Raw genomic sequence first — 64,523 nt, 5'->3', positions numbered from 1 at the left:
GTTTCTCCTACAGTGAATACACTCTATATATATATATATATATATATATATATATATATATATATATATATATATATATATATATATATATCTTAGAAAAGATGATAAATACCACTATAAATAATTCGCACAACTGCGTTTGAGATTCTAGACTCGAACTCGAAACAAGACGTCCAACCTAACAATACCGACATTTCTTAAATGAGTTAAAACTTAAAAATTCAATATATAACATTTATTAATATTAAAAAATTTGAAAATGGCATATTAAAATCATGCTAACACATGTGATCTAAAGAGACATGTTAGGAATGCTAAACATATAAACAATTTATTAAGAAAATAATATTTAAACTTTAAATAGTTGAAAATACAAGTTCTAAAATAAATTTTTTAAATTTAAATTATTGACATGTACCCATCATTTCCTTTATAGCACAACATAGATTTGAAATTCAATTTGATACGTTGAATTGTTGGTGTCGAAAAATTTGAAAGTGGGGAATTTTATGAAATTGTGACATGAGTAGTAGAAATCAATATTAAATTTTATTTTATCTAGTGATAGAGTTTGAATAAAAAGATTGGAAGTGTGGAATATTTTAAATTTTAATTAATATATTAAATATTATATTTTATTGTATCTTAAAATTTTAAATTATAAATTATAAATTTGTAAATTAAATTAATACAAACATTTTAAATACAAAGATATAGCGAGAGAGAATTAGAATGAAAAGATATATAAATTTGAAAGAGACACAGTTATGAGTATAATATATTGATTTCATATATTATTTTGAGAGATAAAAATCTGAATGCCAATTTGTTGAAATTTTTAATAAATTTTCTCACAAAATTCAAATCAATCTGGTAAAGAATATATTCATGTTGATTTTGTTCAGTTTAAACATGTTGACATTTTAAAAATGAAGCACTAATTTTAAAAAATATAATTTTTTTAAACATTAAATTTTTATACTATTAAAATAATTGAACAAACTTTATTATAATGAATACTAAAACTGTAATAAAAAATAGTAATATATAAATAATTAAAATTCACTTAATTATTTCTTTAAAATAATACTTAAATAAACACATTCTTTTAAAATCAATTATGACATAAAATATAATATAGTATAGAGTATGAATTACAATTAAATAATTATTACATTTCAATTAAAAACAAATGAATATAAGTTAAAATAGTTATAAGTAAAATTTTACTTATTTCTTAATGAAATTCTAAATTACCAAAGTCTCCCTTAAAAAAAATCTTAAACAAAAAAATAATATAGAATATGAATAAAGTTTGAACTTCAATAATAATTGAACACAGCATATATATAGTTAATATTTAGTATTGGTAGAAAACATAAGAAAAATATTTCTTAATATTCTTCCTTTGAAATTCAATTTTTTTATATATTATATTTATTACTTAAAAAGCTTGAAAGTGTCACATCACATGAAAATATGACATCCTTATTGTATAGTAGACATATGTATATAATATATGTAAATAGGAGTATAGATAGATTGATTATATCATTGGGATAGTAAAACTAATATGCCCACCTCAATTTGGTCCACCCTACCATCATGAAATCTCAACTCTATTCAAATTAAAAATATTAAATTTAAGTGAGTTTCTCCTTCAAAACAAAATAAAACTTTAAAATCAGTCAACTAAAATTTAAAGTAATCCAAGAATTGACTACCCTAACCAGGGGCATATCTACATAGGAGTAGGACGTGACTCATGAGGGTGTACACCTGCACCTCTGAGTTTTTTAAAATGCACATATACCCTTATATTATTTTAATTTATTTTCACTTTACACACCCTGAAATATTTTATTTGCACCTAAACCCAAACCCAAGCGACTCAAACCAATTTCAGTTTACTCATTTCATAATACAAATTTCTCTCTCTAACTCTGAAATCTCCACCAGCCTCTCCGGCGCCGCCGCCACCTCTGTCCTTCTCTCTATTTTTTGCCTCAAAAATCAGTGAACAATCAATAAGGTAATCAATCTCAAAAATTCATTTTTTAGGGTTTTGTGATTTTTTTATATAACTCTAATTGTCGGTTGATTGATTATGCAATTGGGACTATTATGAATATATTCGTGTTGTGAAATCATTGTTTTTTTTTTTTTCTTAAATTCAAAATCGGGGATTTTGTGTTACACTTTTTGTTTGATGATGGCAGTGGCATTAGGAAAACCTGGTGGATGTGTGTGTGTGAGTAACCCCCAACTATGGGTTTTCTGCATGTGAATAATTTAAGGTCTATATTTTAAAATAATATCAGTTATCACAGTCTAGTAAATGATTTTATTGTTGGTAGTTTAGGATCATTTGTTTTCAACAGTTGTGCTTTGGTGAATGTTATGTGTTTGGTGAAGTTAACAGTATGAATGTTATGTGTTTTGGTGAATGATTAAGTTTCTTTTGGTTGTCCTAGTGGTGGAGAGTGATATTTGGTCAGCTTGCTGATTTGGTGTACATTTTGACAAAGTGAGGAGATCACAGTCTTGGTGTTTCTTATTGCTGTAATTTTGATGTAGATTTTATGGACACAAATTTTTAAAGAGGAAATTACTGTCAAATGAGCAATAATCTTGTTCTCAAAAAGAATATAATGTCATTTTATATGTAAAATGTAAATCGAGTACAGTGTAATTTTTTCGTACCATACTTTTGTAGATATCATTATAATTATTAATCAAAGTTTAATATTTTGCACCACCTGAGCCAGAGTCTTGGATCTGCCACTGATGAAAATGAGGACTTGAACTTTCGGGGTGACTCGGTCTTTGGGAGGAAATTTATACCCTGTATGACTAAGAAAATAATGCCAAAAAATATGATTTGTTGATGCAACTCTTTGATCAGAAATTGGTGTGAAAGAGTTGGCTTATTTTAAGCTGTGTAGCACTCTATATACACTCATGTATTAGGCACGTATTATAGGACCATTCTTTTTATATAATATTGATTCACTTCCGGAAACATGTACTTGATTAATCATGAATTCATTTTGTTTTTTAATTAATGAAAGAGATTGTGAGAAATTTACATTAAATGTTGCTGAAAAATCTGGTTTAATTATGTTATGTAGGAGCGTGAGGTTCTTTTCTTGTTCCTATAGGACGTGCTGGAATATAGTTGTAATATAGTTGCTTGTTTTTATTGGATTTGACTTTATTTTCTTTTTATTTCACATTTTCACTATTGGGAATTGATTCCATCCCTTGTTATTTTTTGTCGTTCTTTGAAGTTGGTGGTGCCTATCACGTTGTAAATGAGTGAAGAATCTAATTCTTATGGAAAGGCTACAGATCTCTTGCGTCAGCTGGAGGATATCCTTGAATCTGATTCTCTAATGTAAGGTTTAGTGATTTCATACACAAACTAGTGTTGTGCTTACCTTGATTGTGATTTCAGAAACTTGTGGGTTTTATGGCATTTGGAATTGAGTCACTACCTCATTCCATATAATTCGGAAGTTGCCGTTGTTATGGTTCAAGATGAAATGAATAAAATGAAAAATGGAGTTGTTATTTCATTTTGGTTGTCTAATTTTGTTTTTTGGTAGTAATTTCTGTTCACTAGTAAAAACTTTCATGACAATATTATGATCTCTGTCTGAATACCCCCATTTTGCCTGTCATCGTTTCAGGTCTTCCTTTATAGCTCTATCTACACATTGTGGAAATGGGTTTTGTTATTTGACTTATTTCTAAAGAAATGTGTTTTTCATTTTACAAATTGCTACTTGATATTTTGAGATAGAACATATTGTTTATCAAGTCTATAAACTACCTCCAAACCTCTGAAAGTTGTATTATGTTGCTAAATACATGGTATTGTCTTAACTTTCTACTTTTATGAAAAGTGTGGGGTCATCATTTTAAATGTCATTCAAAATTATTAGAAAAAGTGGTTGCTCATAATTTGGAAGGGCTCTTTTTTGTAAATGTTCTTGACCATACCATTCTGTTTTCTTTAGTTTATTAGCCGGTGCCACAGTATGCTTGTGTATGTCTTGAACCAGTGTTTGTGTTAATCAATGTACTGCACTGTCTTCTCTTCTTGCTGTAACATTTTTATCATAGATGTTTAATAGTAGTATTTTTATTTCTATAAAAGAATATGGCAATTTTTATTTAGTAAATATTGTGAAACTCACTCGTAATTAGTCTGTGGGTAATACAAAAATATTGTAAAGATATACCCATGATTGTTAGAATAATACCCTGTTAGCAATCATTTCGCATAGGTAAATCTTGATTGTTTGTTGCTTGAATTACCTATATTTTGTTGCTTCTACTAAAGATGTTTTCCCCTATGCTTTTGGATCCAGTGATGAGCTGGGGTTTATTCATCCATCCCAGTTTTCCTTGTTAAATGAAGAATCTGGCATTTCAGCTAATTTATCTGATGAAGCCATTCATCAATCGGCAGACAAGATAGCAAGCTCTGACGAACATTCCAAACGAGAGAACGTATACTTCTGGAACAGAGATCATAAATTGGGAATTTCAACTAATGTTCTTCTACCGTTATGTAGAGCTGCTAAACAGGCATTTATGACGACCTTTAAACAATACAAGATGTGTGGCAATCAGTCTGACAAAGTTGAGCTTTGTTTACCTGCTTCAGCATCATATGACCATCTTCAAAGGCTACTTTTGAGACACAGCAGGTCTCTTCTGCTGCTAAGCTGTGATTTTATGACTGCATGGAATTGCAGGTTATCCTCTTATCTATTGATATTTTCGACATGATGTTATTGACAATTGTAAGTTGACATCATAAGTTGGAGATTCTCAGAAATTGTTTCCAGCTGCTCATAAGTAACCATGATAAAAAGATAAAGGCTCAAAGTTGTTAGGTGCACACCTATAGTTATCGGGGAAATCATTTGTATTTCTACCCATTTTTCTTATGCTAGTCGTGGCACAGTCATATATTTCGTATTTAGCGAAAAATCCCAAACTCCTTTCTTCTCTAGAACCTTATACAAAATCTCTCTAGGTACTCTAACATGCATTTTTTCCTTATCAATGAAAACCATGTGTTGGTCTTTTTGATTTCTACGTAATATTTCCATCCATCTTTGTGGCAAGTATATGGCGTCCATAGTTAATCTCCCAAACACAACTAAATTGATTTTTTATGATGTGGGTTTCTTGTCTTCGTGCTCAAAAAATTTCTCGAAGTTTCATATTATGACTCATGAGCTTAATGCCTCTATAAATAGCGTAGTTATATGGAACCTTTGTTCTTAGAGATAGGCATTAAAGTACTTCTCCTTCAATCATTTGACATACTTTTGGACCTCCTAATCTTGTTCAATTGTTATCTTATGCCTTTATCTCCTAGCTTTCTTTTCGTACCTTAATAGGTATATTTCAACATATATTAGTAATTCTGGATAAGTTCGTAGAAGCGATAGTTAATTCTAATGATTATGTCTTTTGTTGTGGAGTAAAAAATGAATAAAATATCACTTTGGGATTTTCTCGAATTGAGCACATTTCATGATTTTTCTTAGCTTTATTGGTTTTGAAAAATCATTATTGTGATTTGTTGGAGATCTTGTGATTTGATAACTTTATATTTTGTTTAAAAACATCATTAATGCTAGAGTTTAATTTAACTTTATGCTATGTTTTCTATTATTTGTAGAGCATAAATATATTTAAAATGACATTCTAGTTCTAGAATTGTAAGGCAAGGAAACATAAGAAAATTGCTAGGAATTTGATATTTGCTAAAAACATTTTTCGTGTGTGTGTGCATATTGCAGAAAGTTATTAGTGTCCAAGAAGAAGCAGGTCTCAATGTTTGTAGATGAACTTCTACTGTCAGCACTTGTACTCTCATGTTCACCCAAAAGCGAACAAGCTTGGAGTCATAGGTATTATATGTAGCAGTTTCCTGTTATCACTTTGTCCCCATCACTAAAAGGATAATAAAATATTTTCCAGAGTACTATATATGTTTGAATTTTGAATGATTGATCCTAAGGTTTTGGAACATTAATAGCCATCTAATACATAGAAGTATTTTATCTAGGCGATGGGTGATCAAGTCAATCTCTGCAAACTGTTCAAATTTCAAAGAGATTTTGGGAAAAGAATCTGAGTTGGTGGAAAAAATAGCTGAGGTCTAAATTCAGTACAGAACTACATACTATTTAAATTGGAAACGTATTCTAATGTTCGTTTAGTTGATTGTTTTGCTCACCGAAGTGATGGGAATTGTTATTATATATATATATATATGTGTGTGTGTATATATATATATATTATAACATTGACATATATATCATTATACATTGTGTGTTTAGTTTCCATCCATTTTGCACTGTATATATTAAATATTCTACAAAACATCATGCTATTGAAGGGAAAAAGATAGAGGGTAAAAAACAAGACATCTGCTGATGATTTTACTTGACTTATGTAATGCTTCACCTTTTAGACACCCATTATTCTCCTTTTTTACCCCTTTAATTTTCAGAGATCAAAGATGAATTATCGTGCATGGAATCACCGTTGCTGGTTAATCTCATACATGACTAAAGAACAGGTATTGATTCTATGGTATTTTTATTTTTACAAGTTGTAACTCATAAGTATCACAACATAATTCTGAATCAAATTCCATAAAAAAATAATGAACTTCACTAGCTATAAGTTGTGAAAGGTTGTTCATGTAGTCTTAAACTCCTAAAAGATTATGTACTGCAGAATGTAGTTACATAGTTATTTCCTCTTTTTGAAAATATTTTGTTGCATTTAGTCTTATGTAATTGTAGGTTTACCTTAGTTGGTGGAGTCAATGGCCATATTGACCTCATTAATGCATTTTTGGTTGGATAGGATGAATACATTTTCCCATTCTCATGTTTGGTTAGGTCCTGTGAATGAGTATGAGCATTCCTATAATTGATGGAATGGGTATTTCATACAAAAATAAAAATGATGTAATCCACATTCCACTGCCCCTTTCACCAAAGTATGTGAAAAAATGGCCCAACCCATGTGGATTACTTGTTTCGTCCAAAATATGACTGCAACTCCCATCCCCATCCCCATTCCATCAAATGAAATTTGACTTTACTTGTCAATGATATGATGAATGGTTCTCATGATGTCTAATTTAAAGATGTGCTTATTTAGGTGCTATCCGAGTTGAAGAAGTCCAGAAGTTGGGCTGCACTGCATGTTGCTGATAATTGCTGTTTTCATTATCGCAGAGTAAGTTTTGATTTAGTGGTTTGAACCTGATATTGATGTTTGATGGTTACTGTTTCCACGATTTATACACCTTTTGAGTAAGAAGACTGTTTAATTTCTTTGATCTGCTTGAGATTCAGCTCTCTTGACAATCATAGCTTCCATCATATCGCAGCGGCTACTGCAGAAGATTTTGGAGGACCAAAGTTACGCAAAAGAAACTGCATCATATGGTCATAACGCTGATATTGTCCAAGCCTTGAAGGTAATAGTAGCCTTACTCTTTTATTTCAATTATTATATATGATCAGATGCACTATTTATTTTTAGTCTTGTCTGAAGGGCCTATGATTGAAGCCAGACCTTTGATTGTTATCTAGTTGTCAAATAAGTAGTGTGTGTTGCAGATTATTTATTATTATATGCATTTTAGTTTTTTGTGGTTTAATTACTCTGCCTGTTGCCAGAAGAGTCGGAGATAGAATGAGTGAAGTAGTACACTAAGTTTATTAGTAGCCTTTCAGGTTTGGATCCATGAGTTCAAAATATTTTTTAAACTTGATACAAAGCATTAAAAACTCTTTAAGACAACTCCTAATCAACAATATGCTTGGGATATAAGATTTTTATAAAATGACTGATTTGTATTCTTTATTGTAAAATTCATTAACGCTTATAAATTAATTTAATTGAAAACCGAATGACAAGATAAAATTGGAGCAAGAAGGCTTGCAAAATTTGCAAACTAACTAATGATCTACTACAAACAAGCAAAGCTCTTTTATTGGATACCTTTCAATATATGTTTGGCTTGAAATTATGTAACATCATGATGATACTAAATTACCGATTGTGGTTTTGAATTTGCATAATCTTTTGTGCTTACTTGCTTTCTGCTTTAAATTATAGTCTTGATAGTTGGAGTATGTGTGGACTTGGTTTTGAAAGAACTTTATCAATGAAATATCAAATGTACTACTCACTACACTTGTATCTCCAACATAACTTAGAAAGGGAAACAAGAACTCTACAGATTTATGTTACTGTCCCATCTTGATGATTTTTTCCACCTTGTACAGCTATTACTAGTACACATAAGTTTATTTCTCGTAACTATGTGAAAGTTATGGTTTTCAGGATGAACTCGATTGGAATGAAACATTGATAAAGCGTTATGTTGGAAGAGAGGTAGGTGGCCATTGTATGTTTTTTGTTAATTATTTATTAATCATTTACCTTCATTAGTAGGCTAAAGTGATAAATGGATCGACTGGAGCCATTATAAATAATATATTTATTTATTATCTATGGGAATGTTCATGAAATTGTTGCATGTGACTAGTGGTTGAAATTCAGAAAACTTCCCTTTAATTATCAGTGTGCACCAAGGTCAACTGTGATCCCTTTTTATATTGGTTCTAGATGTGCTTACTGAGCAAATACATGGTGCCAAGATGCCTTTTTTTTTGCAGATGATGTAGTTTAAGTTAGAGAATTGATTTGAGAGCATAAATAAATAGAAAGTCAGAAATTTGGATACATGTCTTAGTAACACAAGGGTTCTGTCTTAGAAGTAAACCACTGTATATCAAATGTACATTGAGCAAGAAACAAACAAATAATAGCTTAGAGGTGAATACGAGAGAGTATGCCATAATAACTATACTGCTATCACGATTATAAATTTACCCCGTTTCCCAGAAAATCGATCTACTCATACAACTATACAAATGCAAGTGCTTCATCTTCATTTCAGTTTTGAGGGTCTCATCCCATGTCTATATGAAAGCCACAATTGCATTTATGGTTACCTGAATACAATAGGTTTTTCTACTATAGTAAATTGTTTTAGATGGTTAATGTTGTTCATTTTAAACAGGCTCTATGGCTTCATCGTCGCTTTCTTTCCATGTGCTGGATAAATAGTTTTCTAACTGATTCTAGTGATGGATCCTACCATTCCAAGGAGGCAACTAGCATGTATCATGACTTTGGCACCTTTCTGCAGAATGAATTATGTCTCCTTCACACGTCAACTTTTGTTGATGATGATTATGGGGATTTCCAAGCACAAGCCGCATATGCTGCTAGTTACATACTGTGGTTGAAAGTGGTATGTGAATTCTTTTTGCTTAGACTTTACATTTTTTGACTGCTTATCGAGATTGCTTGCTCAAGCTGTCTTAAATATGTTATGTGCATCAGCAAGTGCCTAAGCCTCTTGAAAATGAGCTCCTTGAGAAGATAAGAGATGTAGATTTGAAGACCTTACTGGATAAGTCATGCCCAGAGAGATCCTCTTTATTCAATTACTTTATGAACTAGAGTTATGTGAGAGAGTAGTTCTCATATATCTAAAGTGAAGAAGCTCTAATAGAAGAAAAGCGGCACCTATGTAGTGTTTATTATTTTGATTTTGATGTCTTGTATAGAATTTTTTTCCTTACATGTTTTCTGGTAATACACAGAATGAATAAGTTTACAAATAAAGGTTTAAGCTTTCTGAAGAGTGATTTGTTCAAATAATATAATATTGTAAGTTGTAACACAAAATAGGTACAATAGGAAAATAAGTGAAAGAAGAAAAAAACAGCAAACAATAACCAATGTTTTGTGTGAAAAGCACAAGTAAATGTAATCAAAATATGCAATTAGTCATTACAAAATACGATAACATTGTTAGTTTTTTAATAGTTTAATAGTTCATGACTTTAAACATAAATTTGCAATTAGTTCCTGCAAAATGTAAAAAAAAAAAGTTTTAATCCCCACAAAATAAAATATAAGAAATTTAGTTTTAGTTTGGACATAATAATAAAATTGTTTTAGTCTCGTGTACACGATTTTGTAAAATAAATTATAATTAATATATTATAATTATTTATATTTTTAATTAAAAGATATAAAAATTATTAATTTTGACTAATTGATTAATAATAATATGTATGTCATATATGAATTATATGTTTTAATAACTTCTTTAGGGATTCTTTTCTAAGTAAACGTGACAAAATTATAGTAAATGTATTATTATAATTGTTCTCACTTTAAAAAATACTAACTTTAACAAATTTTTATTGACAAACATTTATATTTATATGTGCATGGTTTTTATAACAAATTTTAATTAATATGTTATAATAATTCTTATTTTGTTTAGAAAATATAAAAAATATTAAATATAATTAATTGATTCTTATTGTCTTTAATTTAAATAAGTGATTTTCATACATTTAATTTTTCTTTCATGGTTTTGTTATCTCTGTGCGGCTTTGTGTTTTTCTGACTTGTAGTGTTATTTGGTTCAAATTGACATATTAGCCTCAATCAAGTATAAATTCAATCAATGATTTTAGTGTCATCATCATTACAACTCATGAGTATTCTAGACACCTCAATTTTGTTATTTTTGTAGACTTTGTCATATTTGTAGACATCTTGCCGTTTTTTGCTACTAATTTGGATGTTGTGAGTGTGTTCACATGTTCACCTTTTTTGATTTTAACGAATTTGAATTGTAACGTTCTCAATCGATGTAATTTCTATCAATTTGAATGAAGGAATATCATTTTTAGTAAAAAAAACAACTAATTGATTAGTGACAATATTTATTTGGCTTAATTGCAATTTTAGTTCCTCTATTTTTACTTATTCACGAAATTGATCCTCCTATTTTAAAAATCGACATTTTTGGTCCATCGATTTGATTTTTTAACTAAAAAATGATGACATGAGATGTTTTAAATAATGTGACATATGATAGGATGAGGTAGAGTGATTAATACCTATGAAATTGGAATAAAACTTCGTAAAAGCTTAGATTTCAACTTCATATTTTTTTCCATATTTTTAATTTAATTAATGCATCTAGATGATTCTATATTATAGAATTGTACGTCACGTCATTAAAATTACGTCAAATCTTCGTTTTTTAATTCAAAAATATGAAAGAGGGACCATAACTGTCGACTTTTAAAATAGAGGGACCAGTTTTGTGAATTAGTATTAATAGAGGGACCAAAACTGCAATTAAGCCTATTTATTTTGTGTATCAATTATATATTCCAACAACTTTTTTTAGCGACTCATTTTCAAAAGAAAAAAAAAATATAATTAAAGTGTAAAAATATTATAATTAATGTATTATAATTGTTCTCATTATGTTGACAATATTAACAAAATATTAATTTTACATCATTCTTTAGTAACAAAAATTTGTCGTTTGGATTTAAAAAAAAATTGTCATGTATATGATTTTTTTTTTTATAAAATGGAGAACAAAAACAATGCAAGGTGAAATTTATGCTATATAATAGTGCAGCATTTTGGTGCAAATTTTTGGTTTGTTTAAGTGTAAGAATATGGTCCTCTTTATAGTACAATTTTTTGGTACCATTTTTAGTTTGTAACGAAACTTATAACTTATATCAACTAGTAAATGTAGGGTGTATTATCTCTTAATGTGTGATGAAAAATATATGTTTTTGTTGATTGGTTTGAAATTAGTTGATTTATTTGAAGAAAGTAGAGGTACAATATGAACTTTTAGAAAATAACTAAATTTTTTAGTCCTTATCTACAAACAGTTTTAGTTTTTACTAGAAAGAAACATGTTTAATTGATCTTAAACTTTTAAATTTTTGAATGAATTTTTGCAAATAAGTTTAGAACATTATACAAAGTTTTTCTCTAAAAATTTAGACGTTTTTAATTTAAATGAATTAAATATAAATTTTTAAAATATCATAAACCCAAAAAAAAAGTAACAAAAACATAAACCAAAAATATTAAGTATGTAGCAACTTTTTGCAATGTTGTAAATATGTCTACAAAAAAAAATCATTAAAAAATATATGATAATATTTCAATAAAGACAAAAACTACTTGTATAATAATTTTGCAGAGACTAAAAGATATTAATTTCTTTTACAAGAATAAAGATAAAAATTTTAAGATCTTACTATAACTAAAAATTTATTTAACCATCTAATTTAATTTAACAGGTAAAGTTGTTAGTTTAAAGGTTATTTTTTTTGTCAAGGAAAACAAGAAATTACTAGTATTTCCAAGTGAAAATTAAAATCTTACAAAAATTTATGATATTACATCATGGGAATTTTATAATTAATTTAAGGACATTTCTGTCTTTATTTCTCTTGTAACTTTTTTTCTTTACTCATTTATCTTATTTTGCATCTTTTTCTGAATCAAACAAAATAATTTTTTTTCTCTAGTGTAAATTCAGTTATTAATATTGAAAAATATCACTCTAAAATTGAGAGTGAGTTTGGTGGTGAAGAGTGTACTGCGGTTAAAGACTCATGTTACTTTTAATTTTTAACTCAAGTGATTAATGTTTTTGCTAAATTTGGTTTACAGATGACTGTCTTAATCATAGTACTTTTGATTTTGCTTGCTTCACCTTGTAGGAAAAGCAGTGAAAGAAGAAAAGAATAGCATACAATTAGAAATGTTTTGTTTGAAAAGCAGAAGAAAATGTAACCAACATTATTGAAGTATTGCCTATAATATGAAATGAGAAATGGCCATAGTAGAAAGAAATATAAAGAAGTGTGACATAACAAAATACATATAAAACAATAATAATGATAAGGTCTTAGACAGTGTAGTGTCCATTTATGGCTTCAATGTCCAAACCCCTTAGCTTGGCAAAGGATTCCACTCTTCCTTTGAGAGTGTGAAGCTCTCTCAACCTGAAATTATGAGGAAGATAATAATGAAGAAAATGAAGATGATAAAATAAAATAATGAAGCAGTTAGAAGATGAAGAAAGACCTTGCTAACTCGGCTCGCCGCTTAGCTTCTTCTGCCAATGTATTTAATTCTCTGTAGCTGTGTTTCTCTGCAAATGCTTTTGATTCAGCAGCAGAATGAAGACCATGCAAGGTTCTCTGCTCAGCAGCCCAAGCTGCCTCACGAGCTTCTTTACCAAAGTCATTTTTGTTGGTAAATGCAGTCTGTTAAATTGCACCAAAAACAAGTCATATTCATTATATTGTATATATATATGTATACACTCAAAGTGTAAAGTATTCATAGTACTCACTCTTTGGTTTACCACCAGATTCCAAGCTCTTCCACTCAATCCATAACGAACAGCAAACTTTAAAGGATCAAGAAAAATATAAGTTACAGTATTGAACAACCAAATCACTCCTGCCCACCCCCAACCTATGCTTCTGATTCCAGCAATATTCCAATTGGCTTCTGCTGATATTACAGTTGCAACCTGATAATACACTCAAACAATGAGACTTTATTTTGTATCAAGTTTCAACAATGCAAGAAAGTTGGTTAGATAAAAGCATTAAGTAGTACCAGCTGAGCAATAACAAAGGCAAAAACAAGCAAAAGACCCGGTCTTTCTGCATAAGACCAACCCCTCGACCGTGTCACAAAGATTAAGGCTTGACTGATTGTACTGACTTGAAGATACACAGCAGAAGCCAACATCTCTCTCATTTCATCAGTGACGGGAGCGTGTGGATTGGGACGGAAGTGTTTTACACCAAATCGGTTCTGCGCCAAAATATTTCATTATCATGATTCATGTAATTCATTGCATGGAAGAGGAAAAACATAGTGGACTTCAAGAGTAGAAGGAAGATTCTTACAGGAAAAAAATTTGTTTCAAAAACTATCATGAAAAAGACCACTGTCATTAGTGCCAGATAGCTACCAAGAACAATCCCAGTTGCGAAAATTTCGCTAAGCTTCCAACTATCAGGAAGTGGTGAAGGCTTAACCCTGTCTTTTGATATTGTCATGATGGTACCTACAAAAAGTGATAACAAGTCAGAAAACAAGAAAGAAAATAAACCATGAAATTGTAATGAGACTTGAGATTAAGGTACTATAAAGTAGCTAATATTACCATCATTGAGAATGGCAATGATAAGAACCATAAAGGGTGGAAAATCAAAACTCCAAAAGCTGTTGAGTAACATGAAACCCAACTGAAAATTATAAACAAATCGAAAATGAGAAAAAAGGTTGGCGATCGATCATGTTCGTTGCTGAATACTATCCATGTATATGCACAAATAGCTTACCACAATACGAATAGTGATAGATACAGCATATATCTGCAAAGGAAAAGAGAGCAAAAACAATGACTTGTTGTCACACTATGAAGAAAAAAAAAATCAGAAATGTAAACATTTATTGCAAGGAATTACTGTGTAGTTTTTCATCCTCTGGAAAATTGCACGGCTAGTTAAAACTGCACTTATGATCACACTTAAACCAGGTTCTGTCAGCACTATGTCAGAAGCACTTCTTGCAGCATCTGTAGAATCTGCTACTGCAATACCAATGTCAGCTATCTTTAAAGCAGGTGCATCATTCACTCCGTCACCAGTCATTCCACAAATGTGCTTTCTAGCTTGTAACCTCTTCACAATCTCATACTTGTGCTCTGAGTGAACCATGTCAGAAATAGATAAGACACAAGAGTAGTTGAAAGATATTAACTTAAAGTTTCTATGTGTTCAGATGAGTGCTTGTTCTTGCTTACCAGGAAAGACACCGGCAAAACCATCAGCATTCTCAATGAGATCATCAAGAGAGATAGCACCTAATTGATCTTTATTGTCACCAAGCAATGATGAAGAAGGATACATGTTAGTCCCCATCCCTAGACGCCTTCCTGTTTCCTTTCCTATTGCCAGTTGATCACCTGAATGTTTTTTGTAGCATGAGTATATGATCACATTGTCTTACTTTTTTAACTCTAACGTCTATCATAAACCCATCGGCCCGAAAAATAACACAAGGACTAGAAACTATCACATACCGGTGATCATTTTGACACTGACACCAAGATCAAGAGCTCTTCTGATTGTTTCTGCACTATCATGGCGAGGAGGGTCAAAAAGAGGGAGAAGGCCGGCAAACTCCCATGGTCCTCCTAGACTGTCCTTATTTCCTCCAGGTACTTCCTATATGAAGAAAAAGTTTGTTGCTAAAGGAAAAACAAAAGGATATACATAGTAATACACTTATGAGATGAAAAGTTCATAGATGGAAACAAACCTGTCTAGCAACTCCAAGAGAACGAAGTCCGCGTTCTGCAAACTTGTCAATCATTGCGTGAACCTTCTGTCCAATTTCTGCCTTGTTATGTGCAAGATTGAGAATCTATAAAGTATATGAGAAGAGTTAAATAATGATTACACTAATGTTACTTTGGCTAGTTGCATTGTTCTTGAAAAGTGAGAATAGGTTATGTACTACCTGCTCTGGTGCACCTTTGCTAACCCTGTGCATCTTACCAGCAGGATCAATGTATGTAAGTGCAGTTCTTTTATCAGTTGGATTGAATGGAAGGAAGTGAACTTCTTTTATTCCGGCTCGTGCCTTGAAAAACCAAAGGACTATTAGTAGACTTTTAGAACAGCAACCTCGGTTCAAATTAAAACAAATACAAAAAACGCAAACAAAGAACACACAAGATTTTATCACGAAGTTCACCAATTGTGTTTACGTCTCCCACTGCAAAGCAACTGTAGTACCTTTCATTATTCAAGATTAGGATGGATTACAACTTGTATTTAAATACTACAGTCCATTTACAAGATTACCCCTGAACCACTCGAGCAACTGTTCACTTATTAGTAAACTATGAGCCAAACCAAATTTCAACTACACAAGATGGTGGAAACTTACTTTGAAGAATTCTACAATTAGAGTAGAGAAATTTTCTATATGTCAATCTAGGATACTAATTAAGCTATCATCTTCGAAAATGATAAAGACTTTGGAATTCATTGCAAAAGCAATAGCAAAAATAATTGAGTATTGTCAATCATCATGTAACTTGTTAGGCTTCTTTGACTTTGTACCTCCTTTGGGTCTGCCAACATTGAAACAATTGCACAATCGATTGCATCCTGGTTCTCCAGTCTTGATGCTCTTGCAGCCATAAGTACAATCATATCCTTGTCAACACCTTTGGCAAAAACCTGCCAAATATTAATGATTGTTTCAGTTGCTTGTGAATTATTATCATTTTCCCTAATATGTCATTATTCATTAAACCGAAACATTTATTCAAGAACTCGACTACTCTTGTTTCAATAAAGAATAGAATATGTTTATTCTTGAAAGAGCCTCCCATGTCATGTACAAAATACCTTTGTAAATTTCATCAAGTGTATACTTTATACATACATGATATTTATGTCTAAGTAATTGTGATGTTCAATTTTATCTTAGGAAGAATAAAATTAAAACCTCAATCATATCCTTGTCCACTGTAAGCTTGTTAAGAGTTAATGTTCCTGTTTTGTCACTACATAACACATCCATTCCAGCCATTTCTTCAATAGCAGTCATTCTCTTTGTTATGGCACCCTGCAATAAAATATGTGATCAAAACTTGATGACAATGATAAATTCTTATATATTTAGAAAGCTACTGAAATGTTGGAATCAGAAAAAGTATTAATTGTAGCATTGCAAACCTGCTGAGACAACTTATGTGAACCAATAGCCATTGTAACTGAAAGAACAGTTGGCATTGCAATAGGAATTCCACCAATTAGTAGTACAAGGAGGTTATCAATACCATTTCTGTATCCCTTTCCATGGAATCCATATATCACAATGATTTCAATAATCATTCCAATAGCAATTGAACAGATGCAGAAATTTCCAATAGAAGTTAGAACCTGTAATAATTATGTCATGTCATAAGCATAAGCATTATTATCCTGACAATAGTTCATAAAGAGATGGTTTTATATGAAACAGAAAAACATTCATTCACACAACATTAAGGAACCCAGGAACCCAGTCTCGAATAATCATTGGTCAGACTTTACTTATCTCCTGACCAAATTACGGATTATTAAGGTCCATTTTCCCTGAGAACCGGAGGATTAATACAACAACAAAATATGACATTAAGGAGGTAAAAATATCACGTATATGAACCTTTTGGAAATGTCCAACATGTGTTGTGTTTTCCACAAGATGAGCTGCCTTTCCGAAAAATGTATGAACTCCGGTTGCAATGACTACACCCTCAATTTCTCCTTGTTTGCAAGTTGAACCAGAATATACTCCTTCTCCAGGATGTTTTGTTACAGGAAGTGATTCACCAGTAAGAGCAGACTAAAAGTAAACAAAAACATATTTGTGAATGCAAAAGGGTTATGTTTGCAAAGAAAATCAAACACAAAGAAACTCAAGCATATTTTCAAATACAAAAATAGCTATGCTGAATATATTTTGGGATAGTAGCAGACTACTAGAAAATTTGGATGCTGAAAAACATCAACTGACTTGTGGAAAATATATTTTCATATGATTTCAGAATACTTAATGAATTTTTACCTGATCAATCTTCAAAGGATCTCCTTCAAGGAGACGCGCATCGGCAGGAATAATGTCACCCAGCTTGATGCTAACTATGTCTCCGGGGACCAACACTGAAGCATCTTCTTCAATCCATTTTCCATCACGAAGTACCTATACAAAAAATATAATTAGAAGTCAAAGGTTGGAGAATATATCAACACATCAACAACTAATGTACTAACGTTTGTCTATTGAAAAAGAGAGTCAAAGGAACTATGAACAAGACAAAATATAAAGAGCATTGAAAGGGAAATTTGAAAGGAAACCAGAAATATGCAATAATAATAATGTAGCAAAGCTAATGTTCAATGATCAATGATCAATGAAAAGAAGAAGAAGAAGAACCTTTGCTTTGGGGGCCAACCTTGCCATAAGGGCAGCAGCTGCATTACCAGCATTATTTTCTTCTATGAAACTAATGGTAGAGTTTATAATTAGCAAAATAATGATGCCACCAAAATCTTGATAATCTCCACCTTTGCCCTGCAGAATCAAGGACTTATTAGTTTATTATCTTAAGCTTACTTCATGATGGATACTAATCTGTGACCAAAACCATTTCTCAGAAAGGAAAATTTAACTGATTCATGTTGAAACATTACTTTCAACCTTAAATAAACATAGGGCAATAATTAGAACTGTTACCAGCAAAATATATTTCTTGTATGTGTTTTGTTAAATGAATAATATGTATTATTAAAGTGGTACTAACGTTTATTTTACGATCGTCCTCAAGAGAATTTGAATTATGTCTCATGATGTTACAAGATTAAACTCTTACCACTAAGTTGATACCTCACGGGTAGATAAATAATCGTATAAGTTAAATAAATAAAAGGTTTATTAGAATCTGGTTTCATATTTGTTCAGAGTGTCACATTGAATAAGAAATGGCCTAAAAATATATTTTTAAGTGTCGGGAAGTTTTCACCTTACAAACAATGAGTTAGGTCAAACCTATGTTTTAACATAGTATCAGAACTTATCAAAGGTTCATTAGACCACTTACTATCAGGTCACTTCTACCGGTTACAGAAGTCACTTATATCGGAACTCTAGATGTCTAGTATTAAGTGTGAAATCATGTTATAAATGTTGAGAAGTCTTTAAATTACAAGCTGGTTTTGTGAAAGTATCATAAAGTCCAACCTAAATTTTAAGAGTATTTACTAAATATAATTCTTCTAATTTTGTACATTAACTTACCATCGATTTTTTTTTTTTAATTTTAAAAGGAAGAGATTTATTTATTTACCCCTCCATGTGCCATAGCAATGGCCATGATTGCAGCAGCTTCCATAACCCATGACAAAGGATTCCACATAAATCCTAAAAACTTTAGTATTTTACTTTCCTGTACAATGAAATGAAAATTGCATAAACTATCAATTAAAAACCTAAGCAACAATTTGGCAACAAACTATAAGCAATTAAGTTAGGCTTTTAACCTTCTTTTCTTCAAGTTTATTGTATCCAAACAATTCAAGCCTCTCTTGTACTTGCTCAGAGGTTAAACCTTCTCTTGTACATTTGAGATTATCAAAAACCTCCTCAAGAGGAATGTTCTCCTAAAAATACCACAAATTCCAAGTTCATTGATTCAATTGTTTACTTTCAAATATAGCAATAAGAACTTCAAATTTTTTTATAGCAAAAGCAAATTAGTTTCTAGATAATTTCCCAACTAATTAATCAACATCATAATAATCAAATGAAAGTTTTAAGTCTTGACTTTTAATTATTTTTGTGACCGATTGGAATATATGTTTTCATTTCCAAATATGCCATATAAATTAATAAAACTTAGGACATTTAGTACAATTGAGCATGCATTGAATATATTTTTGTATTATTTATTTTAATACCAGATCAACAGCTTCCTTTGTAACAGCTTCAAGTGACATGGTCCCTTCAACCATTTTCTTTTCTTTTCCTCTTTTCTTAAGCTGCTTTATTCCACTTTTGAGCTCTGAATCAAAATTAGAACCCTTTAAATGTATATAAATGAAATTAATTAACTATAATTAAATATAGCAAAATATAAAATGTACCACAAAAATTGAAACCAAGATAGACATTTTACAATAGTGAGTTTTAAACAATTAGATTTATCATGTAGTATATAAGATTTTGGTTCAATACATGTATAACTATCACATTAAAATTGTGAAGAATATTATTACACCAAATTTACCTTAGAAAGAGGTTTGATAGTCTCTCACTCTATCAAACTCAATTGTACCTATTTAGCTTAGAATTATATGATAATATCAAAATTCAGGAGATGGAATTTTAAGAATGTCACAAATATTTATAGTAGTGACAAGAGAACATATTAATGTACTTTGTTCTAAGAATGACAAAAACTATAGAGATACAAAAGTTCATGTTAGACTCCGCCGGCCAGCTTCTGCAATGGCATGTAGTAAACATAGTTCAAGAATTTGTATGCTAATATTTTTTATTCAAATATAAACTATTTTTGCCGTCATGTATATATATTTAATTTACTTAGCATGCTGTTAAATTAAATTAATAATTAATCGACCGTACTTGCTCACTATGGTATATGTACTTTGTGAGTGTGACAAATATTCCAATGAGTATATAATACTACAATTTAAGTACCCTTTGATTCGGTCACTATAATCCAATTTCTAAGTTTGAACTTTATTATTTTGCTACATAATGTGATTGGCTAATGGCTATAGTGTTACCACGATATTAGTTTCAATTCTTGGCATGTGTCAATATTTGATTTCTTTACGGCACAAAATTATTTAGTAATAATAAACAATTAATGGTCAATGTAATATTTAATTTTTCTCTCTAAAAAGGCTTGACAACAACAATGAGTAATGACCAAGACAAAAAATATGTGAAACAAGAGTACATAATTTGATGTTAGTTTACAAAAGAAATTTTTGAAAGTGTATTATGGACTGTTTGCAAAGTAAGAAAAAATAAAATAAACCAAAAAAGAAATGCAATGGCATCGAATGATTAGTAATTTGGATACTTTTTTATTTTTGTATCAATGTGAATGGATACTTGTAAAATGTTACTTGGTTGGTCTATCTAAAATAAAGTTTTTATTTTATTTTGTTCTCATCAATCTCACCCATTATTTTCATATTAAACAACGGTGATGCTTTTAAATTCCTTGCCTATGCAAAATACCAAGCTCAGTTCAATAATTATATGGAATCAAAATGCACAAGGAAGGCATGCTTTCTATAGGACCTCGTTGAATAAATCACAAATTAAAATTGTTAATAGTAATATTTATTTTGTTAATAACTTATTCTGTTTTTTTCAAGCTTAACCTTTATGTGAGAGAATTGCTCTATCTTCTCATCATAGTATTTGTTTATTGTTATTATTAGTTAGTTACAAAAAAATATTTATAATAATTAAAGATATTTTGATAAAGAAATAATTAATAAAGTTAAAAAATTGAAAAGAAACTTATATAAAAAATTAAAAAAAATTAAAGGCCAGGTCATATATTTAAAGAGAAGATAGTAAAAACTTCTTAATAAATGAAAGGCCTTCTAAAAAAACATAATTATTTCATGATTTTTAAATATTTTCTTTTCCATTAATACTTGTCAAGAAATTCAGCCAAACATGTCCTTCGTATAATTAATTAAAAATGATAGAATTTCAGAAGTCTTCTAACATTAGGCAAATTTAGAGCCTTGTATGACTTCATTTGGTACCAAGCCACCGCTTCACATAAAGAATATTCATTTTATAATTGAATGTTATTAAATAAATTAAATATTACTATTTTGATGAGATAAATTCTGAAACGGGTATGTAGCAACGACAATTCCAAGATGTTCCGTTTTCATTGTGTTCATTCAAATTTCAAACTAGTGTTAAGCATAAAAATTAAAAATTAACAAGATTATATATGTGGTTTTTATAGTTGGTGCTTAATCCTATGTAACGAAATGATACAATCAATGCAACACTTCCCACGCAATAATGCAACCATTTTCTCTCCTACCAACGAATTCATCAATTTTATGTTGTATGCTAATATGATTTATGCAACAAACATGCAAAAATGGACAACCCTAACAAAAATCATTGTCATCCCTAGCCCACCCATAACGACAAAAGACCACAAAAAAACATAAACTTCATCTAAACAACAAAAACTGGTTTTGCTCTAGTATTAATAATTGAATTATTAAAAACTTAGAAATTATCCAAGGCTTTTTATATTGTGTCTATAAATAACAAGTAGCTTGCTATGAATGTTCATGTTCTAGTAAATATTAATAATAATCATGTTCTATGAAAACCATGAACTTTCGCTTATCACTTATCTTGCCACTACTAGTAACCTGTCTTTGGTGATAACTACTTTCATCATTGCTTTAAAAGTTATTCATTCAAAAGTTATTACCAATATAGAAGAACAATTTACTGGATAGTTAATTGTGTTTTATTATTTAACATAAGGTTAGCACAGGTCCCATTTGCTAATTTTATTTGAAAAAACAGTTAAAATAAATCACAGATATAAGGGTGGTGATAGGATGGGTTAACCCGACCCAATCATATCGTTCATAATGGGTCGGGTTGTACAATGAAGATTCTGTATTTTCCCCTATGACCCAACCCGAGTGCGCCCAATTCAGATTGTGTTTTCTAAGAGAATCAATGACAATGTAACTTCCAAAAGAATCAAAACAAAATAACCTAGCAATGATTGCCATGAGAATCCAAATGTCTAATGATCTAATCCAGCTTAATTCTTAGCATATTTCTCATATAAAATACCATTATTAATTAAAAAAATAAATTGTCCTCAACAACTAGGCCAAAATGATCCTCATGGAAAATCTTCCCTTAAAATCCACAGCTGTCAAGTTTCCTATTCCTAATCCAAAATTTTTCCCTTAAAACAGCTGGACCATAGATGTGGTGTGTGTATATATATACACACAATATTGTGATATATTAGTTGGCAGAGGCTGTTTTCTCACTTCCACAGTCTTTCCTGTTACATACACTTCGAAACGGATAGTTCAGATTACCGCATTGTTTACAAGTCCAGCTACCTTCAGGAATACTTGTATTTGCTTGGCTTTGGCCCTTCATTGAATCGTGATAAATAAATAAATAAATAAATAAATAAATAAATAAATAAAATCAGTATATATGCTGTTAAAGTGAACACAAGGAAACAAACTAATGACCCTCCTCCTCTCATTCGCATAGATCGCAATTAGTGTGCATAGTTTTCAATTTGAAAGAATCAAAGTAAAATACAGACTAAAGTCACTCTTAATAAATTTAATGAAGGTTATATACATATTAAAGTTCACTCTTGATAAATAATGAATGACCACCTCTTGCATTTATAAGATTTGTTTCATATATTTTAAGATGATCATCAGAGAATTGAAGCACAAGTGAAAACACTTACAGGTCTGGCAGCTCCACAGTGTTTCATGTTGCAATTGGTTCTAAAGGCAAAGTTGATGTTGTCACATTTCGGACAAATCCAGTCCCCTTCGGATAAACCATCTGGCCCTGCATAGACAATTCAAAAAAGGAGGAGGATGTTTTTTTCCTTTTTCAGCTTTCTATTGTCGGTCGACCAGGGAAGATATTTAAGTCGTGTTATTACTACAAAGAGTACCATCAAGAAGTAAAAGATCATCTAAATACCTCCACGACGTTTCCGAGATGCATAATTATCTGTCATTAGCCCTGCATCCCATGGAGGAGGAACTTGAAAGCCATAGCCGTAGGGATTGATTTTAGGCCTTGGACTATAAGCAATACCTGATTCAGCAATAACTTGGTTATAGATGCACAAAATATAACCAAATAGTTTATTCACAGACTTGTATAGGAAATAGTTAAAACTTTTAATTACACAAATGCCACCTTTTATAAAGCATTTTTGTAATCTGTCAAAAAAATAATAAGGCATTTTGTAATTAAAAGTGAAAACAAAAAATGTATTCTCAAATCAAAACTGGTCCTAAACAACTTTGATTTGCTTTATTATTATTTTTTCTTCTCATTTTGTTTTCTCTCATGGTTTGGGAAAATAAATGCTACTACCAATTAGTATACTCACATCAAATTAGCGTTATGGCTTCTTATTCCATTCTACGATAGAAACATGAACTACATTTGGACCAAACAATACCACACTTCAATATTGCTACAACAACTTTTCTATCTATATTTGGAATCTCCTGCTTATAGGTTTCTTGGAAACAATGAATTCCTACTTGAACTTATCTAGTATGTATGCATGAGTAACTTTAACAGTATCAAATCAAAGAAAGGATGTAAAGAAACAAAACGTGTAAAGAAATTACAAAAACAGTAACCGACAGAGTACCTCCAAAACTTCCAGGTGGGAATGACTGTACTGGACTATAAGATACACGAGGCCTAGGATAAAGACCATAATCATACTGTAGACCAGAATGTGGTATCGGTGAACCAAAACTGCTTGGCATACCATACATCGGTGGAGGAGCCGCAACACCTCCATAGTAGAAGTGAGGATGATCATTTCTATATGGACTCGTAACTTGGACGGCCTGTAGAAACCAAGCAATTAAACATTCACCATAAAGTTATCTGGTATGAATAAAATTACAAAATTTGCCTGTTTTGTTACATAGAAATAATCTTTAACCACACAGCAGCCATGTAATTCACAACATAAATAAAAACTCCCTACAGTAAGGAATAGGGATAAGTCATGCTTTCAGCATGAATTGATCAAAATCTTTCCTAATGGTTTATCATAAAGTTTTCTTTGGTCCTCATCAAACTCTTAAAATTAGAGAATCTTCTATTTGAGCAACCTTTCTCACTAGTGCCTCCGTTGATCTTCTCCTAAGATGCACGAATATGGGTAAGGGTTTAATTGGATGCTGGTTGCTGGTTCGTGCCACTTAACATCACAGAAGGAAGTAAACGGCCCATATTTATCTAGTCTTTACCCACCAACTATGTTACAAAATTGTTGACATTTCATGTTGCAAGAAAAAGAAACATATGTTTAATTGTGATTTTAAGTCAATAAGAAGTCAACAAACAAGTCAAAAATAAGAAACAACATATGTAGTATGTTTTACACTTTTGTCTTTACAAAAAAACACTTCACCCTTTTGCTTTTCGAGAAAAAGCTAAATCAAGCAAGCACTTACCGGAGTTACAGGTGTTCTTGGAGCACCACAATGTCCCCGATTGCAAACAGTTCTAAAAGAAAAATTCAAGTTCCCACAACTAGCGCAAGTCCAGTCTCCGTCTTTTCGTGAAACTGATCATATGAGAAACAAATATCCTCTTAACATTGTAATGTGAAAAATCAAGCAACCACACTAAACTATAAATCCCTGTGAAAAAGGTAAATGTTTTCTACATAGAAACCCCTTTACTGCAAAAGTTTTCAAAATCTTCGACATCCTCGTCTGCCAAGAAAATCTCCTTTTGCATTTCTTACCATTCTTATTTTCAACACAAAGAATGTAAGTGCAAACAATAAAACTGGTTAATCAAAGGTTAGACACACACAAACAAGTGTATGTTAATGTGATTGCAAATACCACATAAACTTCCTCCAACATTCTACCCTAAATTGGATACCTAATCAAATTACACGTCATGAAAATGTGAAACAACTCACATAGTACAAAAATTAAAGGCTAATTCATCCTTAAATAATTTAACAATCTCATGTTTTAAATTGCAATCTGCAACCGCAATATTAGAATTTCAAAGGTATCTGAAATAGCATGGCAGCCACAATTATATTTATTCATAATTTTAAGGATTGTAAGTAAATTCAATCACGATCAGTTTAAAACAGTGAGTAAAACTTGAAATCATAAGAATAACACCACTTATATAGATTAAAATCTGAACTATTGCTGCAGAAATCAGTAAGCACCAAAAAGAGGAAAAGAAATTTACCATCATTACGAGACCTTTTTGATCCAAATGAAGCTTGATTACCATCCTGAAAAGGAATTGAAGAAACAGCAAGAGAGTATAATAAGAGAAAGAATCAAACATTGATTGAATTTAGAAAAAGATAAACAGATGAAGAGAAGAGATTACTGTGGAAAAATTGCATGGAAAGGGAAGTAAACTGACCTTGGAAGAAGCCATTAGAAGGGTTCACGAAGAGAGAGAGAGAGAGAGAGAGTGAAGTAGAGAGTAGAGAGAGAGAGACAGCTAGAGGACGCGGTGTTCATAGTTATTTGATTTACTAGTACTACTACTCAGACCGGGTTTATTGGAACGGACCGGAGTTGATTAAACCGGTTGGTCCATTCCAATTCCTGAAGGACTCTTGAGTGGGTTTTATAGGAAACAATAATAATGGGCTTAAAAGTATGCTCTGCCTATCCACGATTATACTAAAAGGATTATTTTGAAGAAAAAAATATTACTTTGGACCTCTTCTATATTGTACTTCTTTTTCCCACTTCTCAATATCCTTTGGATTGACCCATCTAAGTCTATATGTCTATTTCAACGATAAAAACACATTCAACTTCATCAATCTAAAAGTATATGTCGGAGGATCTTGAGAACATAAACGATAGAAAAAAAAGTTATTTATTTGAGATTATCAATAAATATATATATATAATTTTATTTGAGATTATCAACAGAGAGTTGACCAAAAAAGAATTATCTATAGAAACAATATTTGGTAAAATAGTTTATGACGTATTTATGAGTGGTTTGTAACTTATTTTCATATAAACTAGTTAAAATAATTTATAAAAATAGATTGACTTTATGTTATTTTATTTTATAGAAATAAGTTGTACATATACAATTATATATGATAAATGTTTATATTATAAGTACTTAATTAATTAATATGTTTAATAATATAGCATAAATTAGTATTTTAATAGTCTTATTCATGTCCAATTTTGGTAATTACAACAACAACTATCCAACTAAATAAGATCTACTACATGAATAAACCAATGTTCTATTATTTACAATTGAGTTATTATTTATTGCATGGAGGATTTGTTCATTATTTAAAATAGAAAAATGTGAGTTCAATTTTTTTTTTAAAAGAAGGATTAGTTTACATTGTATACACTCCAATTTGAAGCTTCAAATTGATATACAAAGATGGATAATTAAAGTAAATAACTTAAGAAATAAAGTAGTGAAAGGTTAAAAATTTGATCTCTATCTTCGCCTGCTAACAATATTAACATTATTAAAGTTGATTTTTCAAAAAATAACAATACCATGATAAGTAATAGTTGAAATTATATAAAGTATTTAATAAATAAAAAATATATCAAGTAATAATCAACCAAACAAAACAATAATTGGGAGCAAATAAATATTAATTGATAAAATTAAATTATAAATAATTTACAATAGAAAAACAAATAAATTGATAGAATGATCCCACAAAATTATTGCTTATTGAGGTATATCATCCCATTTCTACGAGGTGTGAACTTCATTGACTCGGCTCATTTTCCTATTCGGCTCCAAACCCAACCGCAAGGAAGAAGACGGCTCCAGCGCACGCCGCTTACCTGTCGGCTCCGAAACATCAGAAGAAGAGCCAATCAGATGCGGAAAATTGACCTTAGCTTTTGAGCCGCGCATCTTGAAAGCAGCTCGGTCATAAGCCAAAGCCGCATCCTCAGCCAAGTCATAAGTCCCAAGCCACACCCTTGCGCCGTTTTTATTCGAATCTCTAATTTCAGCCGCAAACTTTCCCCACGGCCTACGCCTCACTCCCTTGTATTTCTGCCAACAAGGAGCCGCGTGAGTCTCACGCGCCTTCGAAGTAGAGTTTTCGGCGTTACATTGAAAAGTCGTTGTTGTTGACATTGACTCACTACTGCCGCTGTCGGCGGGGGAAGACGGAGCGACGCCGTAAGATGCGGCGAAGATTGCGTTGAAGTCATCATGGTCATCGATGAGGTAGCGTTGAATCGATTCAAGAAGAGCGATATCTGATTCTAGAGTTGTAGCTTCCAGATTCATCATTTGGTTTTTTCAAACACCAACGTTGTATAGTGTGTTTGTGATGAAGTTGGAATGGAAACTATGTGATGTGTGTATTTATATGTATTAATATTATGTTGTTGTTGAAAATATGAAAACAAAAGTGGTTGGCTTTTTGTGTCATGTTGAGACCTTTTTTTTTCTCTTTCCGAGAAGCATCATGAGTTTTCAAACGGGGTTTTCATGACATTATTAGGAATATTAAAATCATCCAAAGTTTTCAATCATGTTTTAAATCTGTTTATTTAAGATAACATATTATATTACTCCTATTAAAGTAGAAGTTATTATTCTTGAGAAAAATTCAATATCTCGTATTATTGTTTATTAGAGTTGTGCTGATATGTGTTCTAAAATGTTACGTTTGAATTATTAACATGTGTCTATGTGACACATATTAATATTTTCTTATTTATCATTACATGTTTCTCATCTAATATGTACAATACAACAATCTAATACACTTGTAATCTTATTTTTGCCCCTTCTCTATATTACAATATAATAATAGCATCTATAGGGACATTATTGTTTATTAACATGTCTTCCATTGTAGTCCCTTTCTAGTGCGTTACATCTAATCTTTTCTTTTGCCTCTTGTTTTAACTAATAAAAAATTCGTGTTGTCCCATGCATCGCGTGTTGTCACTATTTTATTTGGAATTTGTTCAGATTTTAAATAAATTTTTTTTATATGTTATTTATAAATATTTATGTGTTTTTTAATATTATTTATTAAAAAATATTTATCTCGTAATTTTTATATAAAATAAGAAACATTGCAAGATATGCTAAAATTTTGCCTAATAATTAATAAAACTGAAAAACAATACATAATTCAAATAATATACACTCATTCAGTCATACCATACCTCCCAAAAGATAATATATATATATATATAGTCATACAATCTACTGTCAAGCACACCATTCTTGTATTCTATGATTCTGAAGTCCTAACTCCCCTCTCATTTGCCTAACTTAATCGAAAATCACCCCTATGTACCTTTCCATATCCATTTTTATTCTATATTTTTCAAATGTCTATAAACTAGTTGTTAGACAATTACTAACTATTAGTCAATAGCCACAAACTTTGGTTTAAATCCCCAATACTCAAACCAAATGCTCTTCCTTTTTCTAGATTTGCATATGGCTTGTCTAGTATTATACAAACTCCTCCAAGTAAACAAAGAGGGTCACAACAAAAATAAATGAGAGAAGCCAAATTAATATCTAAATAAAATAGTATCATCTTAGAACATGAATTATTGGTAGATATCAAATATTCAAAGATATTAATATGTTTTTAATATGAAATATATTTCATATTAGTACATCTTCTCATCACTAACACTAAATATATTAATTTTGTTATGTCAAAATAAGGAAGTTCACTCCTCAAAAGATCACTTTGAAAAAATTATAAGCATCATAAACTAAAATAAAATAAAGGCTAAATTATATATGTGGTCCTTTAACTTAATTTCAGGTAACGTTTTAGTCTTTTATCTTTTTTTTTCTCGATTTAGTCCTTTGTTCCTAACAATATCAAATAAAGTATGAAAATATGAGTTTATTTGAAGATTTGCATTACGAATTTGATGAAATTTATATTATATTGAATAATATAATTAATTTTATGAGTTTTGATTACATTTTTTTTTTAATTTTTGTATAAAAAAGGATAACATTATTGAAATTTTAAAACATAAAATATCAAATTGTCACTTAAAATTAAAATAAAGGACCAAGTTGGGAAAAAAAAAAGATAAAGGACTAAAACGTTATCTGAAATTAAGTTAAGAGACCACGGATGTAATTTAGCCTAAAATAAATATGTTGTAGAATACTATAAGTGATAGTTCTAGTTGATATAAAGAAAAAAGGAAATGCAAATTTGTTCAAATAAACGTGTGTGTACACACTTTAGAAATCCAAATTTGAACTATCACCAACCTTAAAAATGCAAAACTTGGATCATCACTAACCTTAAAAATATTACCTTTAATCATCATAAATAAAATATAAAATATAAAATATACAAATCTTTTACCATCACAACCCTTAAAAATGCAACCTTTAACTATCGAAATAAAAATTGTAACATTTTACCATCACAAACCCTAAAAATACAACATCATAACTGATAATACTTATGTTAGGGAAAAACACGATCATGATGCAAAAAAGGAATAGAATAATGAACTTCTAATAATAATAAGACAAAGAGAAAACCTTTTAAAACAGGAAAGTGGCATTTGAAAATCATTTGAAAGTGGCATTTTAAGTCAATTACGTGTAGATAATGTATTAGAGCATAATTTACAATATATGTTCAAAAAGGAATTATTTATAGTTAATTGTACAAAATTTATGTTAACTTATATTTATTTTCTCCTAATTATTTAAGTGCAAATATAATGTGTTTTTTTTATAAAAATCATTTTTAAAATAAAAGACTGCTTTAAATAGAGAGGACAAAAAATTATTAATATACTTAAAAAGAATACAATCTTGTTTTTATTTATCTTCCGGTGCCATAAGAAAGATTAAAACTACTTATTTTTTTGGTAGAAAGTGTTTGAGTTGGTCTACTTTAAAAAAAATGTATTTGTGTTGCATTTTTAAGATTTTTAAAATGATTTTGAAGCGTCTCAACTCGTATGCTCTAATATACTGAATTAGGTTGTCACATGCACCTTAATTCTTTAAAATTGATTTCTATTATTTATTTTTTTAAATATTAATAAGTTTGCATTCTCTTTTATTAAAATAAATTGATTTCACACATATTTAGTTTTCTTTCATTTTTTGTTGTTGTGATTTCGAAATCTTAGTGCGACATTATTTTAGTTTCGTGTCATATTGTGGTGTTGCTTTGATTTTTTCGTTTGATTATAATGTTTATTTGATTCAAGATTGATAGATCAATTTAACAATGACTTTAATGTCAATTTTATCATAAATGTTGACTTTTACACATCGATAAATGTTTTATTGTTATATGTTGATGTTATGAAGTTGTTCACATATTCATCATTTTCAATTTTAATGACTTTAAATTGTATTGTTCTTAATAATTAATATAATTTCTACCGATTTAAATATGATTATTATTTTTTGAATAAAAAAAACTTTTGTTTTATCTCTGGATTCGATTCCATGTTGTAATGCATTTACTTTACTGGTATTTTGTTGATTTAATTGTATTTTAATCTATTATTATTATACTTATGAAATTAGTCTCCTATTTTAAAATTAAATTTTTTAGTTTTTTAATGATCCTATTTGTTGCAAATATTTTTATAATTTAGATATTTTACCACAAAAATGATAATTCTTTACCCTAAAAATATATAAATACCAGTCCAATTATAAATTTAAAGATTAAATACCACTTTAGAAGTAAAAAATCACTATTTTTCGAGTTAAAAAACTGATTTTATTACAATTTTAATCTTTTATTTTATCTCTCTCATAAAAATAGTCTTCATTTTAAAATTGTATTTTTTGAGCCTTCAATTCTCACATTAGTTGGAGTCTTGATCCCAATCTAGATTTTTAACTCTAAATGATGATTTTTTATACAAAAAATAATAATTTACTCAATCTATTCACTTTATTTTCCAAACAATGAAATGAGAGTGTTATTTTATCGCGATGCAAAAATATTCAAACAATAAAATTGAGTTTTTGTTTGGCTGCACTCAATTTCATTTCATAGCCGAGAGAAAAGCTAGTCTAAGGAAAAAGAGGTTATGTGAAGTTGTATAATATAGTTTTAATAGCACTCTTAATCCCTTTATTTAAATCAATTTATAAAATTAGTCTTTTTATTTTAAAAATTTGATAATTTTGATCTCACATTTGAATTTTTTAAACTAAAAAAATATGATGTGAAATACAATCTGACGATATAGAACCATTAAATATATTAATTATTTATATCTCATTAATTAAATTACAAAAATAAATAATTTTCAAAGTTGAAATCCGTGTTGTTAAAGAGTTTTTTTTTTCTTTTGTAATTTCATAGTGTTAATTACTACACGTCATTATGACATATACTACGTTATTTAAAATATATGACAATATTATTTTTGAGTTAAAAATTCATAACGATGACAAAAATTATTGAATTTCAAAATAGCAAAGTCAATTTTATAAATTAATACAAATGAATGTAAAATTAAAATTGCAATTAAATTTCTAATATATTATGTGTTGATGTTCGTCAAAAGAATGTCACAAGCACTATAAATGTGTTGTTGTCTCAATATTAATAGTCTTTCTTCACACGTTGGTTATATCTTCCCCTATCAGTAGTACTGCTATCTTATTTATTTTAAATTTTTAATTATATTTAATTAACTTTTTAAATTAGATAAAAAGACAAAATTAGGTTTGTGATAAAATTATAAATGCTTTTAATTAATTGTTAATATTTTATTTTTAAATTTAATATTAAATTTAATTAATTATTTTTGTATTTATATTTGATTATATTTACATTTATATATTTTAGAAATTATTTCTATATTCATATTTTGTTAAATTTCAATTTTATATTTTAAATTATATTTATATAAGAATAACCAAGTAAATTACTAATTTTTTCATATCTTAATAGTTTTTAAACCAACTCATATATATTTATAATATATAAATTTTAACTAAAAACACAAAATATAATAAAATTTTAAATTAATTTTTCATATTGTTTTAATTTATCATATACTAAATTCGATAGGACATATTCTTTGAGGATATGAATCCATGTTAACCTTCACACAATTAATTGACCCTCGTACAACTAATATGTGTGAAGGTTGCAATGTTCCATTTGCTTTCTAAAGGTCACCATCCTAATTAATTAAACTATTAAAGTACTCCAAAAGCACCGACAATTTTCTAGTCATCGTGGCCACATGTGTGGTGAGACACCTCTAATTTATTAATCCATGTTTTTTTCGACTTCTGCCATTAAATTTTAAAATAGTTATTTGTTTCATTTTATTATTTATGGTCTCTTTGATTCTAACGGTGGAAATGAATGAAAAAATAAATATATGTTTGATTCAAAGGAAAAGAAAGAGGGAAATTTTTTTTAATAATTTTGTATTTAATTTTAAAATGAAAAAATAATTTAAATGAGTTTTAAAAGAACCTTATTTAAATTGTACATAATTCTTAAAAAATAATAAATTATATTGATTTTAATATTAGAATGAGTTTATTATATATATATATATATATAATTTGAGATACATAAATATTGTAAATCAAATTCTTAATATGAAACGGAAGTTTAATATTTGACCAGTTTACCTTAATTAGCATTCTTTCAAAAGAAGAAAACATTCTTTCGAAATTCTGTAGGGACAGCCTCGTGCAAGCATATATGATAATTAATACTACTATACAGTTATATATTCATAATAAAATACTTTTATATAATGTCACACCATTTTTTATTAGCCATCATATTCACACAGAAAAATCAGCAATACAATCAAATGAGTAGTTGTTTCTATACGCAAAACCTTAGGGTTAGTAAATATCGATCTTTCGCTTCAAATTGTGGGCACTTATAAACCCTATTAATTTGAATATGTGCTACTTAAAAAATCAACTCAGTGCTATATATTTTTTATTTGATTATTACTCTTAATTTAATTTTGAAATTTAAATAAATTTATTATTACTATATTTAAGAAGTCATACGCCAATTGTCAACCCTACAATCATATAGCAGAACATCGTCAAAAAATTATCTTTATTTGTTTGTCGAGATATATAATAAACTAATTGATAATTACAACTTATAAGATTTTTGTTTGAAAACACTCGTTTTACTATGATCTTAAAAATTATAGTTTATATAACTTTTTTTATAATCTAATTCGAGTAGCTTTTAAACTTATACTTATCAAATTTGGGTTTATAATAACTAAAATCCTTTCTTGTCCATTATAATTTATTTATTATTATTTTAAATAAATAAACTAGATACATCAAAAAAATTATTTATGATAATTTAAAATAAATAATTTATATAATTTAAAATAACTTTAATAAATAATAATTTAAAGTAAATAATTTAAAACAATTTATTTATTATAATTCAAAATAAATAAACTAACTAAATAAATAGAAAATATATCACATTAATAAATAATTTAAAGTAATATATTTATTATAATTTAAAATAAATATACTCGCTAAATAAAATAAAAAATATATATCATATTAATAAATTTTAAATTACTAATTTTAAAATATTTTAACCATTAGTTAATAAAAATATTGTTTTAATTAAGAATGTCCTATTTTATGTTATTTTATAATTTTAAATTAATTAAATCATTAACTTTATCAAACACTTTAATTAACTTAATAATTATCAGTTAATTAATCAACTAGCTTATTATATTAGTTTTTACCAAACAAAACCTTAGTGTAAACCTTTCTTGGGGACTTGATGCTATGGCTGTAAACATGTGGTTTGACTCATTTTTGGAAGAAACATAGTCCAATTGATTTAGGGATTGTTTGATTCACATTCTAAAAATTCTATTTTAGTATTTAAAAATTTAAAAATTAAGAAACTTGTTTGAATTACTTGTATTTAAAAATTGTTTTATAAAACTATTTTTAATATTAAACTTTTTAAAACTAAAAAATAAAACAGATCAATAGTGTTTTACTTTTAATTTTTTAGTTTTTTTAACTCTCTAGTAAAAAATTATTTTAAAATTGAAGTTGTCAAATTGATTTTTTTTTAAATTTTCTTTTTAAAAAATAATTTTCTAAAATTTATTTATAAAATAATTTTTAATTAAAAACTAAAAAGTAAAACACAACCAATGTAATATATTGTCAATTGAAAAAATTCAAGAAAATTATTGTGAATTTTTTTACGAACACCATAGATATTTTATATTATTAAAGTAAATATATAAAGTACAATACTAAAATAATATAATGCCTAAAAAAAATTATTAATGATTAAAAATTCACAAAATAAAACATATTTTTAAGATAATACTATTAATGTATTATAAAATAAAAGAAATAATGATAATAACATATAATAATTTGATTAAGATCTTGGTGATCGAACGATTTTGGATGACATAAAATCGATATTTGAATTGATAAAAATTGTTTGATATATTGCCTCAAAAAAATTATAAAATAATATTTAATGATTAAAAATATATAAATACACCAAATTTTAAGATAACATTACTAATGTGTCGTAAAATGCAAGAAATAATGCTAATAATCTATAATAATTTGATTATGATATTGGATGATCCAACGATTTTAGATGACATAAAATCAATATTTAAATTAATAGAAGTTGTTTAATATTTTCTTAATCATAAATCAAATATATAGTATTTAATCACTCACAAAACACATTTTTTTGAATATTAATAAAAATAATATTAATTTTCTTATTACTATTATTATTATTTTTTTAATATATACTTAGATACTGTATATTTGATTTGTCAGTAGAGTTAATCTCCTTCCATTCAATAAGATTTTCTCTGATTAAACAAGAGAAACTTTCCGTGGGCCAATATATTGAATTAAACTAACAGATTCCACACTACTTTAATTTTATATACCTTAAGAAAAAACATGACGTTGGCGTTCGTTCCTTTTTCAACTTTCAACTTCAAAATTCAAATCTGTCCGGCGCATATCAAGGGAATTATGGAATAATTTAAAGTTATACTCTCTTTCCTAAAATAATTGATAAAAAATATTATTTTAAAATAAATTATTTTTTAATATACTTTCTTTGAATTGTACATCTTAATTAATATTATTTATATTATTTTTAGTGTAATATATTTTATTAAATATTTATAATATTGATAAATACTAATATATGATAAAAATATATATTTTTAACTATATATTCTTTCAATATGTTTGAAATCAAAAAATTACACGATTATTTTAACAAGTTAAAAGTAGAATAGAATAAAATAAAGTATTGTGAAAAGAACGAAATGTACGGATACAACCCTATTTAAAAATAATAATGAATATTAAGCACGTGACATAACATCTCCACATGGACAATTGAGAATGTTCCTAGAATGACCAGAAATCAACGCTAACAATTGAATATAATCTTTTTTAACAAAAACAATGAAAATTTTATATACATAATGTTTTATATATATATATATAAATAGACCAACATGTATATTCACAAAATCAGAAAACAGAGAAAGAAAAATTAAACTTCCACAAAATTAATCAAACCTGAAACTTGTGTACGGAACTATGAACACTCATTATTCGAGCACCAATGTGAACTCCCTTGACCAGTTTGAAACTTCCACAACATCCTCTTCAACTCCGGTGGCACCGCCGCCATTCACCCGAAGTTCAAGTTTTCGGAGCCTTTTCTTGGCGGAGAGTTGGGCAGAGCTGCCATTAAAGGAGGACGATACGGACGACATGGTCATCTATGGAGCTTTGAGTGAGGCGGCCGCTACCACCGGTTGGTGCCCCGGTCGGAACAATGTTGATGTAGCGGTAAAAATAGAAGATAAAGGTAAAAAAAGTGGCATTACGGAGGAGCGTGTGGTTGACGCGCCAACAAATAAAAAGTTAGGATATCGTGGTGTGAGGAGAAGGCCTTGGGGAAAATATGCTGCGGAGATAAGAGATCCTAAGAGAAATGGCGCGAGGGTTTGGCTTGGGACTTATGAAACGGCTGAGAATGCAGCTTTGGCTTATGATCAAGCTGCTTTTAAAATGCGCGGCTCCAAAGCCAAGCTAAATTTTCCTCACTTGATTGACTCAGATTATATTAGCCCAACTAAGATTACACGAAAAAAGTGTTAGTGAATTATGTTTATATCAAATAATTATGTATGTGATTACATTTTTTCCATCCAAAAAGATAGGTGGTACTGGTGTTGTGTTTTGATACTCTATTATTGTTGTATATTACAATATGGATAAGAACTATCAATTTTAAAGAGATAAAATTTCTTTAAATTTAATTGTATAACTCGTGCACATATAACAATTATAAATGATATAAGTTCGTATTGTGTTAAAGTATAGATGTTGTAATAAAATTTACGCTCTTTAATATAATAATTATTTTCGTCTATAATGATGGTAACAATTTGATTGAGGAATGATTCTGTTGTTGTTGTTGTTGAGGAAATTGAACTAAAATTCCATGAAGTCAGTTGATCTTATAGACACATGTTTATTGTTGTTGATTCTATTTGTTGAATAGCCTGAATGTGAAAACTTTTAATATTTTGAACTTGTTCAGACATGCATTACGATATATATAGAAGAAAAGACTATTATCTAAATATATATAATGTACATAATTATTCAAAATGGAATCATTTCATCAAACTATATAGTTGACTCTTTTAGATTTAAATTTTGAAAAGGTAGGCCATTTTTATTTGACCACAACTATTTTGTTAAAACTATATCACCAAATAAATAAATGTTTGTTTATCACTTTTAAAATAGTTGTTAAAAATTATCATTTCATCTTAAATTTTATTATAATTATAAATATGAAAAAAAATAATTTACTGCATAAAATTATCAATATAAATTGATTTTACATTGATGTCTAATCAAAATAAAATATATATTAATTTTTTAAAATAATAGTTACAATATATACCTATATAATAAGATAATTGATTCGTTTTAAACGATGAAATATTATTTCACATTATCCGTACATAATTGTTATACTCTAAAAATAATAGTCACTTAATATTAATTTAAATTCTAAATAATTAGTCAATAATTCATTTTGATTTCTATGAGCTGGTAGCTGGGTCAACATTAGTAACACAACTTTTATATGAAATTGGAGACAAAAGGAATTAGATTTTCGATCTCCTTTTAAAATTCTCTTAATTTTTTGAAGTGGAATCTCTACCATCAAAATACACATATCAATCTATACGATACAATCTATATGATGTATGATGCATGTCATTTGATTAGGTAAAATATACGCATATCATACTACATGATACATGTCATTTGAGTAAGTTAATTTGTGTAACAAGAAAAGATCACATATAATATGTGATCTTTAACGTATTAGACTCAAATATTCATCTCAATAACAATAATTCAACGAACACAATTCAATTTATAAAAACAATTCTACTCATAAATTACATCGATCAATGATATATCTCAAAATTACAACATAAACCACAATATCTATATTAATTAGCATATTTATTAACCTACAATATCTAGTTAAAATTATCACTGATTAACATATATTAAACTACAATTAACTTATATATTTATATAATTTGGTTTTCACAACTTTATATTTATTTTTCAATTTTTTTCTCTAATTTGATCCATAAAATATATCAAATATAACAAAAGTGTATATATTTTTTTGTAAAAATTATTATGATAAATAAAAATTTTGTTTTTATATAAATAAAATAAAAATAATAGTAACTTTTAAAACTGAAAAATACTGGCTAATCTACATAGAAACCTTAACGAAGATGTATATGTTTGCACATTATTTTTAGTTGATTTTCTTTAAAGAAAACATCAATGAAAGTTGCATTTATCAATCGAAAAAGGTATTGAACGAGGACAATGACAAGATGACGGTGAAGATATTAAACACTCTGCAGCGTTAATAAGATAAAGATATATATTTTGTTGTTAACATATTCAACTTTGTTAACCTACCCAATCATCACAGAAAATGATATTGAAGGATGTAAAAAATTGTGTATAATGGGCACTACCATACATCCTATCTTAACTTTCCACTCTTCTCCTAAATAAAAATACTATTTTGTATTTTTATATTATGTATAAAATATTTAAAAAAAACTACGACTCCATTGTTAATTTCTTCCTTGTAAACTTACAAAATTTACTTTATCATTAAAAAAAATTTCAATCTTTCGAAATATAAAAGAGTAAGTTTTTTTTTTATATATTTTCAAAACTTTTGATAAACACGAAAGTTTCGAAACATAATTTTTTAGAATATTTTGACGTTTTGAAAACTTTTAATAAATTTGAAACTTTTGAAATGTATTTTTACAGAATTGATCAAAAATTTCGAAACTTTTGATCAATTTAAAAGTTTCGAAACGTAATTTTCTAGTTTTTATAAAAACTTTTGAATAAGTTGAAATATTCGAAACACAATTTCTCATATTTTCGAAGGTTTCCATTAATTCGAAACTTTGAAAGCATAAATTTCCAAAAAACATCAAAATGTTTGAAACTTCCAAAAAATAAAATTCCAGAATTTTCAAAACTTTCGAAATAAGAAAATTTCGAAGCTTTCGATATTTGAAAACTTTCGAAATTTTCCAGATTTGAAAACTTTCGAAACTTTCTAAATTTTCAAAACTTTCGAATATTTTAAATTTTTAGTAAGTTAAAAGGGCAAAATTGTATTTTCATATGAATTGGGGGTAACATGTTTGTTTATGTGGGGAAGAACTATTTTTCATATTAATTCAATTAACATGTGATTGAACTATTTGAGAGGGACTTGTTTTACAAGTCCAATTGAAGAGAAATGTATCACGCACCCCCCACTTTAACTTTTCACCCCCTCATTCCAAATGAAAATACCATTTTGTCCTTCAAACTTTTGAAATATAAAAAAGTGAATTTTTTTGACGTTTTCGAAACTTTTGATAAACACAAACGTAATTTTCTAGAATATTTTGATATTTTCGAAATTTTTGATAAATCTGAAACTTTCGAAATGTATTTTTCCAGAATTGATCAAAAATTTCGAAACTTCTGAAATTGAAAATTTTAGAATTATCGAAACTTTCAAAACTTCCGAAATAGAAAATTTCAGAATTTTTTGAAACTTTCGAAATAGAAAATTATAGAATCTTCGAAACTTACGAACAATTCAAAACATTCGTATTTATGGAAAGTTCAGAAATGCATTTTTATTAGTAATAAATAGTAATAAATAATAATAAATTTATAGTAATAAATTAATAGTAATACATTTATAGTAATAAATTTGATATCTAATTTCGGAAAGTTTCAGTAATTTTTTTAAAAAAATTAAAAGTTTCGAAACTTCTTGAAACTTTCGAAATTGAATTAATTCGAAAGTTTTTAATTTTCGAAGTATATGTGCTTCGGAAGTTTCAAATTTATCCAAACTTTCGAAGCTTTCTGGAAAAATACATTTCAAAAATTTCATATCCATCCAAAGTTTCGAAAATTTCAGAAATATTTCATTTCGAAAGTTTGGTATTTTTCCAAAGTTTTGAAATTATTAATTTTTCTGCATAATTACATTTCGAAAGTTTGAAATTTTCGAAAGTGAGGGGTGGAAAACTGAAATGGTAAAATTTTTCATTATTTTATACAAATTAAACAAGGGCAAAATAGTCTTTAAAAATATTTGAGGGGGTGGGAGCCTGGGAGGTAAAATGGGAGGGGTGCACAGTACAAAACCCTTCTAGCATGCATCCCACCTTAACCTATCACCCTCCGTTAATACAATTTTGTCCTTTTTTACCATCTATATAACCTTAAAAAGAAATTAACACTTATTTTTCACCACCTTAGAAACTAGAAAATTATTCTTTATATTCCAAATTATCCAAATCTTCGAGATATAAAAGTAAGTATCATGGGAAATTTTGAAATGTTCGAGATGAAAATTTTCTAGAAATTATTGAAATATTCGAACCTTTTGAAATTTTTGAAATGAAATTTTTTCATATTTTTCAAACTTTCGAAATAAAACAAACCTTCGAAACTTTAGCATTGTTTGAAAATTTTGAAATTTTTGAATTAGAACATTTCAAAACTTTCGAAACTTTAGAAACTTTCAAACAATTTGAAGCTTCTGAAATAGAAAATTTCAAAATTTTGGAAACTTTCTAAGCTTTCCAAATTTAGAAAATTTCGTAAATTTCCAGATTTGTGAACTTTCGAAAATTTACAAATTTCAATATTTTTGAAAATTTCCAATTTTGGATATTTTCGAAATGTAATTCTTATTTCGAAAATTTGAAACTTCTGAAAATTTCGAAAATTTGAAATTTTCAAAACTATCAATTTTAAAACTATTTATAAATGATTAAAATAGTGAAATTGTTTTTCACGTGTCTTGAAGGGATGACAGATACAGTTGTGGGAATGCTCAATAGAAAACTCATGAATTATACCTAGATAAAATGAGCTTTCATATTTGTCACATTGATTATTGTAATTAGATCATTCATGACAAAATACTCAAATCATTCTAATAATTACATTTAAGATATTTTTGAATTATGATTATTTTTAGAAGGGATTATTTAAAAAATTGATTTCTTAAATACAATAATCTTTAAAAAGTTGTTCATTGTTTTTTATTCTAATTATTCATTGACAAATATTTATCTCCATAAGAAATATTGCAAGATATGCTAGCTAGAATTATGCCTAATAATAAAACTGAAAAAAAATACATAGTTCAATACACACTCATATGAAACTTGGGGAACGTTTGAAGTTTTGTATTCTTTTGAAACTTGGGGACATCAACTTACTATTATCTTTTTAAATTCCACAAAAGTTTAATGTTTGATGGTATCTAATTAAGTTCATTATACCATCACATATGAAAGTCTTTGTTGTTTAGTACATATTTCGAGCAACTACAATCTCCATGTTGATAAAGAAGTTCACACAATATTTGTATTGATCAAATAAGTTTTACATAAAAGTGCACAATAATCTATTATATTATTGTTAACAAAGAAAAGAGAAAGCAAGAGAAAGAAGAGAAACAACCACTCTAGGGTTTCATAACATAGAATGAACCAAAACCACAGTTAATAGGGTTACAATGAGTATATATATAAAAGAATAGAATTGTCTAGAATTGTCTAAAATACCCTTACTACTAATATATAATAATATTATCTAACATCTCCCCTCAAACTCACGATGCATTAACATGGAGCATCGAGAGTTTGTCAACTAAAAAAAACGAAAACGTTTAATGGAATGCATCTTTGTGAACAAATCAACAATCTGTAAAGAAGAAGAGACAAACGGTAGAGTAATGATTTTATGCTGAAGATGATGATGAGAGGGGTAACGAGGAGGATCAACAATCGCAGGAGGTGGTTGGACAGCCGGGGGGACAAGAGGGATGTCACCAAAGAAGAAGCAACAATCAAAGAGAAGAACCAAGCCAACAAAAAATCAAACCGAAAAAGGAGCGACCAAAAAAAGGAGCAACAACCATATCAAAATCAACAGATAGGAACAACCAAAGAAGTAGCACCACGAAACAACCATATCAAAATCAACAGATAGGAACAACCAAATAAGTAGCACCACGAAACCAAATCCAAACAAACCAAGGAGCAACAACCATATCAAAATCAACAGATAGGAACCACCAAAGAAGTAGCACCACGAAACCAAATCCAAACAAACCAAGGAGCAACAACCATATCAAAATCAACAGATAGGAACAACCAAAGAAGTAGCACCACGAAACCAAATCCAAACAAACCAAGGAGCAACAACCATATCAAAATCAACAGATAGGAACAACCAAATAAGTAGCACCACGAAACCAAATCCAAACAAACCAAGGAGCAACAACCATATCAAAATCAACAGATAGGAACCACCAAAGAAGTAGCACCACGAAACCAAATCCAAACAAACCAAGGAGCAACAACCATATCAAATCAACAGATAGGAACCACCAAAGAAGTAGCACCACGAAACCAAATCCAAACAAACCAAGGAGCAACAACCATATCAAAATCAACAGATAGGAACCACCAAAGAAGTAGCACCACGAAACCAAATCCAAACAAACCAAACCAAATAGAACCAAACAAAACTAAATCATATCAAACCAAACTAAACAAAGAGAGAAGCAACAAAGCAAATCACTAGAGAGATTAGCAATCAAACAGAAGAAGCAACAGACAGAGCGACAACACAGAAGATCAAATTTTCAGCCTCATCCAAGTATCCAACCCTTCCTAGAAGGTCAATCATATAACCATAATGCTCAATCTGAGGCACAATTCCAAATCTCTCCATTTCTTTGAAGCATCTTCTTCCTTCCTCTACCAAACCACAATGGTTGCAAGCAGATAACACACTAGTCATTGTTATCTCATTCGGTTCAAATCCTTCCCGTAACATTGCTGCGAATACTTCTAACGCTTCCTTCGCACAACCATTGACACCATAACCATTTATCAAAGCATTCCACGACGATGTATCTTTTTCATTCATCTCCTCAAAAAGCAATTTAGCTTTTCCAATTTCCCCACATTTTGCATACATATCAACCAAAGCATACACATGAACATCTTCATCAAGTCGGTTCCTTTGCACAAACCCATGAATCCAAACACCCAAATCCAAAGAACTCAAATCAGCAACAGCAGGAAGAACACTCACAACCGTCACTTTATTCATTTCCACATCCAAACGTCCCCTCATTTCCCAAAACAACTTCAATGCATCGTGCGGTCGTCTATTCTCACAATATCCCCTAATCATCGCATTCCAACTAAGCACATTCTTGACAGGCATACAATCAAACATAAACCTAGCCGCCACAACATCATCATCCTCACAATAACCATGAACCATACTAGTCCAAGAAATAACATTCTTATCCTTCATCTTATCAAACAAATCCCTCGCCAAATCCATACACCCCATTTTCACATAACCATCAATCATAACATTAGAAGCAGCAATATCTCTATCAGGCATAACATCAAAAAGCTTCCTGGCCTCACTCATATCCCCACACCTAGCAAACCCAACAATAACAGCAGTCCAAGAAATCAAACTTCTCACAAACATTTCAACCAAAGAAGTCCCAACATACAAATTAACACAAAACTCATTTTTCAAAACAACACAATGAACCTCCAAACCTTCTCTCAAAGCCATACAAATAATGAGACAAACACAATCACTGAGACAAAATAAATTAGAGATAACCACCTGGTGCTGTGCGAACACGATTTCTCCCCCTACAGACGTCGTTTTACCGATCCAACCGTTGAAGACGAAGCCCTGAATGTTGTGAACCTTCTGTCCAAAAATCAGCCAAATCCAACGGTTAACGAATGCGCAATCGATGTTTTTGTGAGACTGATTTAACAAAATCGGGAACAGGGTTACTCTTCTCTTTTCTCTTTGGGTGGTTGCCTTTTCTATCAAAATAGTCTCTCTCTCTTCTCTACGGTAGATCCCAGGATGATAATTCTCAATCATCTCTTCATAATGATCAATCAAAATCCCCCAATAACCATGCAAATAATAATGACTCTCAAAGTAAACTTTACCACCCATTGTTCTCGGTTGGTTAGAGCGTCAAACCCTAATGGCTTGTGGAAAGGTTTACAGAACCCTAATAAATTTTTTTTTTTTTTACTGATTTACTAAAAATAAACGAAAAGCTACAAAGAAAGGGTAAAGCAGAATTGGGACACGGTTTAACGAAAAAATCTCACTGAATATTGGAATGTTAGAAAAGAGAAACTATAATTATATTCCCTAATTGTTGGGAACTCGACAGCAGAATAGAGGCGGGATCGTTCAAGGAGGATCGAAATAGGCTCTGATACCATGTTAACAAAGAAAAGAGAAAGCAAGAGAAAGAAGAGAAACAACCACTCTAGGGTTTCATAACATAGAATGAACCAAAACCACAGTTAATAGAGTTACAATGAGTATATATATAAAAGAATAGAATTGTCTAGAATTGTCTAAAATACCCCTACTACTAATATATAATAATATTATCTAACAATTATAATAGTTTCACTTATATCTCAATAGTGTTTTATAATAAATTTTTTAAAAAAAAACTAGTTCTATAATATTATCAACCGTAATATAATAAATTCATGTTTTAATTCAATTTTAGAGAAAACTTTGTATTGTTATTTGTTTATTTGAATACAGTAACCAAGTGAGAATAACTTTAAAACCTAACAAATGACTTTATCATTATTATATAACTTTTATCATTTTATATTTTGTTCTAAATTTTAAATTTAATAATATTTTCAATAATTTGAGCACAATAGTCTACATAATTTTCTCGACAGTTTTTTGTTTTTCTTTTTTTTCATAGTTTTAGGTATTAATTATATAACTTAAATTAATATGATATCATATATACTTTTTTTTATGAGTGAATGAAATCTTTTTTATGAGTATAAATAAAATCATTTTCTCTAAATGTTAATGGTAGATTTCAAAATAGAGTTTAGTTTCATTGGTTATATATCTCATTATGTCTATTTAAAGCATAGTACAAAATAAATTTTTAAATAAGCTAAGAGACTATATTAGTCTTTCAAAAATGTGTCAATATGACATGTAATATACTAATTTTGAGTATTAAATTGTTTTAACACGTCAAATCTATTTTTGCAAAATCTGGGTCAACTTAATTTATTTCTATTTTTGTGTGAAATTAACAAACGAGTTCTAAAATGCAAGTCATTGATGTTATAAATTTGTCAATTAATCAACACTCGCATTAATCAACTAAATTAGGATTTTTCTTGCAAAAACAAAGATTGAATCTTATCTATTTTTTTTTTACGGAAAAAGAGACTTCTCTATTTTTATCATTATTACATTTAAGGTTGACATTCAACTAAACCAATTCAAATATATTTTAAGATTTAATTTGACAATTAAATTGTTAAATTTAATTTATTAACAAAATACAAATTGTTTGTGAATTATAATTTGGTCGAGTTTGAGTTAAAGCAAAAAACTTGTATCGAACTCAAGTCTAGTTTTGGTCTGAACAAATTTCTAACGAGTCAGGTTCACTACAAGAAAAATTGTTGTTATCTACCAACGATTTTATATTTACCCACAGAAAGCCCGTGGGTAACGTAAAATTATTCATAGATTATCCACGGACACGAGTTTGTAGCTATTTCACTCGTAGGAAAATATTTATTGACGGAAAAGCAATGGGATACACTTGCTTAAGGAATGTTCGTGGATAAAGTTACTCATAGATTTTCCGTAGGTAAAAACATGTTTCTTATCGACCAACAAGTCACATGTCACTATATTTACCTCTTGTCGAACTTTGAATTACCAAAACCCTTTATCTTGAAACTAGAGAGTTAAGACAAAAAATATTCCATAAATTCATTTATCTATACACTTACCATATGGAATAGGAAAACGTTTGAGAAGGTAATATTCCACTACAAAGATAAATACAAAAAATGTCATTGCAAAAGTGGATGTAGCACTTGACACCTTCATGACAAAATCACCCATCCGAATACATACATACTCACATAAATCTCAATCAGTTAGTAGTCCATATATTAATCTCCTACATATAGATTTCATGGAAAAGAGAATGAGATAAAGTTAAGATACCTGACGAGGGATTCCTAGTCCAATGAAAAGTGGGCCCAAGATAAATCCTTTTAAATGAGCAGTTTATATCTCATTCTCCATAAATCGAAATCAATATATAAAGTCTAACGGAGTTCTTGTAAAAGTAAACATTAACGATATTTACGTTCCAGGTGGATTCTCTAGTTTCAGTTCTCCAATTTACATCTCTTAAATCTTAAGCACACATTAAACCCTTGAAAACTGATATTACTAAATCTAACACAATAACTACACCTATATTTCGAACACATAAAATCGATCAAAATTACTAGCAAATTTCCATCTAAAAGACAAAATTAGTACTAAATACGAATAATACTAGCTGAGAATCTTACTATTATGATAACAAAATTAGGGATCAAAAGAGTTTCAAACCAAACACAAGAAGGATTAAACTAACACAGTTAGGGATTTTAAAGCTTTTACCAGTGAAATGAGATGTTATGGATTTCAACGAGATGTGCAAAAACAAAACGAGAGAACGAGTTAGGGTTTGTAAATCAATTAATAAACATTCATTTACACAACAAATAATAATGAAAATAGAATAAATTAGATAGAGCAAACGAGATAACGACAACGAACGAGAGTGAAACAGAGAGAGAATGAGAGAGAACGAACAAGAGAGAGTGAATGAGAGAGAGCGAATCAGAGAATGAGAGAGAGAGAGAACGACAAAACTACAGAGAAAACAAGAGAACCTGTGAATGAGACTTTGAAGTGACGGCTAGAGAGCTCTGAGCAGGTGGCGGAGAGCTCCGAGCGGCGACGGTAATCTGGTAGGTTATATCGGCGCTGAGGCGACAATCGAAAGGAAATGGTTTTGCAAGAAGGAAAGAGCTTTGTTCTCATTTACACGAGTTAGTTCTCATTACTTTTGTTACTACTCATTTCTTTTTGTTGGTTCTCATTTGCTTAATAAGTTTTTTTTTTAAGAAAATAATTATAAAAAAAAAAAAACTTTACTTTATCCACGGATAATCCGTAAACAGTTTAACAATATTATCTTTATTTACCTACAGAGAATCAGTGGTAAAAAAAAATACGAAAAATTTTTTGGCAACTTAAGTTGAGGTGCATTTCTTTTAATTTTACCCACAATTTTTTTTTTAATTTTATCTATTGATAACCGTAGAGTCCAATTAAAAAATTAATGTATTCAATAACAAACTTACTTACGATTTTTCCGTAGATATTAAATAATTTATCTATAAACTGAGATCAGTGTGTAATTTTCCATAGATATACTATATTTTTGTAGTGGTTGAGCTCAACCAAATTTGGCTAGAATTATTTCTAGCCTAACAACAATTTTGAAAATATTATTATTAAGTGTGATATTTGGTAAGTTTAAATATCATTTATATACTCAAAATTATTATTCAACCGGTAATCCCTCACTACAATATACCATATACCTTTTCACTAAACATTATTTCCAACAACAAAGACACTTGATCTCATTCATAAGCATGCATGGTAATTAAAAATTAAACAACATATAAGGTAGCCTTTTTGGTCGAATTGAACAACAATTTTGCTCGACTCCGTTAAATATTTTGGTGTTTTGTTTTAATGTCATCATATTTATATTTTGTCTTCGTAAAACCGAAGTGCTTTAGGTAGCCTTTTTGGGATGTGCATTTTGAATTCAAATTACATAATTTGTCTAAGCAGGTGCTTTAATTATTTTGGGACTGATAGTTTAAATGTTAATATATATAGTATATTTTTATGTATCTAGTGAGATGAGTATTTGTATATAAGATTGAGTGGAGTAAATATTTATCATAAAATATACATGGGTGGCCAATGTTAAAAAGTTTATAATGGTCACATTCTAAGTTAAAAAGTCTCATGACTTTTGATTTAATTTTTGGCCATTATGATTAGATTCAAAGTTTAAGATTTAAAGTCTAATTTTCACGTAAAAATTAGTCCTTTGATACTTTTATAATTCTATAGATACAAGTATATTTTTTATAGGACATATACTTCACGTTTGATTTAAATAGAGATGTTTATATTTATATTTAAGTGACTGTTTCGGTGTATATTTTTATAAGTGGTCTATTATAGTTTAATATTTAAAAATATTTAAAAATTTTAACAACGATCAACAATATTTTCAAAAATAATAGATAACGACTCTTTTTACTTTTATGAATAAAACTGTAACTTAATTTATGTCGATTCAATATGTGATGTATATTTATTTTATTTTATTTTATTCAAATCGATATCATTTAAGTTACTATCTCAATCATAAAAATATTTTTGTTTTTAAAAATTGAAATGGTATTGTTAACCATGTAACTCAAGTGGTTAGAGTTTAACATAACATATTAACCACTAATTCGAAGGGGATTACTTGTCAAATCAACTAATTTGTTGAATTTGTAGTTCTCTTCTTTTTAATTGTTTTATTGCATATTTCATTTATGAGTCTCAACTTGTACTTTTTATATTAATTCCGAGTTAAGTCACATAACATTGCAAGTGCTACAAGACAAATGAGTGCTTATACAAAAAAAAATGCTAACAAACACCCACTACATAGGAATCATATTAGCTGATTGTAGCAAAGAACTTGCATAATATTTAGTATGTGATATTTGGTAGGTCTCATGTATTTATGATGGATTTGAATCTTGATGTTGCAACGTTTACTGAGAGATAAAAACGTCACCACAAATATTATTGTTTAAAAAATTTCCGGTAACAATATTTGGTCGTTGATACATAAAGTAAATATCACAATTAATTATTATTGTTTAAAACTTTTTCATTTTAGTTCTTGTTCTTGTGATCTTATAATTTTTTTTACAAAAGGTTTAGAAAGGGATGATATGAAAATGCAGGGATGACAATATAACTCGTATTTGCGGGTATTCACCTAAATCTGTTTGATTTGATTGGAGAAAATCTGCTTTGATTAAGTGCGAGTGTAGGTTTTCTCCGAAATTAAAATTTAGAGATGGAGACGGGTGTGGGGTGGTGATAATCACCCCGCACCCGCAAATAATATTATAAAATTGTATACACATATACATATTAAATATGCTAAATATTTTTTAAATATTAAAAATTATAGTCTTATCTTTATAAAAAAATATTTTTTCATTATTTTATAATTGTCTAATAATAATTTTTTTTATTTTTTATTATAATAGATATGATTTTTAAATTTATAATTTTATAATTTTATATATATATGAACGAGTGCGAGTATGGACGGAGAAACCCAAACCCCGTTACGGGCGAGAATAAGAGTCTAAATTCTACACCGCTATAAAACATGGACGAATACAGATTTTTTCCAATTAATCAGGTGCGGGAGTGGAGGAGACAAAATCCGCCTCAGACCTGTCCCGTTGTCATGCCGATATGAAAGAGATGGTGATATCTCTCATTAGCATTTAAATATGTATATGATATTAAATTGATCAAAAGGTTTTCTCAACAGTGTTAGAGGATTTAGTGTTTTTGTTATTTATTTAGTTTTTTTCTTTTATATGATTGGGTAGGAATTAGATTTATGAAACTTATACAAGTAATTATGCCATTTCCATTATTGTATATTAATATAATAGTAAAAAATTGGACAAACAACCACCGGACGACCTATACATTATATTAAAACAAGCTTTATATTATAGTAAGTATGACACTTGTCCTTTAAGCAGAGTGATTAGGATTATTTAATCTTTCTATTAATAAAAATATATAATTGGAGCACACAACTATTACTTCACTTATAATTTATTTTGAATGGTTCCAACTTCCAAGTGAAAACTCACATCTCTATAAAGATTTAAAAATTGGAGCATTCATGACCTCTGTAGTTTCAACAAAATTGATGTCTTCTATCTTCCCATTTCTCTTGCTTGAATTTCTCTTTCTCTTTTGCTTTTCATTTCTCCAAATTGCTCATGCTTGTCTTTCGTATTCCCAATAAAAGAGTATAATTCATTGAACTTTTGTTATTCAGATATACCTTTATCTACTTATAGTTTTTATTTTTGAATGTATATAAGTGATGATTTTTAATTTGAAATCAAAATTGGATTTTGGTTTAGAATGTTGTTTTTGTGTTCCAAGTGTCTTTTGACAAATATGTGTAGCAAAGTAACAAAATCAAAGTCTAATATTAAACATTTTTATTAAACATTTTTATTTTTGATGCATATAGAGAAATTAAACATTTTTTTCTCTCTTTTTAAACTTAAATGCTTCTAAATTTCCAATGAGTAACTTTTGATACCAACAAATGATTTTTTTTCTTTTTTAAGTTACAATTTCTTTATAAGAATACTACGAGAGTTGTTCATAGTGTGGTAGCCACCTCTCTTTTATTTCTATTTTCTTTTTGTCATATTAGTTGAGAATTTTTAGATGCAATATGTGCAACAGAAATACTAAGAGTCTTAATTCATTTTCAGTTTTTTCATGAATCTGAAATACTACTTATGTTTCTAATTGTGTGGAATAAGGACACTACAGATAATAGTCTCTAGGCAATGTAATATGTACATGGTTTTGGATTTTTTTTTTTTTTTTGACAATTGATGCATGCTTTTAGAAGTTGAGCATTGGAGACACAAAGATTGTATATAATTCTTAATGTATCAAGTTTACAATAAATTTTACAAAATACTCTTTAGTGTTTCTCTTTAGTAATATGAATATACTTTTATGGTTAGTTACAAAAATTTGATATTATTGAAACTTTCTAATCGTTTAGAGTAATGAGTAATGTGACGACAATTTGAATAATTTAGATTTAGTTTATATTGAATATTATAGAATTTCAAGGCTAAATTTGGAGTTGGCTTTATGATTTTTTTTCTTCAACAATAAAGAAAATATTAAATTATCAAGCTTATGTTTTCTCACTAATTTTGTTTCATATATAATTTAGGCTTAATTGCAGTTTTAATCCCCTATTTTAGCTGAATCACGAAAATAGTCTTTCCATTTTGTTTCACCCCAGTTTTGGTCCCCAAACATAATTTTAGTTCAAAACTTGATGAAATTTCATTTTTTAAAACCGTACTACACCATTTATGATTATAGATTTCAGATACAATTGTTGCAAATGAGATCTTGAGGCATGATGTGACTTAAATAAATAAATAAATAATGAAATTTCATCAAGTTTTGGACCAAAATTATGGTTGAGGGACAAAAATATGGGAGAAATAAAATGGGGGACTACTTTCGCGATTCAGCTAAAATAGGGGACCAAAACTGCAATTAAGCCTATAATTTATCAATCAAAATGATAAATCTTTTAATCATTATTATATTATGTAGACAAATTAAATATTTTGTCCACATAATGTCATAAGGGAGTAATAAGAGTTTAACTTTATAGTTTAAAAAACGACATAAATTCATCTCCTACTTAAGAGATTATTTCTCTTATTCATTTTTCTTTAATAATTTAGAGTTTCAAATTAGGAAAACTGACTTTTCAAAAAAGGAAATTCATCGAGATCTTCTACAATTATATTTCTATCCCATAATAATGTATTTTTTTATCATGATTTTTTTTAAACATAATAATGTATTTAATGGAAATTAATTTATATGTGTTTCAAAAAATCTAAATTTTTTTCTTTTTTAAATTTTTGTATTCTAAAAATTTTAAACTTCAAGTTTTGCTATAAAATTTAAACTTTCATTTTTTCATAACACATTACAATGTGTTATGAGAAACTTAATTATGCTTTTAAAAAGTAATTTTTTTTAATATTAACTTTTAAAAAAATAGCGGTTATCAAATTTATTTTGTTTTTTTTTTATTTTTTTTAAATTGAAAGAATTATATAGTAAATAAGTATATAATATTAAAATTTTTTAAATATCAAATATATATTAAAATATAAATTTAACTTTTTATAATTTTTTTAAATTAATTTGCAAACACATAGTGGCTCCATAGGTTTATCACTATCAAATATTTTCTTCAGAATAAAATAAAAATTGATATATTTAATTAAAAATTAAAATTATATAAATTAAATTTTAAGTTATCATCTCTATCTATATTTCAATCTCAAATAGTTTTAAATAACTTAAATTCAGTTTAATGAATAAGATTATGCAATGGAGATAATGTGAACCATTTAATCATAATTCAACAGTACACAATAAAAAGATTTGATATTTTTATTTATTAATTAAATTTGAATTTAAGTCATCTAATTAAAATAAAAGGACGTTTAATTTCCAAATGTATGATGGCATGGAATTTGAGTTCAATATTTAGATTTTTTTTTAATTATTATATTCTCTTTTAAAAAAAATTTAACTTATACATCCTACATTGAAATTTAAATATCAAAATGTTCTATTTTTTATTTATTTTAAGGAGGTTGCATTTCCGTCCTGCAAGTACTTGAAAGATAATTTTTTTTTGTTTTAATAGGAGGTCGCATTTTCGAAATGTGAACTTCTACTAAAAAAAATTAAGTTTATAGATGAATGTGACCTCTTACTATTATAAGGAAATTAATTCTTTAGCTTTGGTGGTTGGTAACTTTGGTAACTTTAGTGTATTTAGAGGAGAAATTAATGATTAAAATAAATAAAATCTATTTAGATGAGAAATAATGATTGATTATGAGAAATATATGAACAAAGTTATCAAAGATAGAGGATTGAAAGATAGCCAATCTCAATTCTTATTATACATGACTGCATTTCTAAAATGCAACTCTATTATAAAATAAAAATTATATTTTATGTGGTCCTATCTTAAAAATACAATCTTATAAATATTGTAAGATATTTTAATATATATTTTTTAATGTAACGTATAATGATTAATTTAAAAAAAAATAAATATATATATATAAATAAAACCAATATTTACGGAAATAGTTTACTATACTCTATACAATGCAGCTTTTAAGAAACTCTTGGGAGATTCATTTTTGCAGCGTTTATTTTGACCCGAGACTCTGGCACCAACTGTGTACTACTATGTTCAAATGTTGCACTTTAATATGCTCTATTCATTAAAAGAAGGGAAATTTTATAGATAGCACTGTTCCTTTTCTCAAAATAAAATGGGTGGTGTATATATGATGCAGCAGTTAGAAAGTGAGAAAAAAATGTGAAATGACAACATGATTATTAATCATTAAAGCAAAAAAGACTTAAAAAAAATATTGGCTGGGTCCAAACACAATAGCCAATAAGATTTTATTTTTGAGGAAACTAATAGGATATTGTTAAATAAATTAAGCAATGTATATGATTCCAATCTGAAGCAGTAAAAGTTAGCTTTATATGATGAGTAAAGGATAAGGTCATTGGTTTGATTTTTTAAATAAGAAATCTAAGAATTCATAGAGACAGGTCGTTTGCATATGGAGTTATATATAATAAAACCTTTTTAAAAAAATCATAATGAATAATAATGTTCTACACCAGCAAAAGACAAAGTTACTTGACACTCCATCCAAGCAATAGTATTGGACCAAATATACATAGATCATATAAGTAAAAAATAAAAAATACTGTAATTTGATTTTCTATTTTTCCAATATATTGATCTCTCTCAATATATAATCTTTTCATTTCATTCCAACTTATAATCAAGAAACCAAATTATGTGGCAATCGTGCAACATTTTGGTTGAAATATGATTATTTTACTAATATGCCAAATAAAGATGCTAGAAAGCCACCAAGTAAACAAAGGAAAAATTTTCAATATTGAATCCAATAAAAAGTATACACTTTTTGGTTACAGCTCTAGACTCAACGAAAAGCTCACCAAATTGGTCCCACACAAACTGCTTATGGTCAATATCCATAAGCTCTCTGCTCTGCCCCTACTCATCTATCTATGATCCTAATTCCTATGTCTCAAATGTCCTTTCACACACTCCCAACAAACAAAGACAAAAATTTCCCTTTAACCAATATATTCATCACTATTTTCCTTTTCTTTATATCTTTCAATTAAAGAATTTAAAATAATGAACTGGCCATCACTTTGGGACAGAAACTTAGCAACTTCGTATTAACATTTTCAGTTGTTGAAGTTCTTGTTTCACTTCAAAAGCTGCTTCAACTCAAACTGTGCACAACCGTTCTCATATTCAACAAGCTCAACAATAACAATACTGAACGTTAATTCCTTCACTATATATTGTTTGTTTATTTTACTATTATTATTATATATTTACGGACACGTGTCAATACGAGTATAATATAAGGTATATATACGAACTGAAAAAATGGGATGCACGGTGTCCAAGCTCGATAACGAGGAAACGGTACGGCGGTGCAAGGAGCGCTGCCGTTTCATGAAAGACGCAGTTTATGCCCGCCACCACCTCGCGGCGGCTCACTCCGATTACTGTGACTCTCTTCGTCTCACGGGTTCTGCACTCTGCGCATTCGCCGCCGGAGAACCACTCGCCGTCTCCGACGACATCCCCGCCATTTTCCTCAACACCGCTACGAAGAAAACTCACCAGCCACCACCTTCTCCTCCGGCCACCGTAACAACCTCCAAACTTCCTAAAGTTTCTGAAACTAATCGCCGGAAACCGCCTCCGAAGCTTAAGCTTCCACACATTCTCTCCGAATCGAGCGTTTGTTCCACGCCGAGAAGCGAGTTTCCGAACTGGTTCTTCCCAACCGCGCAGCAAACTCAGTCCACAGCTTCGGAAACCTCTTCGGTTTGGAATTGGGAGAATTTCCATCCCCCTCCGTCTCCTCCAAGTTCCGAATACTTCCGGCAGCATTCTCAGCCGCCGAATCACATTTCAGAAAATCCGAATTCCGAATCTCTAGGATCCGATTCAGAATCAGGATCCTTTTATAACATGTTCCACTCGAAAACTCATCTTCACGATCGCAAAATTGAAATTACAAACGTTGATTTCGAGAGCAAGAGATTCGGACCAGAATCAGAACCAGTTTGTTCGGAAACGGAGCGAGAGGAGGTTCGGTGCAGTGATTGGGAGGATTGCTACGGCTCCACGAGTTCATCAGAAATGGAGGAAGGAATCGCCGGGGCTAGATCATCGGTGAAACACGAATCAGTTACCGGCGGCAATGTTCCGGCGAGAAAAGACGGGAAGACCGGTGAGGAGGTAATTGAGGAAAAGGTTATGATGAGGCATAAGGATTTGGAAGAAATAGTTGAAGCGATTAGAGAGAATTTTGAGAAAGCTGCGGTTGCCGGAGATGAGTTATCGGAGATGCTTCAGATTAGTAGGGCTCAACTTGATCGGAGTTTCAGTCAGTTGAAGAGTAAGATTTTTATTTTGGAGTATTTATTAATTCTTGAAATTGCGGGAAAATATTTTAAATCAGTTTATTCAATCCAAATTTAATAAGTTTAAATATATTTTTAATTCTTCTTATTATAATTTTATCTTTTTGTTGTAGTAAGTTCTTTTATTTCGTTTGCATCCCTCTCAAAATAAATTTATTTTAAAACAGCCACGGTCAAATTTTTGTTAAGAAAACTCTATGACATTATTAAAATGATGTATTAATGTTTTAAATAAATATTTTTTAGGTTAAATAATATTTGTTCCTCTTAACTTAATTTCAGTTAATTTTAGTAATTTATTTTTGTTCGATTGATCTTTTATTTTAATTTTAAGTAACAATTTAATTTTTTATGTTTTAAAAATATCAACAGTGTTATAATTTTTTTTGTAAAAATCAATAAAAAATTTCAAACAAAACCCATACAATTAATTATCATCTTGAATATAATGCAAATTTCATCAAATTCATAATTTAAATATTTAAATAAACTAATATTTGCATCTCTAACAACATCAAATAAAGAATGAAAATATGAGTTTATTTGAAGATTTGAGTTATGAATTTGATGAAATTTGTATTATATTGAAGAATATAATTAATTTTATAGGTTTTGTTTGAAAATTTTGATGAATTTTTTGAATTTTTGTAAAATAAAAGGATAACATTGTTGACGTTTTGAAACATAAAAGATAAAATTGTCACTTAAAATTAAAATAAATGACCAAATCGGAAGAAAAAAAATATAAATGACTAAAACGTTAACTGAAATTAAGTTAAGGACCACATGTGCTATTTAGTCTATTTTTTAATAAAAGATAAGTTAGAAATCAGCTTACCCGAATGAACCGAGCTGTTTGAATGAGCTAGTTTGATATGTGGAGGGGTCATAACGGATCACATGACATACGAAATTGTAAATGTAGGTATATCTAGGTTTGAATGGTTGAATGCAAGAAAAAAAAAGTTGTATAAATTCCAACTTTTTAGCGTGAATCTCTCAATCTCACTTTGTCACATTTATCATTGGAACCAACTCATTCACATGACTTACAAATCCGCTCTGACGGTCTAAATTGATATAAAAATTGGTCGGGATTAGACTTATAATTTACTAATTCGATTTTGATTGAATTGCCAAAATTAGGCCGGAATACACTCTTACATGATCGATTGACAACTCTACTTTTATGAAAATATTACATTAGATTAAGTTGAATTGGAAAATGATGATGATTTTGAATTTGAATGCAGAAATAGTGTATCACTCGAGTAATTTTTTTAGTCAACTGAACTCAAGTTGGACCTCAAAACCGCCATTGGCAATTAAGTATCGGTTCGATGCCGGTTCGCTTGAAGGGCCGGGCGGTCCGAGGAGCCTCTGCTCCACACTGGACCGGCTTTTGGCTTGGGAAGACAAACTCTCCAAGGAAGTGAAGGTAAGTAAAGATCTTGAATGGAGTATAGTACTAGCATATGAACAACAGGAGTCTTAACTACACATTCTTTAGCACATACTTTTTCCTAGTAGTTGAAATTCATATGGATTTTACCATATTGTGTGAGTACCATTTAAATTTGTTGGAATCCATATCGACTTTAACCAATAAAAGAGTGAGTTAAAAAATGTGTGTTAAATGGTGTATTATTAACATTATTCTATAAATAGTGATGTATTATTAATCTTGAATTGAACCAGTCACTTTTGGTGCATTATTATGGGTGGATGCTATCGTGAACCAATATTATAGATAGTCCAACATATATCAGTGTTTAAAACTTTTTTGAAATATTAACGATGATCAATGATACTTCTTAAAAGTATAAATAAATGGTATTCTTGATTTTTATGGCTGGGATAATTACTCCAGTTTGATAAAATAAGGAAAAATGAATGTGTCCCTTAAAATTCAATTTGTCTCAAATCGATATTAATCAAGTCACATTTTCAAAGGTAAAAACAAGGAGAATTATTTAATTATATTTATGAAAAGTGTAGTCGATCATCGATCGAGTTTCGAGTGTCATCTATCATTGAAAGTTGTAAAAATTAATTTATGCTGCATCTTTTTATTAAAAAAATCACTTCATTTTAAATTTTAATTAAAATCAATTTGGAGTGCTAATGCTTTTGGTTGCATAATTAGGCTAGAGAAGGTGTGAAGATTGAGCATGAAAAGAAATTGTCAGTTCTGCAGAATCAAGAATACAAGGGAGGTAATGAAGCAAAAATAGACAAAACCAAGGCTTCCATAACAAGGTTACAGTCACTAATTATTGTAACATCTCAGGCTGTGTCTACTACCTCAGCTGCAATTAATGGTCTTAGAGACTCTGATCTTGTTCCTCAGCTTGTTGAGCTTTGTCATGGGTATGGCTCTATTCTGCTATTAGTCTATTACTGTTTTTAATTTCTTTTTGGTAGTCAAATGATGTTGTTAGTATGTTACGATTAGTAGTCAGTGTTTTAGTCTTAGAATTTTTTCTTCAACTATTTTGAATGTCTCAGCTCAACCCCTTGAGTTAAGCCTTTGGAGAAACTATTGTTTTTAGTAATTGTCTGTACATAGTATAGAAGGACAGTGAAATAAACATATTCTAGTAAAACGAGAGATTGTACCATTGAGTCAACAAAGCTAGGAACTAAGGACACAAGGTGTTTGACATTCAATCCAAGGCAATTAAAGCATATTATGGGTACTCATTCAATTGCTATTCGTACTTTCATAAATGAATTACATAAATTTCATTGGGCCACCAAAACTTTATTAGAGAAAATATAAGAAGTACGGAGTCTTCTGCCAATTCAGAATCAGTATTGGTCTTAAAAGGCACTTTTTTATGAATTCAACAAAACATATGCTGCTTTCTGTGTTGCCATAATATAGAATCATGATGTGTCTTGGATATAGTAGAATTTCCAATACTCTTTAATTATGTGTGAAAGAGTAATCTACGTGCATCTTTATAATCATATTAAGTTTGACGAAATAACAGTGATAGTGGTTTTATTGAAATTTTGCTAAAATCACAATAACATACTACGATTCCGTCAAACTTAGTGCTAGGTCACTCTTTATAAAACTAACTTATAAGGTGAAGGATGTCACTTATTTTTAGTTTAACTCATTCTTATAAAACTAACTTATAGTTGAATGCAGTATGGCTTACTGCTCCGGTACACCACTAGCTTTGTCGGCTCTTTATTTTCCATATTTTGGTCCAAAGTTCGTTAGCTCTGCCAACTGCATGTGCCTCTTTGTACCAGACTGTTCAACTAGTCCGTAGAAAAATCACACCTTGGCCCACTATTGCACCTGTCAAAATCTTGTGTCATCTAAAAATGTTACACCCCATTTTAGCAAACATGACTTACATCATGGAAACCATTGTATTTGTTTTTCCTTTGAATGAATAGAAAAAAATGGATTGATATTGACCCGAACCAATTCATTATCCGCGATCAATCCTAAATCAGATGAGTCATTTCTTTTCCTGATATATGACGTATGAGATTGCTTGCACGGTTAGTGTAAATTAGTTTTAGAATGACATTTAATGAGAATTCATAACTTTACCCCTTTATATCATTAATTTTAAGATTCAATTACAAGAGTTGGCTGACATGTCGGAATAGTGGATTTACACTAAATGCATGTGTAAAATTAGTTTGCATTGAAGCTGAATCTCCTTTAAACTGATATATAAAAGCAATTATTTAGCTAATAGTTTTGAGAAAAATGTTGGCAACACACTTTTTAACACACGCCCTTTTTAATTAGTTAAAATTCACATCGGTCATACTAAATTTATATGGGACCCGTATGATTTGGTGAGACCTATGTCAATTTTAACCAATCAATAGTGTTTTAGAAAGTGTGTGGTAGAGAGTGTGTTATTAGCACTTCTGTTGTTTTTTATCTAAGTTAAAGATAGAGTTGCCTCTCACAGATTGTTCTCTTATATTTGTGACATGCCAAATACAGAATAATTTACATGTGGAGATCAATGCACCAATACCATGAGACACAAAGCAACATTGTACAACAAGTCCGTGGCCTAGTCAGCCGATCATCCAAAGGTCACTCAACATCTGAATCACACAGACAGACAACTAGAGATCTTGAATTAGCTGTGTCAGCTTGGCACTCCAATTTTTGCAGGCTCATAAAATTTCAAAGAGACTTTATTCTGTCTCTACATGGCTGGTTTAAGCTGAACCTTATTCCAGTCAATAATAATGACAAAAACAACAACATTGAACCTTCTGATGCATTTTCCTTTTGTGATGAATGGAAACTAGCACTTGACCGTGTCCCCGACACGGTCGCTTCGGAAGCAATCAAAAGCTTCATCAATGTTGTACATGTCATATCTGTCAAGCAATCTGAGGAGCTAAAGATTAAAAAGAAAACTGACAATGCTTACAAGGAACTTGAGAAGAAAACTTCATCTATAAAAAATATAGAAAAGAAGTTTTACAACTCATATTCTATGGTTGGTATTGGTGTGCCACACTCTGTGAATGATAATGGACAAGGTTTGGATGCAAGAGACCCTCTTGCTGAGAAAAAATTGGAACTTTCGATTTGTCAACTACGTGTCGAAGACGAAAAGATGAAGCACTCAAAGGCTATTGAGGTTACAAGAGCTATGACACTTAACAATTTGCAGACAGGTTTGCCTGGAGTGTTTCAAGCATTGACAAGTTTTTCTTCATTATTCATTGAGGCTCTTGAATCAGTATGTGTTCATTCATATGCCATGAAATAGGTAATTTGTAATTTATTTTTTCTGCTTTGAGGCTGTTTTTTCGTGGCACTGCCTCTTATTGTTCTATATGTTATAATTGTTTGGTTTATCTTGAAATGTAAATTATGAAGAATTTTTTTATTCTATTTTTCCCTCTTATGGGAAAGGAGATTGGCTCTTTTTGTATAGGGAAATTTCTTAACTTATTGCATCAGAGGATTAGAAATTTGATTGTATAAATAAATCTATGCATTGAGGGCTATGAGGCTATCTAATATAAATTGTTTTATGAATTGATTTTTGCTTCATAGAATCCTGAATTTTGTGTGTTGCGTAACAAATAATTAGAACTTAAGAAAACTTAACAAGGATTTTGTTAGTATTTTCTTATGAAGAAGTATGTGTCATTTAAGTTAATATCCATTTCTTAAAAATATGATTAGCTATTTTGATTGGAAGTATTGAATTGTAGAGTAGTTACTAGTTAAATATATTATTATACTAAATGGGAGTATTTGAATTTTTTTTATAAATATTTCTATACTCTGCATTAACAAATATTTTGATATAGATGATAAATTTCAACTTTTTTTATTTTTTTACTTTTATCTTATAAGAGATGATAAAATTTATCATAATTAACTCACAATTTTTATGCCTTCAGTTTAAACGCGGAACAAAACATTTAACTTAACAATATAACATTTGTTACTTGAGTTAGAATTTAAAAACGTAAATTTTATCTTTATTATTTACTCTTCATCTTATATACTTGAGTTAGATTGATATGTGTATATGGACTAAAATTTATTTTACTAACTTTTTTAATTCTTAAAATTATATGTTTTTTAGTAGGCCCAATTTTTAAGATTAAAACAGGATCTCCAAAATCTTTAAGATGAACCAAATATACTTTTATAAATTTACAACTTAAAATTTTTATATGCAATACAATATTATGTTTTTTATTTATATATTAAAATTTTAAAATTTCAGCTACGTCGATGTTTTCGTCTAAGAAATTCTTATATGCAATACAATATTATATTTTTTATTTATATATTAAAATTTTAAAATTTCAACCACGTCAGTGTTTTCGTTCAAGATCTGCCGGTGAATTATGATTAAGTTTTTTGTTACATAATTTTTTATTAGTTTTTGAAATATTTATATGTATCATTAACATATTTTATTACTTTCTAGTTGATTCCAATACATGGATGAGGAATCTATCAATTCATGATCAATTTGATTGTAATATTCTTATATTAGCATATGAATGAAAAATACTTTTCTATCAAAAAAGATTATTTGCCTCTGTTTGGATGAACGTATTACACATGATCATGATCAGAATTCACATATCATGTAGCTGGATGCTCAGATTAGTATATTTGGTTGTTAGTTATTTACTTTTTTAAAAAACAATCCACAATTTATGATAGTTTGTTAGACAAATTCTATGATGGAACCACTTTGGTAAATAGTCATCACTTTGATAAATAATCCACCTGTAATTTAATTGATGGTTTTTCAATAAAAACATACGAAAAACAAATGTATCCTTCAAAATTAAATTTGTTTAACCCGACATCAATCATGTTAACGTCTCAACCGTAAAGACGAAAATGATTGTTAACTTCTATTTTCAAAGAGTATCTCTGAACATCGTTAGAGTTTTGAATGATTTTTAAACATTGGTCCAAGATGAACCATATGTTGTGCTCGTCTTCCGAAGCACTCGCCTAATTTGTTAATGATTAATACTGTAAGCTCTTATGAAAAACAGTTTCATAAGATTTTATTCACATGGTGTTTAATTTTTGTATCTGGTGTTCTGATAAACTGTATTGCATATATCCTATCAATGTTGTGAGCATATGAAATTGAGAATAATGATTCTTTTGGATACGGATGCAAAATAATTTCCATATATTGGTTTATTTGTTTAACTACATGTATTGAAGAGCACCAACCAAAACTATTTGATTTGATGCCAACATGTCCCTAACACCCCTTTTACCTTCCAATTTACTTAATATGTTACTTATTTCTTTTTCATGAACTTCTTTTTGCTTCTCTAGTTCAAATGGTGTCATAATTAGAACACATAACTTCTTTGTCTCAAGGTATTGGGACCTCTGGTTGCTGAAAATCATGAGCAAGTTTCATGAAGTTTAAGCTAGTCAGCAAAATAAGCCAAAAAGACCTATCATACACAGTATTCCAACATGACCTTATTCATGTGTTTTATTTTATAAATTTGTATAATTTAAATTATTTATAAAAAAATAAAAAAAAAATCTCTAAATTCCTATCCCTAAACAAACCTTGACAATAAGTTACATATGGCCAGTCAGTGTCACAACTCTTCCTTTTGCAGCTTTCAGAAACATTAATGTCTTCATAGGGACAAATACATTAATGTCTTCATAGGGACAAATAATGAGACACATGAGTGAATTGTGACAAGGCTACCTAGAGACTGTCTATGTGATATTGATAAGTATTGGTTCATCACTGTGCAAATGGATAATGAATCTATGGTACATGCAGAGCAAAGGTTCAAGAGGGGACCAAATATAAACCATGAAAAGTAGTGATCATATATCACAAAAATGGAAAGCATGCTTCAGTGGATTGTGGTCCTCAGTTTTTACTTTAGTTAAATCTTCTTTCATATTCATTTTATTATTTATATTCAATGGTTTGATACTTAGAGGAGTTCTAAGAACACTCTTTTCAACACTCATTCTCTTATTGGGTGAAATCAATATGGATCTCACACTTTAGAAATGGGTTTCAGATAAAGTGGTAAGATCCACGTGACTTTCATCCAATAAAAGAGGGAGTGTTAGAGTGAGTCTTGGAAAGAGAGTGTTCCTAACATTTCTCTTCATACTTATCATCATGTATATGTTTTGTTTCATGAAATTAACATAGAAATTATAGCAGACACTAGAAAACCATTTTAGAGTTAAGACTGAAGACTATTTTTCATAAACTATGACATTGTAATTTGTACGATTGAAAAACTGCACAAAACAATTTTGTTTAAAATGATTTTTGGGGAAGATTCACATACCTTATTGGTGTTATTAAGATAAAAGAGATACTCCCTTTGGTAAGGAATGGTAGAATTGTAAAAGCTTACATTTATATAATTCAGCTGACATGGAAAATCAAACCAGCAATATGAACATTCTATGTTAATTGCCATGATAGTCATAGACAGACTAAGGTAACACAACAAGGAGCTGTACCTGATCACATAACAAAACTTATCCAAAAAAGTATGAAGATTAATAAATCTCGTGAGTATTAAAATTATGTATAGAAACACTTCATTTATGGATTGATTATCCACAAGTATTCTGACATAAGACAAGGAGATCCAACCTAATCTAAACATGGGGTATCATATTTCCAACTGAAATGGAATTTCACTACAAAGCAGATAAGCTGAACTAACATGGTAATACTAGAAAAATAACTGATCATGGCAAATACAATAAAAAGAAGATTGAGGAATCCAAACTAAAAGAACTCAAAATCCAGATATTTACCCCCAGACTTCATTTCATTACCTACTACCCTCTTACTAGTACTGCCAACCCCAACAGCATCAACTGCTGCTCCAACCTTCATAGGTGGCGACGGTTCATTTTCCACTGGTCTTGGGACTTCTGGCGGTGTGCTGCACCTAATCAATGCCCAGTTCACACCTTCAAAGAAAGGGTGCTGTTTAATCTCAGTTGCACCTCTCTTAACCCCAAGACGATTTTGTGGTTCCTTCACCAGCAAGCCACGGATCAGATCCCTGCTGGCATAACTGGTTGCTGGTGATTCGGGAAATTTGAGCTGCTGACCTACTACATTGAAAAGCGTAGCACGGTTTCCTGATCCTTTAAAAGGGGTTTTACCGTATAATAGTTCATGCAAGAATATTCCAAATGTCCACCAATCAACTGCACTTCCATGACCTTCCCCTTTGATAATTTCAGGCGCAAGATATTCGTGGGTACCGACGAAGGACATAGATCGTGCAGCAGTAGGCTCAGCAACGAGCTCTGGAAGTGTTCTGGAAGGAAACCCAGGTTCAGCTCTTGGCTTCCTTGATTTCTTGTTTTTCTGAGGGAAGAGTCGAGGTATAAAACATGCAGGTTGTATGCATACTGATGACGGCTCAATACAAGCAGGTTGAACACAAAATGCACCACCAGCCCGCTTTGAAGGGTCGCCGTCATAAGTTCTAATAAGAGTCGGTGAAACTGTGCATCTTAGGGAAAG

At 29.2% G+C, this 64,523-nt stretch overlaps 8 protein-coding genes across 14 annotated transcripts in view; 3 read left to right on the top strand and 5 right to left on the bottom strand.

The window, feature by feature from the left end:
• Positions 1–1,859: 1,859 nt before the first annotated feature.
• On the top strand, positions 1,860–9,767 carry LOC101491965 (uncharacterized). Of its 4 annotated transcripts, XM_027330822.2 has the most exons (12): positions 1,860–2,032; positions 2,475–2,527; positions 3,291–3,397; positions 4,377–4,766; positions 5,826–5,936; positions 6,095–6,185; positions 6,542–6,610; positions 7,204–7,281; positions 7,436–7,525; positions 8,398–8,448; positions 9,140–9,373; positions 9,466–9,767. In XM_027330822.2, the coding sequence occupies exons 3-12, from the start codon at positions 3,315–3,317 to the stop codon at positions 9,583–9,585; spliced, it is 1,317 nt and encodes a 438-aa protein (XP_027186623.1). In that variant the 5' UTR covers positions 1,860–2,032; positions 2,475–2,527; positions 3,291–3,314; the 3' UTR covers positions 9,586–9,767. The 4 variants fall into 4 exon arrangements, with proteins under 4 accessions (XP_027186623.1, XP_004515362.1, XP_073220017.1 ...); XM_004515305.4 differs by lacking the exon at positions 2,475–2,527 and having other exon boundaries at positions 1,862–2,032; XM_073363916.1 differs by lacking the exons at positions 1,860–2,032; positions 2,475–2,527 and adding an exon at positions 2,273–2,297.
• Positions 9,768–12,753: 2,986 nt separating this feature from the next.
• LOC101491655 (plasma membrane ATPase 1) lies at positions 12,754–19,942 on the bottom strand. Its single transcript, XM_027330820.2, has 22 exons — positions 19,838–19,942; positions 19,509–19,612; positions 19,092–19,211; positions 18,899–18,997; positions 17,989–18,126; positions 17,620–17,754; positions 17,218–17,397; positions 16,746–16,952; positions 16,516–16,635; positions 16,125–16,244; positions 15,517–15,639; positions 15,316–15,420; positions 15,077–15,221; positions 14,798–14,959; positions 14,460–14,698; positions 14,334–14,366; positions 14,156–14,237; positions 13,896–14,056; positions 13,600–13,800; positions 13,328–13,510; positions 13,057–13,238; positions 12,754–12,974 (listed from the first exon to the last, which is right to left on the bottom strand). Exons 2-22 carry the CDS (start codon positions 19,560–19,562, stop codon positions 12,878–12,880), a joined length of 2,886 nt encoding a protein of 961 aa, XP_027186621.1. The 5' UTR covers positions 19,563–19,612; positions 19,838–19,942; the 3' UTR covers positions 12,754–12,877.
• A 2,391-nt stretch (positions 19,943–22,333) lies between these two features.
• On the bottom strand, positions 22,334–25,942 carry LOC101491332 (ranBP2-type zinc finger protein At1g67325-like). Of its 2 annotated transcripts, none has more exons than XM_004515303.4 (7): positions 25,792–25,942; positions 25,609–25,654; positions 24,843–24,955; positions 24,023–24,227; positions 23,335–23,451; positions 23,090–23,196; positions 22,334–22,755 (listed from the first exon to the last, which is right to left on the bottom strand). In XM_004515303.4, the coding sequence occupies exons 1-7, from the start codon at positions 25,804–25,806 to the stop codon at positions 22,621–22,623; spliced, it is 738 nt and encodes a 245-aa protein (XP_004515360.1). In that variant the 5' UTR covers positions 25,807–25,942; the 3' UTR covers positions 22,334–22,620. The 2 variants fall into 2 exon arrangements, with proteins under 2 accessions (XP_004515360.1, XP_073226825.1); XM_073370724.1 differs by having other exon boundaries at positions 25,756–25,853.
• Positions 25,943–27,002: 1,060 nt separating this feature from the next.
• On the bottom strand, positions 27,003–27,742 carry LOC101491020 (ethylene-responsive transcription factor 13-like). Its single transcript, XM_004515302.4, has one exon. It carries the CDS (start codon positions 27,676–27,678, stop codon positions 27,124–27,126), a length of 555 nt encoding a protein of 184 aa, XP_004515359.1. The 5' UTR covers positions 27,679–27,742; the 3' UTR covers positions 27,003–27,123.
• An 8,189-nt stretch (positions 27,743–35,931) lies between these two features.
• Positions 35,932–36,795, top strand: LOC101498159 (ethylene-responsive transcription factor 2-like). The gene has a single exon (XM_004515320.4). The coding sequence runs from the start codon at positions 36,010–36,012 to the stop codon at positions 36,574–36,576; it is 567 nt and encodes a 188-aa protein (XP_004515377.1). The 5' UTR covers positions 35,932–36,009; the 3' UTR covers positions 36,577–36,795.
• A 5,513-nt stretch (positions 36,796–42,308) lies between these two features.
• LOC140921107 (pentatricopeptide repeat-containing protein At2g44880-like) lies at positions 42,309–43,598 on the bottom strand. The gene has a single exon (XM_073370968.1). The coding sequence runs from the start codon at positions 43,591–43,593 to the stop codon at positions 42,676–42,678; it is 918 nt and encodes a 305-aa protein (XP_073227069.1). The 5' UTR covers positions 43,594–43,598; the 3' UTR covers positions 42,309–42,675.
• Positions 43,599–54,059: 10,461 nt separating this feature from the next.
• Positions 54,060–60,530, top strand: LOC101490151 (nitrate regulatory gene2 protein-like). The gene is made up of 4 exons (XM_004515299.4): positions 54,060–55,457; positions 56,736–56,920; positions 57,629–57,852; positions 59,468–60,530. The coding sequence occupies exons 1-4, from the start codon at positions 54,434–54,436 to the stop codon at positions 60,252–60,254; spliced, it is 2,220 nt and encodes a 739-aa protein (XP_004515356.1). The 5' UTR covers positions 54,060–54,433; the 3' UTR covers positions 60,255–60,530.
• A 2,999-nt stretch (positions 60,531–63,529) lies between these two features.
• The window catches only part of LOC101490474 (serine/threonine-protein kinase D6PKL1-like), a 4,718-nt gene continuing 3,724 nt past the window's right edge, over positions 63,530–64,523 (bottom strand). For all 3 annotated transcript variants that reach the window (XM_004515301.4, XM_073371026.1, XM_004515300.4), the window contains one exon: positions 63,530–64,523. In XM_004515301.4, coding sequence (XP_004515358.1) covers positions 63,771–64,523 — 753 coding nt within the window. In that variant the 3' untranslated portion in view covers positions 63,530–63,770.

This window comes from Cicer arietinum, chromosome 7 (genome assembly GCF_000331145.2).
Source record: "Cicer arietinum cultivar CDC Frontier isolate Library 1 chromosome 7, Cicar.CDCFrontier_v2.0, whole genome shotgun sequence".
NCBI lineage: Eukaryota > Viridiplantae > Streptophyta > Magnoliopsida > Fabales > Fabaceae > Cicer > Cicer arietinum.
This window is presented reverse-complemented; position numbering and strand designations above follow the sequence as displayed.

Coding starts and splice junctions, on each gene's coding strand:
- LOC101491965 (XM_027330822.2), top strand. CDS start 3,315: ATGAGTGAAGAATCTAATTCTTATGGAAAGGCTACAGATCTCTTGCGT. Junction 4,767..5,825: donor ATGACTGCATGGAATTGCAG/GTTATCCTCTTA, acceptor TGCATATTGCAG/AAAGTTATTAGTGTCCAAGA. Junction 5,937..6,094: donor GAACAAGCTTGGAGTCATAG/GTATTATATGTA, acceptor TATTTTATCTAG/GCGATGGGTGATCAAGTCAA.
- LOC101491655 (XM_027330820.2), bottom strand. CDS start 19,562: ATGGTTGAAGGGACCATGTCACTTGAAGCTGTTACAAAGGAAGCTGTT. Junction 17,755..17,988: donor GGTTGGCCCCCAAAGCAAAG/GTTCTTCTTCTT, acceptor TTTTTTGTATAG/GTACTTCGTGATGGAAAATG. Junction 13,801..13,895: donor TTGAAACAAATTTTTTTCCT/GTAAGAATCTTC, acceptor ATTTTGGCGCAG/AACCGATTTGGTGTAAAACA.
- LOC101491332 (XM_073370724.1), bottom strand. CDS start 25,806: ATGGCTTCTTCCAAGGTCAGTTTACTTCCCTTTCCATGCAATTTTTCC. Junction 24,228..24,842: donor CAAGAACACCTGTAACTCCG/GTAAGTGCTTGC, acceptor TGGTTTCTACAG/GCCGTCCAAGTTACGAGTCC. Junction 23,452..24,022: donor CCCACCTGGAAGTTTTGGAG/GTACTCTGTCGG, acceptor TTGCTGAATCAG/GTATTGCTTATAGTCCAAGG.
- LOC101491020 (XM_004515302.4), bottom strand. CDS start 27,678: ATGATGAATCTGGAAGCTACAACTCTAGAATCAGATATCGCTCTTCTT.
- LOC101498159 (XM_004515320.4), top strand. CDS start 36,010: ATGAACACTCATTATTCGAGCACCAATGTGAACTCCCTTGACCAGTTT.
- LOC140921107 (XM_073370968.1), bottom strand. CDS start 43,593: ATGTTTGTGAGAAGTTTGATTTCTTGGACTGCTGTTATTGTTGGGTTT.
- LOC101490151 (XM_004515299.4), top strand. CDS start 54,434: ATGGGATGCACGGTGTCCAAGCTCGATAACGAGGAAACGGTACGGCGG. Junction 56,921..57,628: donor AACTCTCCAAGGAAGTGAAG/GTAAGTAAAGAT, acceptor TTGCATAATTAG/GCTAGAGAAGGTGTGAAGAT. Junction 57,853..59,467: donor CTTGTTGAGCTTTGTCATGG/GTATGGCTCTAT, acceptor TGCCAAATACAG/AATAATTTACATGTGGAGAT.